The 72089-nt window shown below is 42.5% G+C and overlaps 1 protein-coding gene across 1 annotated transcript; it reads right to left on the minus strand.

Moving 5' to 3' along the window:
• Positions 1-560: 560 nt before the first annotated feature.
• Cdh17 (cadherin 17) lies at positions 561-57749 on the minus strand. Its single transcript, XM_090338704.1, has 18 exons — positions 57669-57749; positions 42134-42203; positions 38611-38709; positions 31842-31976; positions 30325-30463; positions 28834-28992; positions 28533-28732; positions 25268-25399; positions 24829-24979; positions 18533-18748; positions 16884-16960; positions 14041-14232; positions 12292-12536; positions 10895-11025; positions 7215-7454; positions 3148-3264; positions 2884-2997; positions 561-1478 (listed from the first exon to the last, which is right to left on the minus strand). Exons 2-18 carry the CDS (start codon positions 42179-42181, stop codon positions 1378-1380), a joined length of 2496 nt encoding a protein of 831 aa, XP_090194830.1. The 5' UTR covers positions 42182-42203; positions 57669-57749; the 3' UTR covers positions 561-1377.
• Positions 57750-72089: the final 14340 nt, after the last annotated feature.

Consider the following 72089-nt stretch of genomic DNA (forward strand, 5'->3'; position numbering starts at 1 on the left):
AAAATGATCCTGAAGCGACCCTTACAGCATATGGGGCCTCAGTGAACATGGTGTGAAAAGACAAAGACTTTTTTGTGTGTGGATCATGAGGCTTGAACTTGGCCGGGGCGCTGTCCCTGAGCTCTTCAGCTCAAGGCTATCGCCCTACCCCTAGGCCTGGGCAGTGTCCCTGACATCTTCAGCTCAAAGTTACCACCCTACCCTTGAGCCAAACCCCATTTCCCATTTTCTAGAGGTTAATTGGAGATAAGAGTCTCAGGTCCTTTTGTGCCTGGGCTGGCTTTGAACCTTGATCCTGAGTAGCTAGGATTACAGGTGTGAGCCACCATGCCCAGCTAAGACAAGACTTTTGAGGCACAGCATAATAAGAAAACAATACTGTGGTCTTCAAAACAGAAAATAGAATTTAGTAGTTTTTACTTCATTGAAGATCCTCTTCCTGGGTGGTTCTATAGGGCAAGTAGGAAATTCTGATCAAGAGTAGAGAACTATTGTTTTCTAGTCCTTTTCCTTTAACAAATGAAAAGAAATAGCAAAGAGATCAGGGAAATAGTAACACAATTTTTTATTCTCAATTTTGGTCACCGCTTTCATGTTTCCTTATTTTCCTCATGTGTTAAATATATAACAACTAAAACTTTATTAACATATATAATAAAGGTAACATGCGTAGCATGTAAGCATGGTAGGTAGTAAGTGGACCAGGCAGTGGCAGGTCTACACCCAGGCCTCTGATGGTGGCCCTCATGGAATCAGCAACTGTGCTGGATGCAGTGGGAGCTTCACATCCTCCCCAGATTGGAGCCCCTTCAGAGAAGAGCCACATCAGCCACACTGGGCTAAAGGGATGAGCAGCAGTAACCTAGAAGAGTTTCTGCTCATACTCAGGGACCAGGTTGCCTGAGTATTGTTTTGCTGAGAGCTCACTTTGTTCTTTGGTCTGACAAATGGTCTGGATTCGGTGAGATACCAAAGGAGACGCTGACCAAAGGGGCTATAAGAGGGAATGAGAAAAATCATAAACAGCAGCCCAAAAGTTCTATGGGAGACAACAGTTGCGGCTCTGTAATAAAGCAGACATGTACAGAATAGTTAATCAGCTCATTTGTTTCCCCAAAGGGGAAAAATACATAGTTTTGGTTTGGGTTAAATAGCTAAAACTTTTGCAAAGGGGAAAACAATGTCATGGGAAAATACAAAATATCTCTAATGTCTATAACACATAAAGTATCTAGAGTGATAAAATATTAAAGGGCAAGAGGGAATAGCTATAAAAAATTATAGAACACATGTTGGATGGGAAATAGAATTATGAAATGAAACAGCTGGTCACTGAAGTAGCACTTGATGGATGAACTCTACCATTTCTCTTCAATTTCAGCGTCTCAGAGGGGTGGCTTCAGGTGACTGGGCGTTTTCAACATTATCTTTGCCTTTATCATTCCTCATGCGGATAAATACAACTGCTAAAATTATACCTACAAGAGAAAACCCAGGGTCAAAGAAATGGAATCTTCCAATATATTACCATAATCCCTTATAAACTAATGTCTTAGGAGGAAAAACTGACTCACGTGGCTTCATTTTTTTTGTTTGTGGCTCAACAAAGTTGTTCAAGTGAAGGTGGGGCCCTAGGCACTGGCTGACTTGGATAAGTACGCTTACACTTAGTATCAGTATGGCATCAAATGCCAATAGTATCCAACTGGGGGTTGTCACCAAGCCTATCTTAAAGAATACAGGATCTGTGTTCTGAGCTCTGAGAAGAATGCATTTGCGGTCCTGAACTTCATACACACACCTTCCCTAGAGCCAGAAGTCCAACCAAAATAGCCAGAGACCTTTTAGGACCTGTTCACCTCCCCATAGCATGCTTTCATTATGTCTACATCTAAGGAACTTTCATTAGGATGCTTGAGCTTTCTACTGTTTTTTGCCTCTGAACTCTTAGAAAGTTATACTGTGTATCTTAGGATTGGTTGAACTACCCTCTATGGAAAAGGTGCTCATTACTAAAAAGACATTACCTGTTAGCAAGTTTACAGGGAAAATCCTGGCATAAATAATAGACTTTAACAAACAACCATTTAAAAAATGCATATTTCAGGTATATCAACAGCTCCACTGGAAGGCCAAATTCTACCCATCCCAACACACTGGCAACTGAGACCATGACCTCTGCGACACTGAAAGATCTCTGCTGACCTTGCTCTGCTGGTCTGTACTCTGAAGCCCAGGGTCAGATGCATAGCAAGGTCATAGAAACTGCATTTCATTCTCCCTCATCATGGAAGCTTGGAATTGTGGCTTAAAATATAACAGTTGATGTTTTACAGTTTGCCTGGGTTTGGAACTTGAGTGTCTCCCAAAGGACCATGTGCTAATGACATGGTCTCCAGGTTGGCATTATTTAGAAAAGATAGAAAGTTGAAAAGGTGGGACCTAGGTGGAGCTCTTATGGTATTTGGGGGAATGTCCTTAAAGGCTTGTTGGTTCCTGGCCCCAAAGTGAGCAACTTTGCTCCCTGACAGGAGGTGCTGCTGCTATGGGCCCAAAAGCAACAGGCCAATCAGTCATGGAGGGAAACCTCTGAAACTGCAAGTCATTATACTAAACAATTCCTCTGTATGTCCTAATTATCTCAGGGCTTGTTACTGTTAAGAAACACTGAAAAACAGGAAGTCTCTTTGGAATACACCTTATTTGGCAAATCAAATAAATGTGACAGGTAAAAGTTGGTTCCAAAGCAATGTCTTCCAAGAAAGTTTGAAGTGGCTGACTGGCTAGGTTGCCATTTGAGTAGCTACCAGATCAACCTCTAAGATGAACTCACATATCTGAGGCCAGGGACAGAAATCCTTGAATCTGGGAAGCAGCACTCACCTATGACCAGAAAGGTGGTCAGCAGTATACCGACCGCCATGCCCACCGTGGGTTTCCCAGACTGCTGACCTGCTGGCCGATAGCAGCTTCCTTCCACACACTTGCAAAAAGTCACTGAAAAGCAGAAGACACATTTTCTGTATGGCAGGGTACATTTTCAAGTGAACAGCTAGAGAAGAGAATCCTACATCAAAGACAAGAGGTCCCTTAAACATCCCATGCTGACAGTAACTATCCTTATGTTTCCTGGAACAAAGTACCTACCTGATAAAGAGACAGTCCCCTCCAAGGGTGGCCGGCCCCCGTCATTGATGCGGATGGGGATCTCATAAACTTTTTCCTCAAAGTTTGTGTGCCTGGGGGAAAGTCTGGCACTACTACCTGTCAGAATGGGAAAAAAATGAAAACAAAGCTTAATCTCCTAGCTTCATGAGAATAAAAGTCACCTTTTCATTGTGTACTAGAGTAGACTAGAAAGTGGTTGGATAGGAGTTAAGTCTATCAATGTATTACCTACATCCTCCCACATGTATGTTGAAGAGGAAGCAGAAGGAGGAGAAGGAGGAGGAGGAGGAGGAGGAGGAGGAGGAGGAAGAGGAGGAGGAAGAAGGGAGAAGAGGAGGAAGCAGAAGGGAAGGAGGAGGAGAGGCAGTACCGGATCCTTTAAGTGCTCAACTCAGGATGTTTTGGTAGAAAGGAATACTAAATACAATCAGTTCTCATTATTTCTATAAATTACCCTCAAACACTGAATTAGAGAATGCTGGACATTTACTCATTAGGGAACTACAGGGTTAGGTTCCTGTGAGCCTTCATTGCCACATTTTAATGAATATATATATATATATATTTATATACCTTTTCCTGTCTGTTTCTGCTTAAAGGCATCTTATTTAACTATACCAATGTTTACTCTTTCACATTGGCCCTCAACACTGGACCACAGCACGTGACTGTTGCTCTCCCAAGGCTCAGCTAACTAGGATTTCCTCCGTAAGGATCATCATCACCTTCTTGCACTTAGAACAGTAAACAGCCCTTTTCTCCTCTTTGAATACAAGAACAAAATCAAGCCAGACATGGCTTAACTACTCAGCACCTTAACTACTCAGGATGCTAAGACATGGGGGATCATGGTGTAGAGCCAGCAAAGACAGAAAAGTCTGAGCGACACTATCTCCAATGAACCAGCCAAAAGCCAGGCTAGAGGCCTACCTCATGTGGGAGCTCACCATCCTTGAGAAAGCAAGTTGGACAAGAATGTGTGGCCTTGAAATAAGACTATCACCCTGCTTGACTTTGGCTAGGAACATATACATTCAGTAATTCAAACTTGCAACCCTTTGTGAGTATCCATGCGTACAAGAGCTCATTAAGTATTGCTTTGTATGATATAAATTGTAACGAGTAAATGAATGTATCAACACTTAATCATGTGATAATGCACCTACTGACCTGACCCTCAGTTTCAAATCTGCCTTGAGTGATATGGTAGGTTCTGAAACCTGTAGCCTCAAGAGACCCCATGAACCCTGAACTAGGGAATGTGTGGTGGTCACTTGATTTTCAGGGTATTTCTTTTGTTTTCCTCCTTGGCAAAAAATTAAGAGTACAAAATAGCACCAAGTCTCACATTTCCAAAGATAGTTTTGATCTTTTTCTCATACTCTTCCCAAATCATATTTATGCCTAGAATTTTTTAAGTCTTGAGTAAGCTTTTCAGTCTTTGAAAACTATTATAGCCTAAAAGTACCATTCCCAGAAAAGAAAGATGACAGGGGCCAGATTCATCATCCTACCAAGAACAACAAAAAGAATAAATATAAGAAACTAAGGATTGAAAAGCATTGGAGCCAGGCACTCGTGGCTCACACATATAGGCCTAGCTACTCAGGAGACTGAGATCTGAGGATCAAAGTTCAAAGCCAGCCCTGACAGAAAAATCCAAGAGACTCATCTCCAATTGACCACCAAAAAGCTAGAAGTGGAGCTATGGTGCCAGTGGTAGAGCAGTAGCCTTGAGTGAAACAAGCTTAGGGACAGTGTTCAGGGCCTGATTTAAGAACAGGTACTGGCACAAATCAAATCAAATCAAAACAAAACAAACATCAGCAAAAAAAAAATGGTATTAGGCAGTGAAGGACAATGGTCCCTGTAAAAAGAAAAAAAAAATGATGTAAGTTTTATAACTATTCCCTAGCTAGGGAAAGTATCCAGGTTTCAGAATAAGACGGGGCCCAGGCATGCTCCTGAGTTGAGACAATGAAGCAGGAAGTAAATGTTACAAGTGGATTGAGAAGGAGAGGACAAGAACAAGGATCACACACACACACACACACACACACACACAATGAAGACCTCCACACACCCTCAGCTCAATTCATGTCAGAGCACATACATGAGAGAACAACCCAAAGCATCAGAAAGAATAATGTGGAAGGATAATTAGAACAACTCTTGTAGTTTTCAGAGGGGCACTATGGACAGTCATAGTTCATGAAGTAGATGGACTTGAAGAATTTTGTCTCAGCAGTTGGGAAAAAATTAGTCTTAGAAGAAATGCTGCCTGGGGCCTGGCTAATGAAGCTTAAACACCATATGTGAAGCACCAAACTATTTCCAAGTAATATCACTGCATTTCAGAGTAAAACTCAATAATATTTATGAGAATACAAAATAGCATTTAAATGCTTGACATTTCAAATTTGCCAGGCAAGCAAGCAATGAGAAAAATAATGAAGAGGAAAACCAATCAGTTTAAATATATCAAAAATAATATAGGAGACATATATAATGGACAAAGCTAAGAAAATAGTTATTATAGTCACATTCTCCATGTTCATGAAGGAAGATTAGGAACAGATGCGGAAAATAAGAAAAAGACCCAAATTAGCTTATAAAGATAAAAAATATTGATACAAAAAATCCAATGGATGGGTTAAAAAATCAGGCTATCGTTCATTCCTGGTACTTGAACTCAAGGCCTTGGCACTGTCCTTGGGCTTTCTGAAGGCTAGAGCTCTACCACTTGAGCCATAGCACCACTTTTGGCTTTTTCTGTGTATGTGGTACCAAACCCAGGGCATGCTAGGCAAAAACTCTACCACTAGGCCACACTCCTGGCCCCTTAAAGATACTTTTTTTTTTTTTATCATCAGAAAGAATGACATCGCCCCATTTGTAAGTCAATGGAAAGACTTGGAAAAAATTATATTAAGTAAAGTAAGCCAGACCCAAAGGAACATAGGCTCCATGGTTTCCCTCACCCAGGATTCTCCTAGCAGAGGATCCCAAAAGCTATGTATATATGGTCATACAAGATGAAACTAAATGAAATGAAGTCTAGGTTATGAAAACAAGAGGTTTATCTTTTTGACTGTTGTTCTTAGTGTACTATGTGAAGTTATTTCTTTTTTGTTTTTTTCCCTTATGGTTAATCTCATGTGGTACTGTATCTGACTTTGTTGCCTGGTATATTTTATATACATTTATTTGTTTATTTGAAGTAGGGAAGGGATGGGGGAAAACAAGATGATTGGGTGGGGGTGTGGGGAGGAAAAGGGGGACAAAAACATGAGAAGGTATATCAAGTTTTGAGAAGTAATACACCCACTAGCTGACGAATATAACTGTAACCCCTCTATACATTATTCCAACAATAAAATACAATAAAAAGAGATAATTTTAAAATAGAAAATAAATAAAAATAAACAACAAATTTGGGGAAATTACACCAGCTAAAACCAAGTTTCACCATAGAGCTTAGTAGTGAAGACAGAGCCCAATGAGGCAGGAAGTTCTGAAGTTAGATACTCATATATGTTACTACATGGTTTCCAACAACATAGCCAAGACAATTTGACATGAAAGGAATGAGGGAGGGGGTGGGTTGGGAGCAGTGGGTGAGAATGTTGAAAGGGTTAAATAAATAAATAAATAAATAAATAAATAAATAATGTTGAAAGGGATGCCATTGATGGAGATGCATTGTATTCATAAGCTGCTCTGTCAACTCCTTTGTACAACTACTTAAAGACAATAATTATAATAATAACCTAAAGCAAAAAGAAAATAGAAACTCTCTTCAGACAACACAGAAAAACCCGCATGCTTTTAGTACAAGTAGATAGCCCCCTACACTAAGCAGGATGCTACATGTTAACAATCTTCCCCTCTTCCAAGGCTTTTGTCCCCTTGGAAGACTTGCCTTGTACAGTCTCTGAAGATGGACTTCCTGGAATTTGTGAGAAAGCTGTGGCTCTAAAACCCACAAGGACAATAAAACCAAACACCCCATCCATCACACGCTCTGTGTGCATTTGACAACTCACCATTGATTTTGGCAAGTTCCCAGTCCCTTTGTAAGCTTTCGCTGCCCAAGGCAAATGTAAACTGGGGACCCCGAAATGACAGCTGATCATCATCCGTGGCCTCAAAAATGAGGCTTCCGGGAGCAGAGACGGGATGGCAGAAGAAGAAGCCAGTGTACTCTCTGGCTAGGCGGGGCGGGTTGTCATTCACGTCTGCAAGTGCCAGGTGGAAGTGTGATGTGGAGCTCAAGGAGGACCTGCCTATGAAGAGAAGTGATCAAAATGCAGTGTCAGCGTACTCACTGTCCTTAACAACAAAGAGCATTGCTTTTTACGAAAATATTCAGTCAAATCTACTGAGGCAGTGGAAAGAAGAGACCCCTAGTGTCAAAGACCTGGTTTTATTGCTGAGTAAAAAGGTCTAAAGGAGAGCTGGACACTGGTGGTTTATGCCTGTAATCCTAGCTACTCAAGAGGCTTAGATCTGAGGATCTTGGTTTGAAACCAGTCCAGGCAGGAAAATCTGTAAGATTCTTATCTCCAACTAATCACTAAAAAATGGTAGAGTGCCAGCCTTGAGCAACAAAATTAAGGGACAATACCTAAGTCCTGAATTCAAGACACAGTACTGGCACAAATATACCACACACACACACACACACACACACACACACACACACACTAAAAAATGTTTAGCTGGGTGCTGGTGGCTCATGCCTATAATCCTAGATACTCAGAAGTCTGAGATCAAAGGATCACATTTCAAAGACAACCCAGGAAAAAATCTCCTTGAGACTCTTATTTAGAAAAAGCCAAAAGTGGCACCATGGCTCAAGTGATAGAGTGCTAGCTTTGTGCACAAATCAGTTCAGGGACAGTGTCCAGGCCCTGAGTTCAAGCCTTAGGACTGGCAAATATATACATATATAAATATATATGTATGCATATATATGGTGTATGTATAATATATGAAGGATATTAATATTTACAAAGAGGTAGACAGCAGCAGCTTACATCTATTATAGCAAAACAACTCCGTAGAGATGGGAAGACTGAAGCTCAGAGATGCTGTGTAGTCGACTCACCCATAGATACTCAACTGGAGAGCAATGGAAAGACTCCAGTCTAGGGGTTCCAGGTATCACTTGCATCTTCTCTCTCTCTTTACCACTGCCTTACATATAAGAAGCTAGTTTTCTAAGCCTCATTTGTTTGCTGAAAAACATGTGACTCTGTGACTATTCCAATTACAAACAAAATGTCCTAAGAAATTGTAAATAGATGCACAAACGCTGTCCTACGACAGTGGACAAAAGCCTTGTCCTCTTCTGCAGAACCCATTGATAGCTTTGTGACCTTAGGCAAGGGATTCCATTTCTCAGTGAGCAAGACATGGCAGTTACAGAACCAACCTCCTGGTGTGGGGTGAGGAGTAAGTTATTATGGGAGGTGTGTAGCACAGGGCTGTCAGGGCAGTGTAAACACGGACTGCTTTCTCGCTGACATCAAACATGGACTCTGTTTCTACAGTGTCTGACTCCACTCCAGTTCCAGTAAATTCTGTTTCCTAGCTCCTACTTTGATTCCAGTAAGCTCTGTTTTCTTCTCAATTGTCTTCTAGATTCGTAAACACTCTTAAACCAGCGAAAGGGGGAAAAATCTCTACTGGTGTTCTTGAAGCTATTTACTTTATTATCTCAGTGCCAACAACTAGAAGTGATGCAGCCTTTTGGATCCTGGTCTCAGTCCATGCAGCTTCCCCTAGCGTACCCCTAGAGTGATGGTGAGCCCCAGCGGATGATGGGCAGTTGGTAGCACAAACACCCAGCCAGAAACTATCTACAAATTACCTGGAAGCTTTTAAATTAAGAGTTAAATGTGCCGGGCACGGTGGCTCACACCTATAATCCTAGCTACTCGGGAGGCCGAGATCTGAAGATCGCAGTTCAAAGCCATTCCGGGCACCCAGACTGTGAGACTCTTATCTCCAATTAACTAATAGAAAGCTGGAAGTGGTGCTGAGGCTCAAAGGGGTAGGGTGGTAGCCTTGAGCTGAAGAGCTCAGGAACAGTGGCCAGGCCCAGTGTCCAAGCCCCACGATCGGGAAAAAAAAAATAAAAGTTAAACATACACAATGTGGTAGTGGAATGTACTAAGTTTAGCCAAGTGTCAGACAACTCCTCTCTCATGCTGGTCCACTGTGCCACATTTCTACCCACTTCAGTTTTCTTCATCCTTCACAGTCAAGGACCATTTTTATGATTCCTTTTTCTTTGTTTCCCCCTCCCAGCCCCCAATTTTGGACTTTACATGCTAACGGATTTTTTTTTTTTTAGTCTAAAACTATTTATTTAGTGGTAAATTGAAAAATTCCAGATAGATGTAAGAGACTCAATGTTTTATATCAGGCTGATCCCTGGTTAGCATGCTATTATTCCTGTGAGTTTATTTTTATGTTAATTTGGAAAAAGTCCCTAGAAATCCACGTTCAGAGTTTTGAGACAAAGATTATACAGGGATGGTTCAAATATCTACAGCTTATCTGTATAACAACCTTGCCTTTACAAAGTTCACTCTATTTCATCAAGCCACAGATACGTAGGTCCTTTCGGACAGTCAATCATTATTCCAAGTGTAGACTGAGAACTGCTGTTGAGCAGTCAGGCCAGATGATTCTGACATACACAAAATTACATTTTTCTTCTTCAGAAAGTCTGAGGCCAGGACCGGGAGTCTGGCCTAGTGGTAGAGTACTTGCCTATCATGCACAAAGACCCCAGTTCGATTCCTCGGTGCCACATACACAGAAAAAAGCCGAAGTGGTGCTGAGGCTCAAGTGGTAGAGCACTAGCCTTGAGAAAGTCTAAAGACAGTGCTCAGGCCCTGAGCCCAAGCCCAGGACTGGCAAAAAAAAAAAAAGTGACAAAAAAAAAATCTGAGACGAGGTGGTCGCAGTGGTTCACGCCTGTAATCCTAGCTACTCAGGATGCTGAGATCTGTCTGAGGATCACAGTTCAAAGCCAGCCCAGGCACTAAAGTCCATGAGACTCTTATTTCCAATTAACCACCAGAAAACCGGAAGTGGTGCTGTGGCTCAAGGGGTAGCCTTGAGCTAAAGAGCTCAGGGACAATGCCTAGGCCCAGAGTTCAAGTCCCATGACTGACCCCCCACAAAAAAAATCCGAGATCTCAGCTGACTGCAATGGTTCACTCCAATAAGATCAGCACTTGGGAGTCTAGAGCAAGAAGACCATGAGTTTCAGGCCAGCCTGAGCTATATAACAAGACTGTCTCAAAAACAAACAAACGGGTGAGAGCTGAGGATCTACAAGACACAGCAGGGCACTGGTCTGAAGGATCACCCAGGAGACAACCACAACCTCTGAGTGAGTTCAAGGAGACACTGCAACATTCCTAGAAGAGGCTATGGCCCATGCAGGAAGCCAGAGTGAGCTGCATCCTGGAAGCCTGGCCAGCTCTAGGGACCACCCTGCCCAGAAGCAGCCCATGTGAGCACAGGTGGTTTTTGCCTTAAACAAAACTGCCCTATGCTTTTGTACCAAGTCTTTCTGCTTTAAGGTTGGTCAGGCCAAGCTGATTTGACTTCATTGGGTTCTTTCACCCCCTCTCATTTCTATTGATCTTTCCCAAGATAATCTATATTCCTATTATTTGTGCTGTCTTTATTTCCTTTCACTCACCTAATTCAGTGGCCACCACTTGCACTCGGTACACATTTTCAGTTTCCCTGTCCAGCGGAGCCACGCTAAAGATTTCACCAGTGACAGCGTCGATTTTGAGCCAATCTCTCGTGTCACCCCTCAGTGAATACCTTCATGAAAATGGAAAGAGCAGGGGAAGAAAAAACCCACATTACTTTGCATGGAAAGATAGTTTGTCCATCACCATACAACCTGAACAGCACTGTCATTTGTATGTTATTTGTTTATTTTTTGCTAGTCCTGGGCTTGAGCTCAGGGCCTGAGCACTGTTCTTGAGCTTTTCTCAAGGCTAGCACTCTACCACTTGAGCCACAGCACCACTTCCAGCCTTTTTCTATGTATGTAGTACTGAGGAATCGAACCTGGGTCTTTGTGCATGCTAGGCAGGTACTCTACCATTAGGCCAAACTTCCGGCCCTCATTTGTATGTTATTAATAACATATTGGGGGACCAGGAGTGTGGCCTAGTGATGGAGTGCTCACCTAGCATGAATGAAGCCCTGGGTTTGACTCCTTGGTTCCGCATACACAGAAAAAGCCAGAAGTGGTGCTGTGACTCAAGGGTAGAATGCAAGCCTTGAGAAACCCCAAGGACAGTGCTCAGGCCCTGAGTTCAAGTCCCAGAACTGGCAAAACACACGCACACACATGCACATACACACACACACACACACACACACACACACACTGGATCATTCATTTTCCCTGTAATTTCTATTTGCCTATTATCTTTCTTCAAAATGGGCATTTATTATCTTTATAACATGGTGTTAGTGCCTGTCACAAACTCTGTAAAAAAATGAAAAACTTAAATTTTCCTAGCAATTAAATAATTCAAATTTAAGCAATACAGAAGCATCTTTTAAAATCTCTCAGCAAATCACCCTTTCAAAGGAAACTTGAATCCCCAGTGGTGAGGCATGGGTGAAATGAAATGAGGACTGCTACGCCGCACAAATCTCACATTCAGCAAACATCAGTTGAGTGTTTCACATCAGGCAGTGGACCAAGGGAAAGATATATTAAAATGGGCTCTTAGGCCAATGGGGGAGATAAATAGGGAAATTCCATTGAAAGGTGGTAAATATCATGGAGAAACAACCACGAGACATCCAGAGATGTCTACGAAACCACAGAAGTCTTCAGAAGATGATGTTGATGGAGAGCAGAAGGTGGACGAGGGGTGTCCCTTGGGTCATTGTTGGGATACATGTGGTTTGGAGAGCGATACCTGCAAACAGGTATCCATCACACAGGCAGCCATCAAATGATGCGGAGTGGGAAAGTGCTGTCAGGTCTGTGTGGTCAGTGGAACCCAGCCCTCCTCCACCCCTCTGACTGTGGCCCCAGCCCACTGCTAGCCCTGCTTTCCGTACCTTACGTCCAGACCTTCAGGATCTCTGGCAGTCACGTTGCCCACTTTTGTGCCTACAGCCACATCCTCACTGACTTTTTCTTGGAAGACATTTTGGGGAAAGACGGGGGCTTCATTCACGTCTGTCACAATGAGTTTGAACGAGGCAAAAGAACTGCTGTTGTACTCAACACCCAACACCAGAGGCTCGGGATTCTCTGCTTGGACTGTGATGGTAGAAACAGCTGCTGTTTCAAAATCAAGAGGCTGTGGAGGATTGGAAAGAAGAGGGATTATCTCCATGAAGAGCTTCATTTCCTATACATTCTTTAAAATCCTCACGCAGAGCAGCACTTCTTAATGAGCTATGAGCAAAACATACTTCTCAGGGGATAAAAGAACCATAAAAGGGTCTTCACAACATTAGATAAGCAAACTTCAATCTATGTGTGGTCTGGATTAGACATCAGAGAAAACAAAAGTTGTAAAAGGAAAAAAAAAGGGTCTTCACTGTGGGATTATCAGGACTTTGCATAGTTTAATGTGCATGATGACTCTCCTAGAAGAAGAAGGCTAACCCAAGTTCACTGAACCCATTACACATTTACATTCTCAGAATGGTGCTTAGACCACAGTTCAGAAATGCTCAGACTACAGAGAGCTCAGCATTGTGTGGAGAATGACTTCATGGGAGTGGAGGGGGAGGGCTTAGGATCTGAGCCCCAAATAAAATACCCTAGAATCAATCATACAAAGAGGGAGAGGTGAGCAGACACAATGCACTGAAGATGGATGATTGGTTCTTCATTCAAGTCATGCAAGTGGGACCAGGAATGAAAATCAGGAAGCCAGAAATGAAAATTATAAATGTTTGGTTTAGTATGAGGAAGTACTTAACAATTAGGGCTATCTAAGATGAAAAGAGTTGATTAAGAAAATACTTAAGGAGTTGGAGACATGGCTTGGGAGGTCGAGTACCAGCCAATGAATGCGAGTAACAGGTCAAGTCCTGGTCTCGGACCAAAACAGAAAATCTTAAGTTCCCAGTTCTGGAAAGTTCCAAGCATGGGCCTGAAAACATATGCTAGCTCAAAGGACATGACTGTCATAAAAACAACTTAGCTCAGCGGAAGAGCCCTTGCCTGACAAGTTCAAAGCACTGAGTTTCACCCTTAGCTCTACAAAAAACAAGGGGTGAGGATGGGACTGCTGAGAAGGGGCTGCAGGCATAGCTCAGAGGTCGAGTATCCACCTAGCAGGGTCAAGGTTCTAAGATCAAATCCCATTAATGCCAAAATTGATTTCCTCTATTATGTATCTTATTTGTTTATTTATTATTATTATTTTTTTGCCAGTCCTGGGGTTTGAACTCAGGGCCTGGGCACTGTCTCTGAGCTTCTTTTGCTCAAGGCTAGTACCTTACCATTTGAGCCACAGTGCTACTTGTGGCTTTTCTGTTTATATGGTACTGAGGAATCAAACCCAGGGCTTCATGCACGCTAGGCAAGCACTCTTATCACTAGCCACATTCCTAGCCCCTTCTATTATATATTAACATTAATTCACTAGATAAGCTAATTGGGCATACTTGGCCAGTTAGTGACAAACTCAAACTAGAACCTTGACTTTCTGTCTTTGGGGAATAGGAACGATAGTGGGCCAGGCCCTGACAGGCCACTACTGTCACTGCTGGTGACAACCTCTGCTGAGTGTTTCTCACACATTTACAAATAAGTCAAAAGGGGACAAATTCTGCAAATGTGCAACTTACCTTTTGAACCGTGACATATCCAGCATTGGTTTGGGGATTAGTGTCAATTCTGAGTCTTCCCTCGCTGTCTCCCTGGGTAATACGGTACAGGATTCTAGAACTCCCTGTATTTGGCTCATCCGCATCAGTGGCTTGGATGGTTAAGATGGTGGACCCAACAGCTGTGTCTTCAGGAAGAGTCAGCTCCCCATACTAAGGTAGCAATGGAGAAATGAAAGTGTCCATTGTCATAGAATATAATTGCCAAAGGGTAAGCCTATCATGGTTTGCATCAATATTTTCCAAGTGTGTTTTGCCTATGGATGAACATGTTGCTATAGATTTTAATAACCATCAGATTCAAACCCATGGGAACATTTCAACGACCTACTTGCAGGATTCTAAAACAGATTACCCTTTCCATATCCAATATGGTGTGTGTGTGTGTGTGTGTGTGTGTGTGTGTGTGTGTGTGTGTGTGTGTCCTGAGGTTCAAACTTGAAGCCTGGGCACTGATCCTAAGCTTTTTTTTTCCTTGCCAGTCCTCAGAGCATTTTTCTTGGATTCATTTTGCTCAAAGCTAGAGCTCTACCATTTGAGCCACAGCACCACTTTCGGCTTTTTCTTTGTATGTGGTACTGAGAAATTGAACCCAGGTCTTTGTGCATGCTAGGCAAGCACTCTACCACTAGGTCAAATTCTGGCCCCAATCCTGAGCTTTTTTGCTCAAGGCTAGAACTCTACCATTTGAGCCATGTCTCTCCATTTCTGGTTTTTTCATATTGGAGAATCTCACAGGCTTTCTTGTTCAGACTGGCTTCAAACTATGACGCTCAGATCTCAGCTTCCTGAGTAGCTAAGATTATAGATGTGAGCCACAGGTACCTGGTTCCAATGTTTAGCAACTATAAATGTCATGATAGTAACGTTATAAATAAATAGCTATAATGTACTGAAACGCCCAGAATGTGATAGATGCTTAATGTACATACAGTCTTAATTAATTAATTGATTGCCAGCCATGAGGCTTCAACTCTGAGCACTGTCCTTGAGCTCCTTTTGCTCAAGGCTACAACTCTACCCCTTGAACTACAGTGCCACTTCTAGCATTTTCTGTGAATTACTTGGAGACAAGAATCTCACAAACCTTCATACCTGGGTTGCCTTCAAACTGCAAGATCTCAGTCTCCTGAATAGCTAGGATTACAGCCTTAGGCCAATGGCACCAGCTCATTATTTTAAATTTGAAGTCAACTAAGAAATAGAGGTTAAGAGCTGGAACTGTAGAGTCAAGGAATTAGGAATGAATCTTACACTTACCAGTCATTAGTTGAGTAATAAACATATTAGGTCACTCATCAGTTTGATCATGTGTCTAATGGAGACAATAACAGAATCTAGTTTCTGTCTGTGGGGATTAGCAGAGATAATTATATATGCAGAGTAAAGCCCCTGCATGTCTGCTACATAGTACTTCAAAAAGATAAGCCACCAACATCCCAAGCAGGGCGCTTCACTGCCAGCTCCACTGGACAGAGAGCAAAGAATTAGGTGGAACAAACCTAGACAAGATTACACAGCTGGGCGTCACAGACTTGGGCTGCAAACTCAGGTATGTCTACCTCCAAAGCTGCTGTTGTCAGGACTGACCCAAAGCATTTTCCTTCTCTCCTGGACACTGCCCACATCAGCTATCCTAGCATTATGATTTTATAAGATAGTCACTGGAAGGGTCCAGGAGAGGATGGGGCAGTGAAAGAAGAAGAATCACTTTCCCCGTAGCCAGCATTTGTAAGATCTGAGCCTCTCAAAGCAGAATTCTTAACTACAGTCTGGAAGAAATGCAGGAAATCACAACACAGAGAAAAGGTTAAATACCCCAGCCTAGAGAGTGGAGGATGAGAAGAAATTCATTCTTTCTTTCATGCTTGCTTAACCTCAGGGCCTGTTACACAAGGTGTGTTCAATCACACCTCTTACTATCCTGAGCCCTGTCATAAATCAATTCCCTTCTTTGTCACAGCTTTGTCCCTAATTTGATTTATGAACAGCATCAGAGGGCTCTAGGCTGCCTCGTAGCTGGCTTTCAACATGACATAATGATCTAGTCAAATGAGCTTGTCTCTCTTTCAAACTTAATAAGTTAAGACATCCCTTTAAAGGGAAGTAATGATAAAGCCACATCAAGTTTACAGCTTGTACCAAGACAAGAACACAGTCATTTGCAATATCTAATGTTCTTTATGTCCAATTTTCCTGATTTTTGCAAATGTCCCAAATGCATGCTGTCTTTGATTTAAGCTAAATATGCCATTTTTCTTCTCCTTTCCTTGTAGTCAATTATTATAAAATGAGTTATACCTGCCCATATTTCAAATATTAAATTATATGTAATTATACTTTCTTTTATCTTTGACATTTACCATTCAATAAATCAGTTTATAAGTACAATACATCTTGATCAATGTCACCTATTTCACCATTCTCCCCCTCAAATACTGAGACCTAGACTTAACATATTTATTGTTCTACTCTACACAAAATCTATAACAACAAACCACAAGTGGCCACTCAACTCCTTTCAATTCATCAAAAGTTGTAGTTCCTTCTATTAAGTGGTCCTTGGAAAAAATGAGTTGTTTGTAAGACTGTATCAGCAGACATCAACCAATAGTAGGACAGTGATTGTTTTTGTTCCCTGAAGATTGCCACTGAGGATGGTGTCTGAGTTCGTTATTGGTGCATTGACCCAGGCTGTAATGTTTGTCATTTTTTTTCTTAACTATTGTCTGTGGGTTTATTGCAGAAGTATGGGTCCAGTAATGAACCAAGTAAAGAAACAGCCAACAGAGATAACTACTCACATCTGATTTTTCAAAGACAGGAATCTCATCGTTGATATCAATCACGTTGATTTGAACAGAACAGAGGGTCTTGAAAGCTGAAAAACCAAAGTCACATCATAGACATATATTTTCACTATAGACCACATAGCAAATACAGAACTCTGCCAGAAAAATTGCCAAGTGACATGACAGCCATAGCTACCACTTCACCTCTGACATGTAATTTATGCAAAGGAAGGGTTCTCTTCTCCCCACCTGGACTCCAAGAGGAAGGTGGAAGCTGAAGAAAGATGTGACAGAATTTTCCCCTGGATTCCCGTTGCCCCATCCTAAGGAAGGCATAGTGCTGGTCAAGCTCCACTCTTTTTTTTTTTTTTTCTGTAGCACCCTCCTTTGGTGAAAAATGTCTGGTCTTCAAAGTCTAAGGCAAAGCTCCCCTTCCAGGACGCCTGCTCTGATGTCTCGCAGGCTGTCCTTCCTTCTCTGAATGCATTCACCCTGCATCAGTTCTGCCCACTGTGGGGGAGAGGCTCGAAGCCACCTTGTCCCTCCTCTCCTGGTAAGGAAGTTGCACAATTAGTCTCCCCCAGGGAAGGCTGAGAGCATGTGGGACCCAGAAGAGCTTGCCATTTATTGATTCACATCTCCAGGTCCTCTCCCAAAACGAGCACCCCGTTCAGGAAAGACACGGGGTCTTACTCAAATGTGCATCCCCAACACCTGCCAGGTGCCCCAAATAAAACCAAACCGCAATAACTGAAGAAAGAATAGATAGCGAATAGTGGAAAATTGTCACTTCATCATGACAGGGATGATTTAATAGATTCAGTTCTACTACACCTCGTCACAGTGCAAAACAAGGATTTGAGCTTCAGTAACTGTCTAGTTCCTGGGTTTCAAACCCTCTGCATTGGGACTTGCTAGACTCAGGTTCTCCCAGGATATTTACATCCATGGGAGGAAGAGGAGTGTGAAACACAGGAAGAATGATGTGTTTTTCTTTTCCATATATGCAACCTGTGTTCCCTAGCATAATGGTTACTGAATTGTTTCCTCCTGTAAGACTTGAGTTAGTGCTAACTCAAAAGCTTCCTAGCCTTCTAGGAGACTGCGCACACTGCTCTGAGTCTCTTGGAAGAAAGGTCTTGTGTATCTGTGCACATTTGTCTAAGAATCCATAAAAGTCTTGTGATATGCAGAGAAGTATTGTTTTTAAAGTGTGCAAGAAGTAGGAAAGAATTTCTCCCGATACTGAAACTGATGAGCGAAGTTAGACCTTCTCCAAAGACACAATTCTCCACTTTCATACCCATTTCCCTCTGAATCCAAAAGCAAGATGAGGAATTACAACTCATTTCCCCATTTGTAATCATGGTGGCCCCAAGAATATACCTGGAAGATCTTTAGCTATTAGGTTAACAATTGCTCTGCAACAAAATCCAGCAGAGCAGTGTTGCTTGTACTGCATTGCTGGCCTTCATGAAAATAAACACCTATGTGTTACATGCATTTCACACAGGAAGCGAAGAATTCTTAAATGGCACCATTCTGTAAGATTCCAGTCACTGGAGCAGACAACAGAACAATACAAGGTAGCTGAGTACCCAGCCACTCCTAACAGAAGAAGAGCAGTTACTTGTGATTATGACAGCAAATGTGATACTCACCTTGATTGGACACCTCTACGGTTAAGTTGTACTGAGGACTATCTTGCTTCTTCAAGGACTGTTTGGCTAACTGGAACTTCCCTTCATATGTTTCGATCATGAAGAGTCCATCAATAGGAACTTTGGGGGTTTGTTCCACAATTTTGTATGTTAAAACACTATTGGCAGTGTTTGCTTCATCCAAGTCGTGGGCGGTGAAGATTCCAATACTGCTACCTGAGGACAAGTAAAGAAAGAAACCAGGTTCCGTGGGACATATTTTTGAATTGTTTCACGGATACAATCAAATCACACGACATTCATGGAAGTCTCACAATGACTCGCTTTACGATATGCTATTCAATACACCCCAGTTTTTAAAAGACTAAAGAAATGGTTTCACTGGAAAAACAAGGCCCTAGGAAACACATGGAACTGTTTTGGATTAGTGGAAAAATGTTTTTAATTTTATTTTAACTCCTTTACCTTTTCTCTGATGTGTATTAGTTAGCCAGGACTGCCATAAAGTGTTTTGGACCAAGGCCCTTAAGCAAGAGAAATCTGTAGGGGGGGGTTCCCCCTCAATTTTGGAGGATGCATGTTAAATTAAGGTGTTGACAAAATTTCTGAGGCTTCCTTCTGGCTTTCCCTTCCCTAAGCCTCCCTGTCATCTTTTCTCTGTTTCCTTGTGTCCAAATTTCCTTTTGTTATAAAACATGAATCAGATTAGATAAGAGCCCACTATAAGCACCTCATTCTACCTCAATTTCCTCCATAAAGGCCCAGAGAACCACATTCTGAAAGACTGGAAGTTAGAGCTTTGCTGTATGAAGTGGGTGGGGCATAATTCAGCCCATACAGAGGGATGAGACTTGAAGCTATGAATCTGAGAGACACAGTTCAGGACATGGCATCCCTCCAACCCACATCTCCCCATATTCTCAGTATCACACTTTCTTTGAAAGCAGGGACATTACAGATGGAATTAGTAAAGAATATTGAAATGAAATCATTCTGGATTTACAGTAACCTCTAAATCCTTATAAAGGAAGACATAGGAACACACAAAAAGCAGTTAATGGTGTGAAGGAGGATAGAAATCAGAGTTATGCTGCTACCAGCAGCCAATGCAGGCCAGAAGGGGCAAAGATTCTCCCTTAGAGACTGGAACCTTTATTTTGCCTCCAGGACTGAGAAAGGATGATTTTCACTTGTTTTAAGCCACCAAGTATGTGGTGATTCATTACATCAACGCTAGAACACTCAAATCCAGATCACATGGTTGAAGTAAATAGGGAAAGACCAACTTCAAAGAACTTGACAGTAATTTATCAAATGACTCCACCCAAAAGATAGCACCGGGCAAGGAACAGACACACACCCTGCTTGCCATGCTGCATGCACTGACCCAAGTATTTTATTCCATGATTGTCAGTCAGGGAGCACCAGAGGTCAATGACAATGGCTGGGCTCTGCCAGCTCTGGGTGAGTTCTGAGAGGTTCCAGAACATCCTGTTCCATGAAATGGAAATTGTGAGGTTTTTTTAAACATAAGTTAAGAATCCTACCTAAGAATCAAGATTTGAATTCATTCCAGTCTTTTTTTTTAAAGACAGGTCTCATGTCTCACTTTGCACTTTCTTCTTTAATTCATAGTTCTTCTACTTCAGACTCCTAAGTGCTGGTATTGCAGGTATATCCACCACATTGTTTTTGTGCAGATCTTGAGGCTTGAACTTAGGGCCTGGGTGCTGTCCCTGAGCCCAAGGCTGGAGGCTAGTGTCCTGTCACTTGAGCACAGTGCAGCTTCTGGCTTTTTCTGCAGAGTTTGCTGGAGATAAGAGTGTTCTCTGAGCAGTTTGTTGAAGATAAGAGTCTCATGGACCTTCCTGCCCTGGCTGGCTTTGAATTGTAATCCTTAGATCTTAGCCTCCTGAGAAGCTAGGATTACAGGCCATCAGTGCCCCACAAATCCAACCATTTTAAAGGTAGTTTATCTGCATGTCTCCTACTAGTTTGGATACACTGCCTCACAGGGAGACAGGGAGACAGTTGGTTTGGTGAGCTGGGAAAGGAAAGTGCCTACACTGAGTCTTCACTAGAACTGATCAGGCATGTGTGTCTCATGGACCGGGTTGATGGGCCAGGGCGAACAATGGGGCAGAAGAGAAGATGTATCCAGTGCAGCAGCTACAACCATTTCTGAATCCACCAGGACTGGCTGATCTCTATGGGGTGTGCAGTCCTTGTAAGGAAGGTATCTGTGTGCGATAAAAGGATGCCCTGCAGAACTGTGTGATCCACGGGTGTCTGCGCAGCTCTGCTTCAGATATTTCCACTCAGCAAGTGAGTACGACACAGGGCACTGTTCTCTCACGCCCCAGGAAACTTCTACTTGTCAGCAGCGTCGTGAGGACCATCGGCATCCGGGAGCACCCCTTTAGTGGGAGCAAGAAGACTCCTGCAAAAGCCAGAGCTCCAGGAGCACCGTGCCGCTGAGTGACTGAGCTAGGACAAGTGGCAGACCAAGCCATTCAGAGGCAAACCTAGCATCACTTGAAAGCACCCAGAATACTTTGGGGAGGCAGGGCCTTATACAAATTCCTTGTATAAATATGGTATAAATGATGGGCTGGCACAGCCAAGATTTGGTTATTAGATTATAGAAATAAAGACTGGCTTGCATGATGCTTATTCTCTCTCTCTCTCTCTCTCTCTCTCTCTCTCTCTCTCTCTCTCTCTCTCTCTCTCTCTCTTCCTCATTACCACTTTCTGTCTCTCTCTGAGCTATATCTAGATTGCTTTCCTGACTCACAGAAACTATGAGATAACAAATGTCTACTAGTTGAAGTTTCGATGGAAATTCCACATACAGCAACAGTCCACAAACACATCATACGTTCAGCCTAATGAAAAGAGACTTGAGGTGGCAGCAGGAAAGATTTTAAATCTCTGAACTTTCCACCTTCAGAATCACAGACCATCCCCAAGTTCCGCAGAGGATGATAAGTACTAATCCACTGCTCTACTCATTCTATTATTACTCAATTCTTATTGTGATAAGATTATTCTTTCAACCTGTCATTTAATTCTTCCTTTTGGATCAAGACTTAGCACTGAAGCAAATAGAAAGGACCTGAGCAGTACGGATGATAAGTATCGAAGTAGCTTTCATATGTCACCTGACAACAAGGAAAAGAATGATCATAGACTGAGAAAGCCCCGGCCCAGGTGCCAGAAAAACAGATTCTGCGTCAGACGTATAACGAGAGGAGTAAAAAATTTAAAACAAAAAGATGAATATGTTAACAGCAACAACAGCACCTGCCTGAATGATTAGCAAAGCACTAGCAATGATAATCACAAGAGACGGCTACGCTTGGGAGCCTCAGAAATTTCAAGAAATGCCATCCTGCTCAGCCAATGGGCCCCATACCACTGAGAAATAGGTAAAGGCTGTCCCCAATCCAGGGAAGTCATAAAATCCCAGAAACGATAAGGTGAAATCCCACCCCCAAACTTAAAGTTTTGATTATGAGATAAAACAAAAACAAAAGAAGGTATGAAGGTATGACCAAAAGGATAAACATAGATGAGACAACTTCATCCACCAGTCTACTGAAATATTAGCTTCCTAGAGAAGTTGCTCGTGGGTCAAATTCAACTTTCATTGTATTATTATTGTGGAGTATCTGATTAGGTATAAATGCTTGTTATTTAGCAAGTTTGATGACCTTTCCTCTCTTTGAAATGATCTTACTAGGGGTCAAGTAAGATTATTCAGGGGAAAACCTTGCAAATGATACAACTTGGTGTATGTACTCAGGATACAGACATGGTCTATAGAGCCCTTAGGAGTAAGTGAGATATTATCCTCATACTAACAGTAGTGGTGATTGCACTTATGGTTGGCAAAGTTCCACCAGGCAGGTGGGAGAACCTAGGGCAAAATCCCTTCAAACAATTAAGATGCACTCTAGCAAAAAAGAAAAAATAGGATCTTAAAGTATTTCTGATCTGGGCTGTACGCCTCACTGGGAAGGAGCAGAAAAATAGGGAGGAGGAAGACAAGATACTTTATACACATGTGTGAAAATGGAACAAGACAACTTGGTGAGACTGGTTTGGGGAAGGGATGTAGGGTTAATGGTACAGGGTGATTAGGATCAAGAAGCAGAGGCCGGGCACCAGTGACTCACGCCTGCAATCCTAACTACTCAGGAAGCTGAGATCTGAGAATCAAAGTTCAAAGCCAGCCAAGGCTCTTATCTCCAAGCAACTACCAAAAAAAAAGCCAGAAGTGGAGTTGTGGCTCAAGTGGTAGAGTGTGAACTCAGAGCAAAAAGGAGCTCAGTGACAGTGACCAAGCCCAGAGTTTGAGCCCCAGGACTGGCAAGGGGGGAAAAAAGAAGCAGAGTATATGTAACACTGAAGCCTTGAAACTATCATTACAGGAAAGAGGAGGAGAAACATTAAAATTTATCAGCACAGGCAGGAAATTCCTGAGTAGAATTCCAGAGGCTCAACAAATAGGAGAGAGAATTGACAAATGGGATAACATTAAGCAAATCTTCTGCTAAGTGAATGATTTAGTCACTAAGCTAAAAAGCCAAGAAAGGAAGATCTTTTCCAAGCACTTGACAAGTTAAAAAAAAACAGAGTATACACAACGCTCAGCAACAAAATGCAGTAACTCAATTAATAAATGGGCTAAGGAGGTAAATCAATGCTTCTCACAAGAAGCAAAAGTAAATATATGAAGAGATGCTCACCAACCCTGTCCATAAAGAACATGCAAATCAAGACAAGCCTGGGATTCCATCCCACTCTAGTCAGAACAGTTCTCATCAAGAATGCATACGCACAACAGCAGCTGCTCAGGGCTGAGACCAGCGCTCAGGCTAACTCAGGAGGCTCAGCTTGGGCTGAAAAGTCTGTGAGATGCTTCTCTCCAATTAACCACCAAAATGTCAGAAATGGTCCTAGGCTCAAGTGGTAGAGTTTAAGCCCCAGAATAGGTATTTAAACAAACACGGTGAGGATGTGAGAGAAAAACAAGAACCCTATGGACTACTGGTGGAAATGTGAAGTAGTGCAACCACTAGGGAAAGCAGTATGGAAATTCCTCAGAACACTAAACATAAACTACCTAATGACCCACCAATACCACTCTTAAACATTTACCCAAAAGATTGTAAATCAGGATACACCAAGGACAATCGCACACCCACGTCCATTATGGAACTGCTTACCATAGCCAAGTTATGGAAAGAGCGCAGATGTTTTACAATAGACAAATGGAATAAGAATTGTGAGATACACATACATATATGTATTTCTTATCTAAATATGTATATATAACATATATTCCATATATATTTTGTGTATATGTGTGACTTTATTTACTCATCAGAAATAAGAACATTATGTCACTTGCAGGAAAATAAGATGGGCATGGAAAAATTATGTTGAGGGTGGAGGGAGGGAAATAGGGACAAAAACACAAGAAGGAGTATCAATGTGTGAGAAGTAATGCACCTTCTATCCAGCAAATACAACTGCAATCCCTCTATTAATTACAATAAAAAATTTAAAAAAGAAAAATTATGTTGAGTGAAGTAAGGTTCAGAAAGACAAAGGCACATGTTTTGTCTCATAGGTGGAAATTGGATGTAAACATAACCAAATATGAACACACATTCATTGCCACATGCACGTATACACAATTAAACTAACTAAAATATGACATACCTAGGGGTGGATTTTTATGAAGTAACCCCTTTGAACAACTAACTAACCATACAGAATGGATACTTGGAAGCTAAAACATGTCTTGCTTGAGGAGGTTGGAGATTAAGGAGAAAGGAGTAGATGAATAGAGAGAGAAATGGTGGGTGAATAATACTCAGTAGATTGAGCCATCATACATGTATCTATGTGAAAATAGAACTAGGTAACAAAGACTGGGACGGGAGACAGAATTGTTGAAGGGGTGACTCTGATCAAAATACGTTGTACACATAAATTGGCACATTGAGTCAGTCATTTTTACTGCTAGATTATTTTAAATGATAATAAAATAAAGCAAAATGAGTATTGTATGCATATATGGACTTGTTAAAATAAAACCTCCTTACATAAGCAATTTATGTCAATTTAAAAAAAAAAGAATACAAGATATAGTTCGATGTCAGCTATTGTGCCTGTATAATTCTCATGGCACATCCAAACTCAGATATAGACAACTAAACACCCATGTTTGACCCAAAAAGGCAGAGAAAGAGTTAACATGGCACTGAGCAACAACCTTTTCTTACCCAGTCTTTCATTCTCCTGGACCTCAAATACAGTTACTGCAGATGGACATGTTGGTGGGTTATCATTGATGTCTATAACTTTCACATGAACTTGCAGAAAGTAGGAAAGTAGTTTTCCAAACTCATCCTTTGCAGCTGCATAAAAAACATACTACAAATAGGAAGGTCAGAGTTAGAACGCTTTCCTTGTTCCCTTGGCAGAGAAGATGACTGTTCCACTTGCTCCACCCCCTTATGGTCAACTTAATTAGAACTGAGAAATGGGAGGGGGTAGGGGAATGAAACAGGTGAGGAGATTATCAAACTATGATGTCTTGAAGAACTAATATTAAGTTAAGTCTGGAACCCAGGCATTTTTTAAGTAAAATCCATTTTACTTTCATCGAAAGGAGATGCGGGCTTTGCTAGAATCTCACAAAAATCCTCCCCTTGTACTCACTGAATCTTTTTCTTCTCGGTCCAAGGGCTGGGTCACATAAATATTTCCTTCCTGGTCAATTGAAAACGGGAATCTTTCCAGTTTCTCCTGCTGAACTAAGGAATACTGTGCTCCTGGCTCGTTCCACTGCACCTAAGGGCCCCAAAGTCCATGAGCAGGAAGGACACAGTGGAATTAGACAAGAAACCAACAACTTCCCATTTCTCATTTGAAACTCCTGAAAACTTTCCGTGTCAGTAGTGTTTTCCTTTTTTTTTTTTTTTTTGTCAGTCATAGGATTTGAACTCTGGGCCTGGGGCATTGTCCCTGAGCTCTTCAGTTCAAGGCTACCACCCTGTTCCTTGAGCCACAGCACCACTTCCAGTTTTCTGGAAAGTTAACTGGAGAAAAGAGTCACACAGACTTTAGTGCCTGGGCTGGCTTTGAATCATGATCCTCAAATCTCAACCTTCTGAGTAGCTAGGATTACAGGCATGACCTATCACACCCTGAATTCTTTCCAACCTAAAGTAGACTTTTAAAAAAAAGTGCTGTTGCTTTAAAAAAATTAAATTAAATTAAAAACAGGAATGTTTCTTCTCTAATGCAAATTATGGCTTTATGGCTTGTTTTCTTTCAGAAGTTTGAACCAAGGAGCTCATATGCCTAAAACCTCAACTTAGGAAACCAAGTGGACTTCGTAGCCAGAATTCTGAGAATTAAGTCATGATGTAGGAGTGTCTAGAGCTCACTAGTGAAGATGAATTCAAAACAGTAAGGGCTACAGTCAGAGATTTTTCATGCAATTACTTAAGACATGTAAGTGTGTGTGTGTGTGTGTGTGTGTGTGTGTGTGTGTGTGTGTGTGTGTAGGGTACATTCCTCCTAAACACTTACACTTAGTGTTTACAACTTCAATAATAAGAATAATTGCCAACATCTAGACTTACTTTTCAAGCAACCTAACAAAGAATGAATGAGCTCCAAAGGAAGAAGAGTCTACTTGTTGTTCAGGCAGAACTTGATTTCTCTGTTGTTCTATTAGTAATATCAATAATAATATTTATAGAGAGTATATCACATGCCACACACAATTCTGAACACTTCCATGTATCATCTCATTTAAGCACCAAATGGCCCCTAGGAACCAGAGACTATAGTCATTCCCAGCTTACAGATGAAGAAACTGGAGTGCACACACACGCACACACACGCACACACACGCACACACACACACACACACACACACACACACAGATGTCACAGCCAGCTCACCCTTATAGCTATTCAAGATACCGAGATCTGAGGATCACGGTTTAAAGCCAGCCGGAGAAGGAAAGTCCATGAGACTCTTATCTCCAATTAACCACCTAAAAATGGGAAGTGGAGCTGTGGCTCAAAATGGCATATTGCTAGCCTTGAGCTAAAATGCTCAGGGACAGGCCCCGGCTCTGTCCCAGTTTCAAATCCCATGACTGTCCACTCCTTCCCCACCCTGAAAAAAAATCCAAAATCCTGGAACTACTTAAAATTTCCACAGAGAACTAGTCTCCCAACTTGGAAAGTTCTCACAGGAATAGTTTTGTGCTTGTTAGTTACTTAAACACCATCCACTGCCCATGTCAAGACTGCATTCTTGGTTCTAAACTCTAAACTGAGTTCTCTTTTTCTCTCAAGAGTAAAGACCTCTCTGCTGGGTCTTCATGGATTTCAGAGAAGCCAGCCACTTTCTCTAGGCTGCAATTTCTATGTGGGACCTTAGGATTTCTTTTATTATAGAGTTCTAATAATATCTAAGCACATGAATAAGTTCTCTGTAGCATTTATGAATGCCATGAATGCTAATGTTGGTCCAGGCACCAAATCAGACATTGCGAAGGTAATGAGTGGTGGCATTCGTGCTTAGGTGATAAGGCAGAATTCCTGTATTCATTCATTATGTTTACTAAAGGTCACATTCATTAATTCAATACCCAATAACCTTAGACAACTGATGTTATAATGTGGGCCAGCCATGGACTCTTAATAGAACACTGAAGTGTGTGTGTGTGTGTGTGTGTGTGTGTGTGTGTGTGTGTGTACTAATCTTAGGAGAACTGTAGACTGGATTAACTGGGTTTTTTTATATAACATGAACATATATCTACTTTCACTGATACAACCTTCTATGCCTTTTCTCAATAAATCAGAGAGATATTCCTCTCTCCGTTTACTCAGGAGAAATTAGGACTCAAGACAGTTAGATGTGATGTGTTACTTTTTGTGATCAGTCATAAATGAAGAGCAAAAATGTGGTTACAGGCATCTCCTTCCAAACCCAAAGCCCTACCACCACGCACAGACTTCCTGCCAACGTTTCACCTGGGCTTCCAGAACAGATGAGACAGTGTTGGGCTTCAGACTGGATTTGCAGGAGCTCAGGCAGAGGGGAAAGTCACTGGGTGAGAGCAGCCACCACAGTAGTAGGAAAAGAGACAATGAATGGGACTGTGAAACATACACAGGAGGTCTCCAGGGAGAATGGTTACCCTCCATGGCTCTTTCAGTCTGAGCTAGTCCTGTCTCTGTCCCTCAGCCTCTGATAAGATGAGCCTGTTGAAAAACCTAGATACATAAGGCCATATAGAAAGACGCTAAATGAAAGGACCTACAGGATATAGAAACAAAAGCCATAAAACAAGTGATTGTTGTCCTTAATGTACTAGGTTATCTCTCATCTCTTTTGCTGTCCCTTGGTTATCTCATATGGTTACAGTATTTCACCTGGTTATCTGATATATTTTATATATGCGTATTTGGTTATTTGCAGTCAGATAAGGGAGGGAGGAAAACAAGATGAGGGGAGGGGGTGGGGGGAGGGAAATGGGGACCAAGACATGAGAAAGGGTATCAATATATGTGAAGTAATGCACCTTCTATCTGCTGAATATAATGTAACCCTTCTATTAATTATAATAAAAAAATATATATATATAAAGATGAGCCTGTTGAGCCAAAACTTCCCTTGCAAGATCTGAAAGCAGATTTTTAAAAGAAAAATACTTGCAGGCCCAAATTTAAACCATATATATGCATATGATACATACACAGTACATGATTTCACTCTGTGAGTGAACTACACACACACACACACATTTGAATGCAAATTTTCTCCCCATAACTATAAGCTTCAGAGATACAGTGCTATTTAATATTTTGTAATTATGTGATGTGGAAATATACTCTAAATGCCTCTACCCAACAAGGCTGCATATCTCACAGGCTCTAGATGTCATCTGGACACTACCTGAGTGATTTTGATGGGGTGAGGGTCAGTAGAGTTTTCTATAACCTCTATGACGTCTGGTGCTTTCCAGATATTCTCCTTCACAGTAATATCCACAGATGTTGTGTCACCTAAGGAATTCTCATTCTGGCCTCCCATGTCCTTCACGGAGACCACCAGATTGTAGTTAGAATTCTTGACTGGATCCAGTTCCTGAGACCCTACAGGGCATAAAGGAGAAGAAAGAAGCAGATGCCTCTGAAGGTGGCAAGCAGGAGTCCCTTTCTCTGACTCAGCGTCCTGAGGGGGTCCCTTGGCTTACCTTGTGGGGTAAGCGATATTGCTCCTGTTTGGTTGTTGATCTGGAAGTACATGACGTTGTTAACCTTGGGAAGCTGGATAACAATTTGGTAAAAAAGCTGCGCGTTGAGGGTGCTTGGATCGTCCAGGTCTGTCGCATTCACGTACATGAAGGGTTTTCCTATTTAACAAGACATAGCCAGAAAAAGAGAAACAAGAGGTAATTGAAAGTCAAGCCAAACAGAAGCACATTTGTCTTTTAAGAAGTAGAGACAGAGTAGAGGTATAATCTATAATTCAATCTTTATCTTTCTTCCCTCATGGAGGACCAGGTTTCTCAAAGTATGGTCCCTGGAAGTCTCTAGGGATTCTGGAGTCAATATCAAGATGTCTATGGAGTTATAATTATGCACATAAAAATTATATAAAAGCTACTCAAAAAACAAGTTAATTCAGTGAATCTGAATACAAAAGAATACAAAACATGTCATCTGCATGGTTTCACATTCTGTATTGCAACTAATCTTTAAGATACTATCACTTTTCAAGTTTTGGTAACTTATCAAAGAATGTCTACCGTCATCTTGAAAGACTATTAAAATATTCTTCTCTTTTTCAACTACATATTGGTGTGAGGTTAGATTTTCTTCACGTACAACATCAACCAAAATAGCATGTGACAACAGAAAAAAATATAGAAACAGATGTGATAAACCCAATTATTTCCTGTTAATCCAGACATTAAAGAAACTTGCAAGGGAGATCTGGGTACCAGTGATTATAATAAGCTCTTGTAAAGAAATGCAAGAGTTGCTTATCTTTCCAGACTGTTCTAGGGCATTCTTAAGCTCTAAGATGTTTTAAAGTGCAGTTTAGACCAGTGATTTCTACCTCTCCCCCTAAAATACACTTAACAATGTCTAGAGACATTTTTAATTGCCACAACTTAAGATAGGAATGTCCCTACCCTAGAGGTCAAAGAAGCTGCATAAGATCCTACAATTCATAGGACAGCCCAAAACAAAACAACAGCAACAACAAAAGGCAATGATCAGGGAAAGGCCAAGATTAAAAAAAAAAAAAAAAACCCTGATGTAAACTGTAGGAAACAAAGCAATTCCCAGCTGGACACCTGGTGGCCCACGCCTGTAATCCTAGTTACTTAGGAGGCGGAGATCTGAGGATCATGGATGAAAGCTAGGCTGGGCTGGAAAGTGTGTAAAACTCTTATTTCCAATTAACCACCCCTCAAGAAACAAACAAACAAAAAAGCCAGAAGTGGCATTTGGGCTCACTAGCATTGAGTTGAACTTAAGGACAGCACCAAGACCCTGAGTTCAGTCGCTAGCACAACACCAAAAATAAATTTAATAATAATAGCAACTCCCAGAACGTCACTGTGAAATTTATATAAGGTGATGAATTCTGAATGAGTGAGAACCATGACTGTTAACCACAGAAACCTCCCCCTCCACCTTAGTCCCATTTTCTACAAATATCTCCCGCCTGTTACCTGGGCGGGAGTTCTGCCTCACTGAGGCTTCATACTTCTTTTGAAGAAACAAGGGTCGGTTGTCATTGATGTCCTTCACTTCTATGACGATGGGGACGGGCCCTTCCACTTTGGTTCCCTGAGCATCGAGAGCAGCAAGCTGATGTTGAGGAAGAGAAAATCAGCTCAGTGAGACTGGATTCCCAGTCATAGCCCAAAGCTCCCTTGAAGGGAATTAGGCCTGGTGACTGTGAAAGACAAAGAACCCACAGAAGCCCAAACTGACAGCTGCTCAAGTGAGGGTCCAGTCAGCTCACTCTGGCCAGCCGCGGAGGGTACTGGCCCCTGGACATGTTTCTGTTCTGAGTGACTAGTGCCAGGGCCCCAGAGCGGGCTGACATGGAAGGGCCAGGTCCTCTCTCAGAGGTGTTTGGGTCATCTCCCTGGAGAATCCACAGCCAAGGAGCCTGACAGGAAGCTCAAGAGCTATGTACAAAAGGTCATACAGGACAAGACTAAACAAAATGAACTCTAGGAGAGGGAAACAAGAGCTTTATCTTTGTGATTATCATTCTTAATGTTTTTTGTGAAGTTATTTCTCTTCTCTTATTTTCCCCTTATAGTTAATCTCATGTGGTTAATGTATCTGACTTTGTTACCTGGTATATTGTATATATGTTTATTTGTTTATTTAAAATAGGGAAGGGAAGGGAAGGGAAAAATAAGATGATTAGGAGGGGGTGTGAGGAAGGAAAGGGCTACAAAAACATGAGAAGGGGTATCAACTTTCGAGAAATAATACACCCACTACCTGACAGATGTAATTGCAACCTCTCTATACAATAAAAAATAACAATAAAACCCCAACAATAAAATATAATCTTTTTAAAGTTGCAAAAAGAAAGAAGGCTAAGGAAGGCTGCACCTCTTCATTACCCATCTGCAGTGGTTAAAAATGATCCTATGAGGGGCGGCAAGTTTGGCCTAGTGGTAGAGTGCTTGCCAAGCATGCATGAAGTCCTGGGTTCAATTCCTTGGTACCACATACATAGGAAAAGCCAGAAGTGGTGCTGTGGCTCAAGTGGTAGAGCGCTAGCCTTAAGGAAAAAGCCCAAAGAGGTGCTCACGGCTCACTTCTGTAATCCTGGCTACTCAGGAAGCTGAGCTCTAAACACTGAGGTTCGAAGCCAGCCTGAGCAGAAAAATCCCCTCAGTCTCTATCACAAATTAACTCGCAAAAAGCCAAAAGTAGAGCTGTGGCTCAGATGGTAGAACCTTAAGCAAAAACTAAGGAAGGGATTGAGGCCTGAGTTCAAGTCTCAGGACTGGCATACACACACACACACACACACACACACACACACACACACACACACATGCACGCACGCACACACGCACACACGTGCACACACACAGGTCATATGAGAATCATAAGCTATGTCATGAACGTCAGAACAGCTGTAATGGCCGGCAGGTGATGGAGGCTACAGAGTCAACCGCACCACAGATGCTCCAGTCCTTTGTGTGGTCTCCTTTACCTGAAGATGGTGTATAGCTCTCGTCTCTCTATCCAGGGCTCTGGTATAATACAGCAGTCCATCTGCCTGTATCATAAATATTCCATCAGTCTCTCCAGAAAGTTCAAAGGTCACAGCAGGCGGATTGATTTTAAACTGGGGAAAAAGCAAAAGATAAAATGGGCATGAGGAAAAACAAGGCTGTGGACTTTATAGAAAGCTACTCGCTTCAGGCTGTTTTTATTTATAGGATCACTAAAAAAGAAATTTGTAGCCAACTGAAGCAACTGATATGTCCTAAAAGTTTATGTATTAACTATGTAACCCTCAAAATACATGCCATTTAAGAACTAATGTATCATGCAGCCGCGGGTGCCTCAGACCTGCAATCCTAACTACAGAGGAAGCTGAGGTCTGAGGATCGTGTTTGAAGCCAGCAGGAAAGGCAGCAAATCTCTTATTTCCAGTAAACTACTCCAACTGGAGCTCAATTCGTAGAGTACTAGCCTCGAGCAAAAAGCTCAGGGACAGTGCTCAGACTCTGAGTTCAACATTGACAAAAATATTAATGCAGGGTTAAATAATATTTTTCATGGAATTATCTACAATATTACTCAGCAACATTAGAAGTATAACGTTATTGCCAGAATGAAAAGTTGTCCTGTAAGTACTTTTACATATTATGGCAAAGATTGAGACAGCAAAAATACATGGCCGGGGTAGAAGCATGGCCTCGGGGTAGAGTGTTTGTCTAGGACGCACGAAGCCCTGGGTTCAATTCCTTAGTACCATATACACAGGAAAAGTCAGAAGTGGTACTATGGCACCTTAAGAAAGCCCAGGCCCTGAGTTCAAGCCCCAGGACTAGGGGAAAAAAGTAAAAATACGAAGCCTTACCTAATACTTTATATAATCTCTTAATTCCCTTTTCAAGTGTGAAAAGCTATAACCAGTATTCCTGGGGTAGCTTTTAAGAACAAAAACCAGAGATTTTCCATTAAAATAAGAAGATACAAAAGTTCCTCAATCAGCTGAATATAGAGGTCACTCCTGTAATCCCAGCTACTCAGGAGGTAGAGATCTGGAGGCTTGTCATTTGAAGCCAACTCTGCCAAAAAATTAGCGAGCCCTCATCTCAACCAATAAGTTGAGTGCACTATTACAGGCCTGTACTCCCAGCTACACAGTTAGCCATAAGTAAAAGGGTCTAAAGCCAGCTCCAGTAAAACACATGAGACCCTACCTAAAAATTAACTGAGAGGAAAGAAGGGGGAAGGGTGTCGAGGGAATGTGGCTCAAGTGGTAGAGTGTTTGCTTAGCAAGCATAAGGCTCTAACTTCAGACCTCAGTATTGTTGAAAGTTGCTGCATAATTATATATTTATATATTTTTATTAAAATATTTAAAAACAATGCCAAAGTTAGTAAAGAAATAAAAAAGTTACAGTATGGTGATATAAAATGTAGCCTTTGATAATAAACATTACTATACAGTTTATCTTGAAGAAGTTTTTAAAAATAATAAATCACGTGCTGGTTATAAATTATTAATATATAATATATTATTAATAATGATCAAGTTGAAAACTTCTAAATGGTCAAAAATGAATGCAATTATTATATCATATAAACTAATATTCTATTAATCATTAGTGGTTACTATGAAGAGACATGGAAACAGAGTTAGCTGACTCAGTATATGAGGGTATAGCCATCCTGGTGGCTACAGAATCAAATGGTATGTTAGCAAGGAAGAAGTAGAGATTTCTGAAAAAGACATGTTGATACGTTAAATGAGTAATATCATGGGTTTGTGTTCATGTGCTTCTGGATACTGCTTTATCTGTATAGGAAGTAAAAGTGTTGCTGTTTATGTTTTAAGAAAAGCCTCAGATATGAGTGGGTCTTTTTTCTCCTCTACGACAGTGATGAAAATGTTGGTTCTAAAAACAACTGTAGCTGGTCTCAGTGGCTCACATCTGTAATCCTAGCTACTCAGGAGGCTGAGATCTGAGGACTGAGATTCAAAGCCAGCCCCGGCATTAAACCTGGGAGACTCTTATTGCAAATTAATCACTAGAAAATGGGAAGTAGGGCTGTGGCTCAAGGGATAGAGCAGTAGCCTTGAGCTAAAGAGCTCAGGGACAGTGCCCAGGCCCAGAGTTCAAGCCCCATGACCCACAAAAAAAATTTTTTTTAATTGTGATGATTGCCAGGCACCAATGGCTGACAATCTTAGCTACTCACAAGGCTGAGATCTGAAGATCCCAGTTCAAAGCCATCCCAGTCCCCACCACCTAAAAAAAATCCATGAGACTTATTTTTCCCTAAACACTTTTTTTTTTTAATCCCGAAGTAGCTCTGTGGTTCAAGTGGTAGAATGCTAGCTTTGAGAAGAAAAACTCAGGAACAATATCCAGACTCTGAATTCAAGCCTGAGGACCAGAACAACAACAGCAAACTTAAAAGTTTAAAAAATGTCTATGGACATGCAGAACCTCGGGAATTATGCAAATGCTGGTTAGAGCCAGCCAGTAAGAATCAAGCTTTGTGGTGTTGTATCCCATCCTCAGTTCCTACAATGTGAAGTTTCCTTGACAGCCCACAGCCTCAGTACCATGGGGTGGTGGAAGGCAAGAGTGGTTTGGCTTTCCCACAGGCCTGCTCTCCGAGAACCGTGGCTATGTACTCTGTGGGCATTTCCCTGGAAACACTTCTCTCAGGGCTGGTCTTTATTTAATCTGACTCAGAGATTACTCACTACAAATTCTCCTCTGGGGCAATTTGTTGGGAGGGAAATTTCATTAGAGGAAGTGGGTAGAGAATACAATCATAATATTTAATGTATAATCTATGAAATTAAGAAAATTGAGGGGAAGCAGTTGGGTAGGGAGAGATGGGGGAGAATGATGAAAGGGGACTGGGATCATTCATCACAGGACTTCTTATAAACGGATTTGTTCAATGGTAATTCCCTTGTACCATGACTTAAAGATAAGAGAAATATTTTAATGCCATTCGCAATTTGCTTGAAGTTATAGCTACCTGAAGGAGGGTAACACCAAAAATTCAAGACAAAGCTAGGGACTCAGATGTCTCCAGGGGACTTTGGGAGCTTCTGACATATTACAAGGGCTCTAGAAGTAGCAGGGCTGTGAATGTGTGAGGGAAGCCTGAGGACGAGGAAGGGAGGGCTGAGGGAGAACTGTAACTGCCCCACTGGTGAAGGTGTGCCCAGCATTCACACAGTGTCCCTTGGTAAAGTTTTATGGGCTCAAGTTGCCTAAGGTGACTTCTGTACAGTCATTAACTGAGCATTTCGCTAACTAAACAAAGACCTGAGTGACCACAGAAGACAAAGAATACTGACTTTGCAGAATTCACTGAAGAAAGTCACTGAATACACAGTAACAACATCAAGCTCTGAGAAAAAGAAGAGGTTCAATTGTTAGAGTTCCCACAGCACATTAATTACAACATCCAATTTCGAGAATTTTGAAACTCACACATAAGAAAAGTCTCATGGATGGGGGTGAGAAGAGGGGAGAGAGGAGGCAGCCTAAAGCTATTGTCCCTGGGGATCCCACATGTTGGATTTCCTGAAGATCCTAAGTCAAAGAACCATTTTTCATCTGGCTGCTAACCTCATCTGTACCAGGACGAATCTATCAACAGGTTATAGCTCTGGATGTAGCTGGAGGTTGATTCTGCAGAATGGAACTTGGAGGTACTTACAGCTGTCACATTCAAGCACTTGAATAGGACTAAGGAAGCCTCACACGGTCTATCTGCAGGTTGAAATGGTCGTTATCTCCTAAGCATCTTCATCTAGCTGCCTAATCCACAAACCTTTGCTTTCCTCTCTAGTACACACAGACACACACACCACTGAGCAAGCAAACCACAGACCTAACATCTGTCCTAAGGACCCCTCACCTCCTTCACTCACAGAAACCACCGCCCTGTCTACCTCCTCCTCTTCTCTATTTTAGTTCATTTGAAATGCTATGACAAACATCTCAGTTCTGAAGGGAGGACAGTCCAAGATGAAGGAGCCAGGCAATTTGCACCAACAGACTAGTTGAATCTGTTCCTCATAGATGAAACCTTCGACGTATCCTCACATGGAAACAGAGACAAACAGGGTTTATCAGTCCTTCAGAAGGGCTCGAAATCCTATTCCGTGGACTGTGGCCTCATGACCTATGACTTCCTACGGTCCTAACTCTTAATACCAATGCTATTATTAGGAGTTAGACTTTAACATGAATTTAAGGGGGCATCAACATGCAGACCATTGCACCCCCTTTGCCTTTCCCTAAATACCATCTCATCACTTCTCACTGGTCTGTGGCAAAAAGGCATCCAAGAACCTCTTACTTCTTGTCTCATCCAACCCAACCCATCTTCACCACGATCACAGAGAAAGCTTGCACAAGCACACAGCTTCTCAGGCTACTGCACTGACAGCAGGGAATAGCCTGTCCAGGATGAAGACCCAGTCCAACCCTCAGCGGGGTGTAGACCCTGGACATTGCATCACCCCCTGTCTGTTGCTTTCATGCTAAATGCCACCCGCATGCCTTATCCCCTGCTGTCCTGGGTACCTGTTTTCTGTTCATGAACTCCTACCCACTTTCCAGCATTCAGCTCAGGGGTTGATGGAATGCTAGCTGATGAAACCTTGCCATCTCCATCTAACATTGGCATTCTTCTACCTAATCACAGGCCAAAAATACCCAGTGGTACACATATTAACTAGCTCTATTTACCCATTCCAAAATATATACATATTTGTAAGCATGGATATGTATATTTTTAATAGAAGCAATATTGAACCCAAGGTCTTGAGCATGCTAGAAAAACCCTCTGCCAGTAAACTATTCACCTCCAGACCTTTGTTTTTCCTTTTATTTTGTTTTTAAGAAAGGTTCTCATGGTTACTTTTGCCAGAACTGGTTTCAAACACCCTGCCTCCTCATCTGGCCAAATATGTACAATTTCTATTTGCCAATTTAAAAAGAAAGAAAGAAAACCAGCCACCCTTTTTTCTTCTGTCCTTTGACCACCAGACCACCCTCAGAATTTTAGAAAAAACAACAACATTCGTTTACTTGTGAGTTTTCCCCCTGCAACCGAGAGCTCCCTGAGGCTCAGATAGTGTTGGCATTCCCAGTACCCTACTGGTGCCATGTACGTAGTAGGCGTTCCATTGCTGGTTAATAAAAGAGAATGAATGTGTACCTAGTATGTGAAGTTCTTTAGCACATAAAGCATAGTTCATCAATGGAAGGAATAAGAATTGTCAAAAGGACTTTACAGCCAAGTGTTTCCAGGCAGGGCAGAGGAAGTAGGTAAGTAAAGAGTGTATCTTCTGTGCTCCCCTGCCAGCAACTGAAACCAGTTTCCTATATTCTCTCTGCCCCTCTAGTTTGTAGCCAGAGGGGTCTTTTCTGGATGGAAACTTGAGTCAAGTCCATTTCTTTGATGAGAGCTTCAATAGGCAGGGCTGTCCTGTCTCTGCAACTTCCTCTCACCCTCTTCTCCCCAGCCAGGTGGCCTACTGTCAGTCCTTAGTTCAATTCCCTACCCTTTCCTGGCACAAAGATGCTGTCCCTAGTGGGTCTTTCCTGAACTCCCTTCCTTGTCAAATTGATTCCTGTGCGTTAGAAGACCTTTCAGCAACCCCTCTGTGTGTTGTCCTGGGAATGGAGTGATGATGGGGTAACAGGCAGTGGGAAGGAGCCATTATTTGCCCCAGAGGCTCCTCACAGCCCCTCCAACCGTTCCAAAGCCAAGGAGTTTCCTGAGGGAATATCTAGCAAATGTAGTAGCATGTTTTTCTCCTTCTCCAATACGTTTCTGGAATTAGTTAGTGCCCTTACCCCACCTGGAGCACACTCTTCAGTCAGATGCTTGCAACAGCAGACTAACTAAATGAGATCACACCTACCAGTGTTATGGTTTGGATAGGAAGTGTACTCACAAAGATTCATTGTTGAAGGTTTGCTTCCCAGCTGGCAGTGTACAGACAGGTGATCGGATCATGAGAATGCTGACTTTATCAATGGATTAGCCCACTGATGAGCTCATAGCAGAATGGTCTATAGGATGTGGGGCCTAGTTCAGGAGCTAACACTGGAGGCTTTCAGAGATGGATCCCTATCTCCAGATGATTTTAATCTCTCTGCTTTTTGGCCACTGTAAGCTAATCAGCTTTCTTCTGCCACAACCTTCTACCATGAGTGCTTTGCCTTCACCAGCCCAGTGACTGTGGACTGAAACCTCTGAAAACCAAGAACTCAAATAACTCTTTCCTCCTTTAAGTTGTTTTTATTTTTTTCACAGTGACAGAAAAACTAACATCATGAGTATGCTTTGGCTAACACATAGAGACAAGGGCTCTGTCCTGGGCACAGAGGAGGTAGGGAGGAAAAGGCAAGCTATCCACACAGAGAAGGCCCATCTTCAGATTCTGACGTGGTGACAGCCAGAGGGCCAGAGCCTCTCTAGGGATCCACGCCCCTTCTATCACAGGAGAGGAGCAGAGCCCATAAATACCAACCTCCTTGTGAGAGGGATGGAGGCTCTGGCCTCAGATATGATTGCAGAAGTCCAACTCATATATCACTATGGCCACCTGTCCTCTGACGTCATTTCTGAAATTGTTCTAGAGAATGGGACTTGCCATTATTTTCATTTTACTTCCTACTATGCAGTAGAGAAAGGAGCAAAAATCCACTAGGAGAGCAGGAGAAATCAAGCTGACAGTGATCAAAGGTAACCTTTACCTGGAAGATGATTTGGCTTGGTTCTTGGCCTTCAAATATAGAAAATGTCATAGGCTTCAGGGGTCCACTAAACTTCCCATCTTGGCTATATCCAGGTGTCTGTTGACAAAGAAAGAAAGAATCAGCATTGGTCGTACATGGATGCGTCACTTGCTGATTGTATTAAGGGTTCCAGAAGCAAGTATGCCCTCCATTAATCACTCTGTGTGTAAATGCATTGAGCCCTGAATAGTTGTAGTTTGCAACTATGTTCCACATATGAGATAAAACATATGCAGTTTGTTGCTGAGCTGTCTTACCTCACTGAACAGATCCATCCATTACCCTACAAGTGAGGTATGATTCTTCCTAATAGAGGAGTAAAATTCCTTTGCACCCCATTTTCTTGAACCACTGGTGCAGGGCATCTAGGCTGTTCCCATCATTTGGCTATTGTGAATAGTGGAGCCATGAGCATGGATGTGTAAGTGTCTTTACCACATCCTGACTTGTGAGGCTCTGAGTAGATGCCCAAGAGTAGTATGGCTGGGTCATAGAGAAGATCTATGGTTAGTTATTTTTTTAAATAAATCTCCACACCCGCCTTCCACAGGGTTGTACTGGTTTACCTTCCCCCCAACAGTGTGATAGGGTTCCTTTTCCCTCACATCCCCTCCAGCATTCATTATTGCTCAAATTCTCAATGCTGGCCAATATTGCTAGGGCGGGATGGAATCTAAATGTGGGTGTGATTTGACTAATCTTCATTCACACCGTGAATCTTCCAGACTTCAATCATTCTCCTTTCTGTTTGTCTTCTTGGAGAGCTCTTCCTGCCTTCCACTTCTTTTCTACATCTAGTCCAGTTACACTGCGGCTCCCTGGGAATGTGGGGCAGATGTCAAGGCTGCAGCACCTTTGGTCCAAGATGGGGATGGTATTTTCTGTGGAGCACACTACCTCCCTCGCTCCCCAGCAGGTGGCCACCACACTGGTGAAAACTGCAAAAGCCTTCCTTCAGGCCCTGTAGACAAAGCTCTGCTTTTCCTACTAGGACAAGCTGACTGGCCTGCAGGAAAGGAGGGGTAGGTCTCAGTTCCAGAGTTCAAAGTTGCATCCTCTATCAGGGCAACCAATCTCTCCTCCAGCCCACTAATATGGCTATTAAGGCTGTAAAGATTTCAACATGCAAACGAATACAGTGAGTCACCAAGCCACACCATTAGATCCTGGAGGAATAATGTGGAGAAACTGGCAAAAAGACTCGCTTCATCCAGGAGAAATCCACGTCTCCTTCTCAGACAAGAGGGGAGTGTGCCACTCGTCAAGGAGTATTAGTTAAGAATCTTTCAGCTGTCTTAAATCTTAGCATTTCTTCCTAAGGCAACTCTGCAATTCTCTGTTTTGTTTCTAGCCTGTTCTTGGAACTTGTTAGATGATAAGGCTACAAAGATGAATAAGAAGCCGTTCTGCCTTCTTGGAGGTCAGGGTTCATGTGAATATAGATACCGAATATTTAAAATGTTATTATAATAATAGGTATTTTTTAATTTAAAAAGTTTGGGGTTTTTTTTCTATTACTGGGGTTTCAACTTATGGCTTTGCATTTGCTCAGCCAGTGCTCAACCACTTTAGCTACACTTCCTGCCCAGCTTTTTGCTGGTTATTTTGGAGATGGAGTCTCACCAACTTTTCTGATGAGACTCTACATTATGATCCTCTGGATCTCAGACTAGAATTTAAATGTGAGCCACCAGCACCTGGCTAAAACCTAATTCTCTCTCTCTCCCTCTGTGTGTGTGTGTGTGTGTGTGTGTGTGTGTGTGTGTGTGTGTGTGTGTGTGTGTGTGTGTGTGTGTTTGCCAGTTCTGGGACTTGAAGTCCAGGCCTTGGTGTTATAATTGAGTTTTTGTTCGAGGCTAGTGCTCCAGCACTTGAGCCACACTTTGAGTGATTAATTGGAATAAAGAGGCTCATGGACTTTTCTGACAGGACTGGCTCCAAATAATGATCCTCAGATCTCAACCTCCTGAGTAGCTAGGATTACAGGTATGAGCCATGGCACCTGACTAAAAAATATTCTTATTCAGTGTTTAGGCTGTGCTAGTCACTGATCCAAGAGAGAAAATGGATTTTCTTATTCAGCTGCAACATCCCATTACTCAAGTACTATATTAGATTCATTTCAAAGGAAGAAAACTGGGGTTCAAAGTTTAATATTACTTACTTAGTTTCAGATAATAGGTAAGTGACAATAACAACTTTAAATTGGATCTGACTCAACCGCCATCTACAATAATGTAGGTAGAAAAGAACACTTGAGAGAGAGGATAGGAAGAAGAGAGGCTAAAATGGATGTTTGACAACAGACTTGTACAAAAATGGGGACATGTTTTGAGCCTTCAAGCCATAAGAATCCCATTGCTCATAAAGTTTGAACTCTAGTCCTCCTTTTATCCAGAGGAAGGCACTGATAACTTTGCAGGAATGGATGTATGCCTGTCACTCTACAAATACTTTGAGCTGAATGGGCACTAGTGTGTTTTCTGGAACTTGAAATTTCACATAGGATTTTTTTATACTAGAAAAAAAAGCAAGATTTGAGATCTGAGGATATAGAAATTAAAGAAAGAAGATACAGCTCCATAATCTTGCTTCATAATACAACCAAATTTTGTCAACCTTTGTGAACCTCGGGAGCTTCAAGAGTAAAACAAAATGAACACCTCTCTATCTAACCAAGGTCAAGTGCTGAAACTGTCTAGTTCCCATCAAGCACTCCGGATAGAAGCCTATCAACAATAGGGTCGACTCAACAAATGGCTAAAGATACAGTTAGCAATAAAAATTCCAAACGGTAAGAAGACAAGTACAGAGTAGAAAAGGGTCCAAAACTGAAAAAATGATTTCTTCATGTGTTTTAATGGTAAGTCTTCTAAGTTTAAAAATAGGGGCCTGGAGTTTGGCCTAGTGGTAGAGAGTGCTTGCCTAGCATGCATGAAGACCCGGGTTCAATTCCTCGGTACCACATACTTAGAAAAAGCCAGAAGTGGTGCTGAGGCTCAAGTGGTAGAGCTCTAGCCTTGAGAAAAATTCAAGGACAGTGCTCAGGCCCTGAGCTCAAGCCCAGGACTGGCAAAAAAAAAAAAAAAAAAAAAAAAACAACTTTCTTCCTGTTCTTTTATATGTAAAGAATAAAGAATAGATTTGTCTGTGGGGTTAGGGGAAGTAGCTCAGTAATAAAGAATTTGCTTAGCATGTGCAAGGCCGGCTTCTACCACTACTACTAGAAAATAAAGTTAAATTTTATGCATTGTACTGTGTCTGCTTTGAAGAAGTAAGGATAAAGTATTCCTCCAACTGAAAGGTACACAGGTGATGTGTAGCCATTTCACTGAAAATATCACTCAATGCACAGTGTCCATTCTGTCCAAAAGGTCAATTTGATCGGCCACCTTAGACAAGTTCAGTGATGCCGGCAGTCCTTTCCCCGTATGGGGAAAGATTCCAATAAAGAAATAGAGAAGCACATCCTTGCTCTTACCAAACACAGCATCAGCAGACACAGGGCGTAAAGATGGGCTCCGGTCATCTTGTTATTATCTGCTAAATGCCTGTGAATAGACCAGAGATAGGGTGATCATTTGTCAGCCTGTTAAAACAAGGTCTGCCCCACTGGGAAGATCCACCCCTGACATCCAGTCACAAACCTAAAGAAATGGAATTCTATACACCAGCTTGCCTCTGCAGGGAGCCGCCAGTCCTCCAGAAGCTGATCCCCAACATGGGATTATACAAAGTCAACATCTCCAAATGGGTTGTCTGTAATTTCACTCCTTTCATTGCCCTTCATTTGAGATTCTTACATAGCCGGCAATGAGTGTGATTTCCACTCTTTTTGGATTTTTTTTTATTGCCGGGGTAATGTATAGAGGGGTTACAGTTACACTGGCCAGAGAGAAGGTGCATTACTTCTCACATATTGATACCCCTCCCAATCATCTTTTCTCCCTTCCCTTATCTTGTCAGATTTTTTAAAAAAAATTATTTGTGGCTGAGTTTATAGTTTTTACTTTTTTACACGATTGAGGAAGATATGTTTTACCAAATGTCAGGATAGCTATATGCAATAATTTTAGTGGCTCTGGTTCAAAGGTTCAAATATATGAGAGTCCTCCATCAGAAACAACCCAAGAATGTTCACAATCCCTCACTCACAAACCTCACCAACTGTCTCTATGGTCTCTTAAGTACTGGTAACCTGTGTAACACATGCAGCCACTTCTACTGATCAAATAGACATCCAAACTCTGTCCACTTTGTCTTCACATTGCACACCTCTCATCTTGACACTTGCCACGATGTACTGATATAAGGATGTGAGGCATATTTCCACATTGCTGCTTATTGTAAGAATTCCAAACTAGCCAAACCAAAAAAAAAGAGACAAATGAAACTGTGTTTGTTTCATTAAAATTTCAAACACTGTTGTGACATTGAGGGAAGCTAAGTAACCCTTGTTTACTTCCTCTTTTTTAATTTTTGGAAGTCTTTCTACATTGACCATTTATCACTAATATGATTGATGTTTAAAAAAAGATTATTAGGATTTTAACCCCTGTAAACATTTAGACTTTGAAAATTGGAAATGCCTTACATTTTGGTTATAGTGCATCCCACAGAAGCCCACTAATCCCCTGGCAGGTAAAGACTGAAATGAGTGTCACGGAGCAGGAAGAATTGTAGACCAGGCTAAGCAGGATGTGCAGAAGGTACCACACATGCTACCACATAGCCCGGTCTGACCTGGCCATGCATGAGTCACACCTTCACCCTGACTCAGTTTCCTCACATAGAAAACAGCTCACTAATCAATATGGCATACAATATGGCATACATTCTCATAAAGAATTGACATGTTGGTTTCATAGATGAGAAAACTGAGAATCACTATAATTTGCTGAAAGTCACCTAAGTTAGCAACAGGCTTTCTACAAGCACTGTCTATTCCAAACTCCAAAACCTCCGTCTGTCAGTGCTTTCTACTGAACCCTGTACAGTGTGCTAATGACATGGATAGAAACATAGACACAAACATAGCAATGGAATATATATGTATGTAGTCTATAAGCATGTACATACTAAATGCTATAACTATACAAATGTATATTACATGCCATGTAAATTTAAATTTTGACTCCAAATTTCCATGGCTGGTTTAAGGAAAAGCTAGGGTTAAAATCTTTCTGGAAGTGTAAGATTCATAAATACCTTAAATGCTTGAAAATTATCTTTTGCAATGGAATTTAATTTGATAGGCACATTCAAACATCATTTCAGAATAAACTCATTAAACACGCAACATTTTTTTCACAGCTGGAGATTGATTATCTGGTTTAGAAGCACACAGAAACAAGTTACACATAATCTCAGGCTCTACAAAATTCCAAGATGAGATCCAGCCAGCCTTCCACACACGTGTAATCAAAAGTACTGCAGGGAGGGGGGTTGTATATATTTTTAATATGTAGAGACTTTTTCCTTGTCATTATTCCCTAAAGAATATAATATTGCAACTAGATACCTGGCATTTGCATTGAATTAGATATTTAAGAATCCAGAGCTGCTTTAAAGTACATGACAGGATATGTGTTAGCCACATGCAAATATTTTAGAGAAGGACCTTGAGCATCCATGGACTTTGGTTTCCACAGAAATCCTTATGCAAGCCAGGTTCAGTGGTTCATATCTGTAATCCTAGCTACTAAGGAGGCTGATCTAAGGATCATGGTTCAAAGCCTCAAAGCCAACCCGGGCACTAAAAAGTCTGTGAGATTCTTATCTCCAATTAGCCACCAGAAAACTAGAAGTGGCACTGTGCTTCAAGGAGTAGGACAGTAGCCTTGAGCTGAAGAGTTTAGGGACAATGCTCAAGTCCAGAATTCAAGTCACATGACCAACAAAAAAAAAAGAGAGAGAGAGAAGAAGAAGTCCTCATGCATTCTAGCATACTGGAGATTACAAGTGTGTGTGTGTGTGTGTGTGTGTGTGTGTGTGTGTGTGTGTGTGTGTGTGAGAGAGAGAGAGAGAGAGAGAGAGAGAGAGAGAGAGAGAGAGAGAAGAGAGAAAAGAGAGAATTTGTATCCTTAACGTCTAATTAGTTGATAGTATCTTTTAACACTATCAAAATGCTCATGATCAGCTATCAACATTTGCTAAATTGAAGTAAAAACACAGAAAGTAGAATGACCAAATGGCACATTTGGGGGTCCTTATCCTCACCCTCCTCCGTATTCCAGATCTTTCACATGAACTCCCAATTCTCTCTTATCTGCCACGCCCTCCCAGTGCCCAGACCTGCTGCCTTCCTGCATGCACTTTGGCCCAGCTCTCCTGGATCTGAGCCATGGCTGCTCTCCCCACCTGGCATAGGCCTGGCCAGGAGAAACTGGACAATAGTTATTTGTTTAACAAAGTTGCATTGGGACTATGCTTCCCCATCTCTGCCTCTACTCCTCCCATCTTATCAGCTAGATCTAACTTACCCACTTAAAAAACAAAAAAACAGAAAAACATTGACTCAAACTTCTCACAAGTGCCAGACACTAGGCTATAAGCCGGAAGACCAAAACAAGGAATTCTGGATCTGCCAACACGGAGCTAAAATCGAAATCCTACATTATTCACAAACAGCCAGAAGCTTGATCCTCTTTGAATCCCTCACCCACGTCTTTCTTAAAAATAACTACTAATATAAAAGAAATGAATTTGAAATGTAAAGCCTTATTGTGATGCAAATGTAGCAATACATTCTTTTATTGTTGATGACAAAGGTTGTTTCACTTTTGAATGCAATACCAGAGCTTTACTTAGTAATGGTTGAAAAATGGTTGAAATCTATCATTTTCTTTGAACTAATTTTTTTGCATTTTTAATCTTCCAGAAAAATACAAGTCAAATAACAGAAAAGCAAATAACAATAAAAATGAATGCCTTACTGTTGTCAGATATTCAGGCAGGCCACTGTTGGGATGTTTTCATGGAAATACACTTAAACTTTATTTTGTCATTTACATGTGAGTTTTACCACCGACAGGACAGTGGAAAAGAGAATTACTTTCTATTCCTAGGCATGGGGTACCTTGATTTCTTTCAAGGCATAGACTCAAGCCAGATTGATTAGTTTGGTTCCTGGTTCCTCTACAGCTTCCTGGGACAATGATGGCTTCTCCCAGGAAGAGTTACCAGATTTGATGAGCTAATACTTGTAGCAGTATTTGTCAAATAAAAATTCATTTGACAATAGGAGCTTGCTTAGTCAGAACTATAAGCCTTGCCCTACCGGAAGTCAGCTTCCGCCACCCACTATAAAGAATCTTCAAGCAAAAGCCTCCACAAACACTTCCTCAAGGCCAAATGAAGAGGCAAGGCAGAGCCTTTTCTGAATGATTCAAAGCAAACTACATTCATGCGGGGATTCTGTCCAGGAAAGACTTTGTTTTCTCCAACAAGTCTTGCTTCTACTTCTTCTTTTCAAGGACTGGGTGCAATCACGAGTGTCAGACCTGGAGTGGGGATGGGAAACTTTTGTTTATATTTGAAATGACTTCAAACTATCAAGTCATTCTCCTGGGAGGTCTCCTCATAAACACTGCTTGGAAAGGGTTTGAGGAGACTAGCTAGATAAGTCAGTGATAGTTTGTCTGAATTACCTGACAGAATTTGCCCAACTACCTGCTTGGAATTTCTATTTACCAGGGTCTCCCTCAGGCGCAAGGATTAACTCAATCCATTTCTATGGCCACTCTCTTATAGCCAAACATATCCTTAGCAACACAGGTCAGTTTTGTAAAGACCTAGAGCTCCTTAAAATGTGCATGGACCTCACCTAGTAGAGATTACTACTACTGCTTATTTTTTAACCATGAGTCAGGGCCTTGGTTTAGAGAGGGAGGTAGCACCGTGGTCGCTGGTTTCACGCTATGCAGGAGCTTCCTTCACTGGATTCACATCAGCCCAGAAATTATGGAAATCCCTACGAATCCTGACGTTGTGCCCAGCCAGGCCCACAACCCAAAGAGCACTTGCCTTTACTGAAAACTCACCATGCTGAGACTTTTGCATGAATTATCTTACATTCTCAGGACAGTCCTAGGAAGCAGATACTGTTAGCATGTGCCCGAGGTCACAGTGCTTAGCCATGTCTAAGCTCTTAATCAGTTATTCTAGCTCTGAAAGCAAGAGCAACTGATAATGAAATGTAAAACCTCACCTCATCCTCTCCATCTTTCCAAACCTTCCCTTTGTCCAAACATTTTGTTTTTAACATCGTGACTTTCTCCCATCTCCCACCAGAAGCCTCCCCCCACCTAGAAGCAATGCTTGTATTGGCCTAGAAGATTTTTGTCCTGATAGCTAATATATTTCTGTGTCACTCCCTCTTTCATTTCCCCTCTGAGCTTCACCTGAGAAATCTTCCACTTTTCTTTTTAATCAGGCAAAAAACTCATACGATGAATTATATTCCCCTCCCAGAATTGCATAGAAGAGCCCCAACTCCCAAGTCCGTCAGAAGGTGACTGGAGTCTTTACAGAGGTGATGAAAATAAAGGAGAAGGCCCTGATCCAATATGTCTGCTGTCCTTATAAAAAGGGGAAACTTGGAGACAGACTCAGATGCCAGAAGAACACCTTGCAACTGAAGACAGCCATCTGCAAGGCAAGGAGAAAGAAGAAGGTCCTTTCGTAGCTGGCCTACAGAAGGAGTTGACCCTGCTCACTTTGACCTTGGACTTCCATCTCCACAACTGTGAAATGATAAAGTTCTGTCAGTTAAGCCACTGGCATCCCTAGGAAACTAAAACAACCCTGATGGTCCTCGAGGAGGGCTTGGCTCCGCCATAGTTCCTGGCGTCCACGGCCTCACGCATGACCACTTGAAACTTGATTGAGTCTCCTGCTGACCTCTATTGCTTCTAAGAGGCTTTTAGATATGTCTAGACACTCTTGTCATTTCTACATTTTATTTGAATAAAGATGGAAATTTCAGATCTCTAAATCTACAAGTAATTCAACAAACACTCATTCCCCACTTCACCCCAGGCACCTACAGAAAGTTACACACTAGACAATTTTTTAAGTGCATCATCTCCTATCATGTTGGTTTGATTTTGTTGAAGGATGACGAGAAGAGGAAAGGAGGGATGAAAAAGGAAAAGAAGAAACAGCCAGAGAAGGTTCAGAAATTAGAATAGTTCACCCGATACCAAGATTGAGTCATGCAGCTACTAAGAACAAAAAAGATGCAGGAGGGCAGACAGAATTACAAATCTTGTTTTCAAAATCATGGGGGAATGTGGACGGGAAAAGACGTGACTAGAACTTGTAACTCCACTGGAACCAAACAGTGCCATATACTCTGTATGTCATTTATTTTGCATCCACATTCTACATTGCCAAGTGCAGCATAAATCACAAGGTGAAGCCAGATATGAATAAAGATCACATTAAAAGCTGGCTCAGACCATTCTTCATGAAGTCATGTTCACATCAATCACTCTTGTCTTTCAGTCTGGCTCACAAATCACTGCCACCAATTACATCAGGTAAGACTTAGAAAAACCACAGGAGAGCTGACCATTTCGCAATTTTGACAAATTAAGGACCCAATTAAAGTGACTCTTATAAGCTGGAAACCAGCACTTCAGCAGCACATCATGGCTGCTACCTCATACCTCAGACTGCCAACTCCACCTGAGGAGTGGTAGCTGTAGGGTGTAGGCCTGGTCCAGGAAGAGGAAAGGAGAGAAAAAGAGAAAGCAAGGGAAGGAGGAGCAGCTCTACCCCAACTCATGTAAATTCAGAGGTGATTATTTGTCTTCTTGATGTGGTAGATGGGCTCCTGGGAAGAGAGATGGCACCTCTAAATAACAGCATGGCTTAACCTTATATGATCAACTATAATGGAAATGACTGGCATAATTATTATTCTTTCCAACAAAAGAATGCATTCGAAGGAGTACTTTCAGAAATGTGTCATGCTCAGTTGATTGGTTTTTGTTACCCCAAACTCTTCCCAAATACAACTATAGTGAAAATGCCTTCGTCTACACAGGGTGTGCCAGCCTCAGAGAAGAGCTCACCCCAAACATTAGATTAGCTCTCCTGGAAGGGGCTCCCGTCATCACTTCAGAGGCCAGTTCCTCTTAGTATCTCAGGAGGAAGACAAGAGTCAAAACTTTCTTTCCTTTATTTCTAGTAGAACTCCAGTAGACTAAAGAAGAAAAAAAAGAATCAGCATTTCTCATAAAAGATGGCTTCATTATTTTTCACAGAGTGTTCCTTCTCATATTCTACACTTCTTCAGGGACTATATAGTGTACAGATAGGTATCCTGTCAAGACAATAGATCACATGTTGAAGTTCAGGTAAGTCTAAGTTAGGATCTATCATCTTAACTTGGATTCTATTCAGGTAAATCTAAATTAAATGTTGAAAACTAAAAACAGGGGCTGGGAGTTTGGCCTAGTGGTAGAGTGCCTGCCTAGCATGCACGAAGACCCGGGTTCAATTCCTCAGTACCACATACATAGAAAAAGCCAGAAATGGTGTGGAGGCTCAGGGTAGAACACTAGCCTTGAGGAAAGCCCAAGGACAGTGCTCAGGCCCTGAGCTCAAGCCCAGGACTGGCAAAACAAAAAACAAAAAAAAAAAAAACCAGACACCACTTGCTATCGTACTCATCCATTCACAAAATGACTCCGAGGCAAGAATTGTAATAACAAAACTAACAGCTTGTTCAAGTATAGCAGGTTGTATTTTTTTCTAATTCCTATAATCAAATCAGAACTCATGATTGGCAGGAGGAAAAGTAAAGAAAATGAATTTAATTCTCCCTAATAAAGAGTACCATACCAATATGAAATCTTATCATGAATTCATATTCCATTGAAACTTAAAAAAAAAACAGCTTGCATTTATTGAACATTTGCTAAGTTAAGCACTTCCGGAAGCCCATTCATTGAAACACAATAAACGTATTTAGGACTATATTAAGCTTAGCAGGATGCTAAACCCAGATGGGTTGAGGAAAGGGCATCTGAATGCAGAGAATAGCCAAGCACAGAGCCTCTGGGTGGCTTTCCTGAGAAGATGATTTACTCATAGTTAATCTAAACATCTTTTAAAAGCCTAAGTCTGTAGTTCTGATTCCCTTTACTTGAGAACTCCAAGTGTTGATGCTTTAAAATATGTGAAAGAATTATTGACCCTGAATATCATGAATGAGATCATTCAAAATGACAGAGAATATTTTAGAAGAAATTCAGTTTTCTTTATACCGCATACACAATCACCAAATACAGCTTAGCTTGTTATATGCTAGTAAGTAGAAAAATAAATCAATAAAAAAAGTAAGCTTTAGGCTGGGCATAGTGGCTCACACCTGTAATCCTAGCTAGTCAAGTGGCTGAGATCTGAGAATCAAGGTTCAAAGCCAGCCCAGGCACTACAAAGCTTGGGAGACTCTTATCTCCAATTAACTTCTAGAAAAAGGGAAGTGGGACTTGGTTCAAGGGTAGGGTAGTAGCCTTGAGCTAAAGAGATCATGGACAACGCCCAGGCCCAGGGGTAGGGCAGTAGCCTTGAGCTGAAGAGCTCAGGGACATCGCTCAGACCCAGAATTCAAGCCCCATGACTGACCAAAAAAAAAAAAAGAAAGAAAGAAAGAAAGGTTTTATTAAGTTATATTTCTTGTATGGGTAGTTTTTACAACTACCAAGTAGGTAGCTAAGTATTCTCCTAACAAAATTCAACATCTTTCCCTGTTCAGATAATCATGAGTAGGCCACACAGAACAACTCTCCCTATTCTAGATTCAGCCCCAGATTTCTGAATGAAAATAATTGTATGCCCAACAATGAAGCTATAGAATTTCTATCCAGATAAACTAGTACCTGAACAAGTGCTTACTTGTGAGCCTTCAGAGAAGAAGAGTATAACTTCCCTGATGTGAAAGAACAGTGAGACCATGTGCTCCCTTCCAGAAATGTCCTTTGACAATGGAACAACAAGAGTTTATATTCCCACCAACATAGGTTTGTCTTTTATAAAAGAAAGAAGATGGTACCAGAAATCAAACCCTCGCCTTGAACATCTTAGTTTCAAATGATGCCGCACCCACACTGCTCCTGAAGACTCAAGGGAACCATTTGAGGGGCTTTTAATTATTAGGTTGTGATCATTTATCAAGATGAAATAGCTTTATGATTCTCTTTTTCATCATTGACTCTTCCTCCTTGGTATTGTTAGTTGGTTTTTTGTGCAATGGAGATATATTTTTAATTAGGTGGTGTTACAAACCTGTACATGTGTCTGCCTTTGTAAGGCTGAGAGAAGAGCATTGGGAGTTTGAATTTAGCTCAGACCACACAAATTTGTTTTGTTTTGTTTTTCCTTTCTCTTTCCCTACAAAACAAACAGTAATAGTTTCACAGTTTGTCTTGAGTCACTTGAACTTTCTCTTGGAAAAGACAGCTAATATTCTTGGAGTGTCTACCATGTGCAAAGCAAATGCTTGTCACAGTCACCCAGTTAGGCGGGTTATTTCTGTTTTAAGGCTAAAAAGAAATTAAGGTTCAGAGAGCTTAAGTACTCTGTTCATTGGCCTCAGGCTGGTAATTATGAAACTGGCCTAACCCATCTGACCAGCCCTGAAGACTCATTCACTACAAGACCCACAATGCACTACAACCCTCTTCCCCCTCGCCCGCCTCCCCCCCCCCCCACCCCGTCTTGCAAAGAACCAAGGAATGGCTTTGCTTTCTAGTGAGAGGGGGGAATATCAACCACTGTCCTTATCTATACATGTATTTTCTTCTGCTTTCCAACAATGATTGCCTTGCTAGTTTAGTTTTTGAAGAAAAACAAGATATTAGAAGAAACGGTGCCTTTTCTGTCCTCTCCCCTGCATCACCTACAGAAGACATCTGTCCCTATAAAGAAGTCGCCTATAGCAACAAACAAGACAGAAAGACTGGAACTTGGAAGGGTTCAATAAGGAGAACATGACTCAACATCTCAGGATCAACTCAGCACGTGGCTTATCCTCAGCTAGGCCAAATTCAACACCGAAAGCTGGTGGCCTCTCTCCCCATGGTGAAGCTAGGCCTGGCGCTCTGTCTTTTTTTGTTGTTTTAGGTTTGGGGTTTTTTTTTGGGGGGGGGTGCCATCTTGGGGCTTGAACTCAGGGCCTGAGCACTATCCTTGGATTTTCTCAAGGTTAGAACTCCACCATTTGACCAACAGCACCACTTCCAGCTTTTTCTATGTATGTGGTACCAAGGAATCAAACCTGGTCTTCATGCATGCTAGACAAGCACTCTACCACTGGGCCAAACTCTGGCCCCTGGCTCTTGGTCTTCAATCCATACTCCAGAACTTCCTTTTTTAAGATTTTTTTTTTCTCATTTCTTTTAATCTTTTTTTTTTTTTTCTTCTCCAGTTGGGCTTGGACTCAGGGCCAAGGCACTGTTCTTGAGCTTTCTCAAGGCAAGCACTCTCTCACTTGAGCCAGAGCACCACATCTAGCTTTTTCTGTGTATGTGGCACCAAGGAATTGAACCCAGGGCTTCCTGCATGCTAGGCAAGCACTCCACCAGCAGGCCAAACTCCTGGCCCCAGAACTTTCTTTAAAAGGCTTCTTACCTAGTTACTCAGGAGGCTTAGATCTGAGGATTGTGGTTTGAAGCCAGCCTGAGTAGTAATGTCCATGAGATTCTTACCTCCTGTTAAACACCAAAAAGCCCGAAGTGGAGATGTGAATCAAATGAGAGAGTGCTAGCTGTGAGCAGAAAAGCTCAAGGACAGCACCCAGGCCCTGTTCAAGCCCCAAGACTGGCATTAAAGCGTGGGGGGCCTTCTTTCCTTGTTTGTGCCTTCCTCCTTGCTGTGTCCTAGAAAGTCCTAAGGATCCAAACTGAATTTTATTATTTGAAAAATAAACAGAGCGTTCAGCTTTTAAACCTCACATCCTGGAGATGCTGCGCTTCACAAAAATAAGATCCTAATGGCAATTTCTAAGAATCCAGAACCTTGCTAAGACCAGTCATTATTATATGGTGATCCCAAAAAGTGAAGGAAAGCCGGTCTTTCTTTTAATTCTACTACCAATCTTGGTTCAACCAAAATTACCTCATCTAATGAATTTCCAAAAGAAAGCAACTGTCCTCCACAAACCAAAAATGTCTGTTCTCAGCAATACTTCACAGGCCACCTGAAGGAAGACATCCTGTGTCCATCCAACAACTGCTTAAGTACACCTTATCTGATTTTCATTCTTGAAGAAATTCATTTTTTTTTCTGTTTAGTCAAGATAGGCCCACACTTACCTCTCTGTAAGCAGGAAAATGGTGTTAAAAATGCTCTGCTTCCATTCGGCTGTGGAGACAACTGCTGGGGCTCAAGGACCTGGGAACACAGCCTTTGCCCTGCGCTGCCTCCTGGCCTCTCCCTTCACCTCCCGTCAATCATTAACCATGAATATTTTTTATAGATCTACAAGAACCACAGAATATCATAAAAGGTATCATTACATTCAGTCCAGGGAAGAAACGAATTTATTCCAAAGAAGTTCCACTCGCTTGTAAAACATTGCAAAAGCAATCACTGAATTTTTGTTGTGGAGGAACAAATAAAAAAGCAAGAAGAGGGGCAAAGAATGTTGCATATTCACAATGTCTGGCTCGATGACATATTTGTACCCCCCAAAGCCCAGTGTATGTCCACAGGGAGCTCTGGGCCAATAACTATTGAAGATTTTAAGTAAAAAAAACACATGAGCTCCATGAGCGGAGATAGTAGCCATAAATGACTCAGAAGGCGAGACTGGACACATGGCTGCCTCTGCTTCTGGAACTCAAGGGTCTCTTCAAAGTCTGCAAGAAATCACCAATACTAACCCTCCAAACAGCTGTAGGTGTGCCTCAAGTGGTAGAGTGCTAGCCTAGCATGTGGGAGGCCTTCAGTTCGAACCTCAGCACCATCAAAAACCAAAAAACCTCCAAACATAGACTGAGTCCCCCCCCCCACCACTGTCTGGGAACAGACCTACTTATGAGTATAAGGTTCTCTGGAAAGGAAAGGAAAGGAAACTTGCCACCACATAGTTCAGGCAGAAAAGAGTTTATTAACAGGGAGAGCAAACTGTGGGCCCTGCACAAGATGGAGGCATGTAGAGAAAGGGGGAAGGAAAAGAGAAAGAGTGGGAGACTTGTGTGGAGCTAGATTATATAGGGAAAAGCAGGAGGCAGGACCACAGCGAATGTGGAAGTGACCTCCAAGCCTGGAGAACCTCTCACTGTCTGAGGGAGGCATGACCAGAGTGGTCCAGGATGTGACCTCAGCAGATGAGGAAGGGACCTCAGAGTCTGGGGTCCTTTGCTGACTCACAGTCAGGTGATTGACAGTCAGGTGATTCCTGGTTTCAGGCAGGTGAAGAGGAACGGGGGAGGGGCTGTTCTCCAGGGCAGACCTAACATTCCAGGCACTAGATAGTTATAAATAAGCTATGATTCTCTTTGGCTCCTTCCAGTTGGCAAGGGTGTCAACATTAGGCAGAATTGTCCAGTCTGGGAGAAGGCAGCAAGTAGCAACTGGTTCTTGGTGGTGAATGTGTGTATGTGTCCTAGGATAGAATCTGAACAAGAAATCTTTCAAGGCAGAGGCTGAGCAATAAGGAAACAATATTAGAGGGCACACAAATAGCAGAAGGAAGGGTTCAATGTACAAAATTAAAAACTGGATGACTTGGCTAGTCCTATCTCCTATGTTCCAGGCAGTACTGGAGTTGTTGGGAAATGTCCCTAGCTACTTCTGACATCTGACAACAGGGCAGAGGAGAACAGGATAGACGGATTAAGAATAACCAGTCAGAGACTAGGGCTAGATTGAAGTGGTTAAGGGCCCAACAGGAGGCCTTAGTAGATGGCTGGATTCTCAAGTATGTATGAGAGACCCAGGAAGCTGCTAAAGCTACCTGTCCTGAGTCTAACTCACTATAAATACAAATAGCAGATGACAAAGGCAAGAATACACATTCCTGTCCAGTAAGAAGGTAGACAGGTATGGACATTAGATGGACAAGCTTTTTAACTTATTTCTCTTGATCTCCTGGCTTGGCTAATTTTAAAAAGGCAGACACAAAGGGGCTCTAATATGAGACATCATCTCTTCTTTCTGCTTTCTAGCATGCCTTGGATGGATTGTCACACCTCCTGCTGGGTTGTCTGCAAATTTCTACACAAACTGGTTAAAGACATTTGACATCTCCCAGTACTTTTCTGGTTGCTTTCTCTGAGCACACTGGCTTTTGCAGATATATTTTAGAGGGACATAAAGAATGACCTGTTGGCAGGGCGCTGTGGCTCACACCTGAAATCCTAGCTACTCAAGAGGCTGAGATCTGAGAATCACAGTTCAAAGCCAGCCCAGGAAGAAAAGTCCTTGAGGCTGTTATCTCCAATTAACTACCAAAAAATCCAGAAGTGAAGTTGTGGCATAAGCTTTTAGCAAATAGCTTAGGGACCTAAGTTCAAAGGCAGAAAGAAAGAAAGAAAACAAGAGTTAAATTTAAAAAGTCTAAAATAATAGTTCAAGACATATGAACTTTTATTTTAAGCATTATATTCAGTTCTATTCACTGAGGAAGTGTAGGAATGATGAAAAAGTCTGCATCCGAGGACAACCCTAAAGTCAGCTTTTGATGATAAAATGTCATTAGAAGATTGTCCTGTAAAGGAATGAATCTTCTTGGACTGACTCCACAGTTTTTCCAAGAAGGAAATGTACAAGGTGTGCCTAGAACATTGTCATATTGAACAGCAAAAAAATTATCAGATACTAGGTGTATTAAAGATTTGGAGATGCTGGCAGGGATGTGGCCAGGAGGGATCACTACTACACTGTTGTGGAGTGCAAACTCGTTCAACCACTATGGAAAGCAGTATGGCAGTGCCTCAAAAGGCTAAACATAAAGCTCACCTATGACCCAGCAATTCCACTACTTGGCATTTACCCAATGGTCCAGAAACAAGGACACACTAAAGCCACTAGCACAACGATGTTCATTGCAGCACTATTTACCATAGCAAAGATATGGAACCAACCCAGGTGCCCCTCAGTTGATGAGTGGATCAACATTGTGTATTTATACACAATGGAATTCTATGGTGCTATCAGAAAGAATGACACCACCCCATCTGTAAGTAAATGGAAAGACTTAGAAAAAATCATATTAAGTGAAGTAAGCCAGACTCAAAGGAACATAGGCTCAATAGTTTCCCTCATTTGTCATAATCAGTAGAAACCTTGGGCTCTCCTAGCAGAGATTTATAATAGAACAAAACCTAGATACATAAGGCCATATAGTATGACACTAAATGAAAGGACCTACAGGATACAGAAACAAAAGCCATATGAGTGATTATTGTCCTTAATGTACTATGTTATCTCTCATCTCTTTTGCTGTCTCTTGGTTATCTCATATTGTTACAGTATTTTACCTTGTTATCTGATATATTGCATATATGCTTATTTGGTTATTTGAAATAGGATAGGGAAGGGGGGAGAAACAAGATGAGGGGCAGGGGAGGGGGAGGGAAATAGGGACCAAGACATGAGAAAGGGTATCAATGTTTGTGAAGTAATGCACCTTCTATCTGGTGAATATAATGTAAGCCTTCTATTAATTACAATAAAAAAATATGGAAAAAAAGATTTGGAAATCAACAAGGAGAGGCCTAAAAAGGGGGAGAAGAATTTGAGAACTATTAAAAATTATGATTTCAATGCATTTGAATGGATCAAACATGTTAAAATGTAGGGGATCCAGAGAGACAATGAATCCATGTTTTCTCTTACATGTGGAAGCTAGATTTAGCTTGTAAACTTACAAGAAAATATATTAGGTAATATATAAATGTATACAAATATATTAACTGAAATACAGTAGATTCAAGGGTGAATTCAATATTTCCTTAGTGTATTTCCTTAGAAAGGCGAAGTCAAAGTTCAGCAAAATAAAACACCAGGAAGCAAGGTACTTGGAAAAGGTAGGAAAGGCCCAACAGAAAGGGGGTGGATGAATGAAGAGATGAGGGGGAAATGCAGTTAAAAATACAATATATATCCTACAAAATTAAAAAGAGTGAGGGAAGGAATAAGTAGGGCAGGGATGGATGAGAATGTTGAAAGAGATGACATTGACCAAGATATATTGTCTTTGTTTTGTTAAGTGGCAAGTCCTTTGTACACCTACTTAAAGGTAAGAAAAGAAAAGAAAACCCACATCATCACTATTGTATTCAATAATAAATACTCGATAACCACATTTGGCGAATGTCAGGAAACCAACTTCTTATTCTGAAAACACAAATATAGGGCAAGAATCAAGGATATCTCAACAAAATACTTTTTTGTTAAGTCTGGAGGACTTTTGTTTTTAATGCTGGGGACAGAACACACATGCTAAGGAAGTGTTCTATGATTTTCAGACCCTCTCTCAAATCATTTTGTAATCAGTTTTCTTTTATGAAAGTCTTACAGATAAGTGAAAAAAATGATGAAGTATCACCATTTTACAATCACTATTGAAATACCAGGCTACATTAGTTCATTTTGTGCTACTATAGCAAATCATCTGATTCTTGGTGGCATATAAAGCTCACTATTCTGGTGGCTGGAGGATCCATACAGCATAGGCACATATGACATACAGGGTTGTGTGCTATCCAGGCAGAGAGGAAGAAAGAGAACTGGCCATACATCATAGAAGGGGCCTCACTGGATTTCAAGCCTGATCTTCTACCATAATGTAAGTATTATCACCAGAACTGAACAAATAATATGGAGGTTCAGAGAGGCTGAGTTATTTGCTCAGGGTCACATAGCTAGTAAATGGCCTGGCTTGTTCCTTGATCCAGTAGTTTGCTTGAGAAACAAAAACAAAACCCTTTACTCTGCTGTCTGGATTTGGTAGTCATGGAACAAACAGTAGTTTGTGGACGGTAGTGGTTGGTACTTACTGAAGAAGTCACCACAGACCATTTCCTGGGCAACATTTCGAACCTTCACATAGTACTGGGCAGGAAGAGCTCATGCCTCAGTCATTTATCTGGGAGGTAAGTCCAGGCCAAAGCATTCCGAGAGGCTGATGGGAAATGAGAGAAAAGGAAGTATAGTTCTGGGAGCCTGTTTCCCATCACCTTATATCACTTTCAAATAGACACCAAATATTTTAGAAAAACGTCTCCCCTTCTCCACTGAGGCAAATAATGCAATAGAAGCTAATTGATTTAGCACCGTATTGATGAGAAAGTGGTAATAAAATACCATGAGAATCGATAGCTGCAAACCCAACCCAAAGCCACCAAGATATCTTACATAGACTGACTTGTCATCAAAATGAACTTGTATTTCAAACAGGCAGAGCATTAAATGTGTTGTGTTGAATAAAACTAACCTGACAGCTGTTCGTCAGTATGTATTTAGAGGAAGGCCACAAAACAGAATACTTGACTACGCAGAAGGCCTGGCTCTCGGGTCAAGCTGACTTTCTGCCACTGGTTCTAGAAATAAAGGATCCCCTGGTCATCTCTAGTTATTCTGTCTTGGTTATGGAGATGATAGAGTCTTAGAACTGAATTAGAAAGAATGTGCTAGCAAATGACATGGGGGCAGCCCTTGGATAATACTAGGCCATTTCTGGGGATAAATTAAGCCTCACCACATCAGGTGAGGACTCCAGCATCTCTTCATTACACTTAAGACGTGATGTACATACCAGTCCTGTGTATGACCAGTAACTGGGAAGGGCTCCTAAGAGACAGCTTTTGTTCTCGTGGCCATATTCTACCATGTTTATTATAGAGCTAGGTTGGCAGGAACGGGCTTGTGCTGTCTTTTGTCTTAAAAGAGAAGTGTATATGTAGCATCCAAATGTTCCACACACTCATCTTGGTTGGGGAAATTGCAGGGACAAGCTCATTCCTCCATATCCAGCCTGCAGATGGCAAAGCAGACTTCACCCTCTAAAGAGATTTCTGCAGTGGTAAGATATGTCCATTGGTCCCCACCCGATACCCCCTCTGGACAATCACCATTTGCAGGAAATTGTCTCTGAGTCCCTGAACAGGCTCCGACACCGGCCACCTGGCAAGTTCTGCTCTCTACTAAGTCTACCTGCAAGCTCGGTGCTGTGTGTGGTCAGCAGCAGAGATCTTCCGAAGCTCTGAGGTACAGCCAGATCATAGTACAACAGGATGTCCGTGTGTTCAGCGAAGGTGCCCCCTACAGAGTGGGCAGTGGTTACGGTCTCTCTCTCTTCTCCCAAGGTGCCATTTCCCTTTACCTAACCTTGTGCATCAAAGGATAAAAAGAAGTCACTTCTTCCTCTAGGTGCCTGTCTGACTTTGAGTAGGACCAAGCCAGGGCATCAGGAGAGGCTGAGCAGTCAGATGTAGTCACGATGGAAATCACAGCTAGTCACACAGCTAGTGTGTGACCCAGTTGAGACCTAGGACCAGTTGCTTGTGTCACGACCACCTTCTACACAGGGGGACTGGCCTTCCCTCCTTACTGTCTTTTGCCCCAAACTGCGGGTCTGTTCACATTTCCTAGAGCTAAGCAAAGTCATAGGAAGTCATAGCAAAGATGAAAAGCAATGCTATATCAGTTTCTCACCTCCAAGGCAACTATGCGCAAGTACTAATGAGAGACTCCAACAGGCAAACCCATGACTTTCATGAAAATGTAATGCCAAGAAACCAGGAAAGCGGTCATTCTAAATCAAAAACCATATTGCTAGCCATAAAGCAATAACCACAAGAGGATTCATATAAAGAGAATCCTGCATCAGGAAAAAGATAACAGTGGCTTAACTCATGGAGATCTCAAAAAAAAAAAAAACCCACTCTCTACAGGTACATACTATCATTTCCCTTATCCTGTAGATAAGGAATCTCAGGCCCCACAACTTAAGTAAACTTTCAAGAAATAATTCAGGTAGTTTATCTGGTACCACCAGGAAGTCTGGTTTTCAGGTATAAAATTTTAACCACTCTAGTATACTGCATTCTGTTTTTATTTTTGTTCTTTTTGCAATTCAGAAACATCAAATAGGCCTACTGAGAATTATCCTCTTTTTCTTTTTTTTTTCTTCTTCTTTTTTTTTTTTTTGGTAAGGAGGCTTAAACTTTGTACTCAGTTTGTCATTATTTTTTCAAATAGAATCTTACATATATGGCCAGAGCCAGCCTACATGTAATCTACCTGTCACTTTGTCCAGCTATTGGCTGAGATTGTGCCTTAAATTTTTGTCCTGACTGCCTGGACCTTAATCCTCCTGTTCTCCACCTCCCAACTAACTGGAATTGCTGGTGTGAAGCACCAGCACCAGGCCACAGTTTATCATTTTTATTCCCTATTTTACTCTGAATAATAAGGTTACATAAATTAGTCTGAAATACTAATTATAGCCAGGAGTTTGGCCTGGTGGTAGAGTGCTTGCCTAGCATGCATGAAGACCCGGATTCGATTCTTCAATACCACACACATAGAAAAAGCTGGAAGTGGTGCTGTGGCCCAAGTGGTAGAACGCTAGCCTTGAGAAAATCCAAGGACAGTGCTCAGGCCCTGAGTTCAAGCCAGGACTGGAAAAATAAATACTATAACACGGTATATTTTCTAAATAATTTTTAATATATTTTCCACAAAAGAAAATTTTATACATTGAGCCCAATGATGCATACCTATAATCCCAGGACTAAGGAAGCTGAAGCAGAGAGATGGAGAGTTCCAGGCCAGCCTGGGCTGCATAGCGAGGTCTTTTCTTCAATGGAGATAGGAGAAATCAGGGAGAATGATGGGAGGGCTGACATGATCAGGATGCATTGACCTCATAAACTGAGTTGAAATACTTTCATATAAATACTTAAAGATAATTTTCAAAAAATAATGTTAATCCCTGTCTCAAAAAAAAAAAAGCTAAAAGAAAGGAGTTTGAATGTCCTCACCATAAAGAGCTGATCAGTGCTGGGAGAGATAGTTAACCTGATTAATCAATGTGTACATGTATTCAAATGCCACAAGCACCTTCATTAATATGTATAATTTTATGTTTTTATGTAACCATTTAAATTAAAGGACTGGTTCCCCTGTAAACAAGTCAATGAGGAAAAAGCAAACTTTCTGCATAATCAACTTAGGAGAAATCATTGGCTTCCTCAAGTAGGAAGAAGGCGGGGGTCCTGGAAGAGGGAGGGGAAAGGCTGAAGGAAAGCTACACAAGGTGGACACACTTTCCTCCTGAGGCCTCCCAAAGGCGGAGTCTGTTCCCCTTCCTGGAACGTGGGCAGATCCCAGGATCCCTCTAGCCAACAGCACGCAGAGGAAGTGTTCGAGTCCAGGCCTTGGACGCCCTGCACACTTCCTCTCCCTCTTGAGTGAATGAGCCTCCGCTGTAAACTGTGCTGTAAACCAGCAGACCGTGTGGACCAGAGCTCTGCCCCAGGGTGGCCCAGCCTGAAATCTTCCTCGTAAGTGGAGTGACAGTCGTCACGCCCAACTTTCTTCTTAGAGTTTCTCTAACTTCCGTGGACCTGGCCTAGTGATCTTTCTGATCTCTGCCTCCTGATCAACTGGAGTTACAGGCATGAGGCACTAGGGCGGGCCAGGTTATTGTCTTGATTGTGTTACAAACTCCCAATTAGGCCCAACATTTTGGTAAACACCTTGCTAACTGACGCTTTCCTACTGAATAAAGCAATAGGCAGAAAAGGACATGAGGAGCCAGAGGGCGTTCAAAGCAGGAGAGGTGCTGAGAGGACTTGAAAACTAGAGGAAAGAATCAACAAGAGGCCATGAGGAGGAACTCAGAATCCCCAGAGAAGCGAGGAGAGGAGATGAGGCAGGCCCCGGTGGGTGGAACAGGCCTGAGTGGGTCTGTGGGGACATTAGAGGCAAAGTGACTGTTAGCCTACCTGGCACAGTCCTCAGAGTATACTTCTGTGATTGCACTTCCTGCGACAAACAGGAAGGTGTTTATCACCACATGCTATACATGAATGAGGATCCCAAGGCCCAGAGAGGTTAAATGGCCCAACCAAGACGACTCAACAAGTGGAACCAGCTTTGTCAGACTCAGGCTCTCTGAGTGAATTTAATTAAGTGCTCAAAACTCTGCGCATGCATTCTTGAAATGGCCAGTCCACTAGCCTCCCCCCACACTTTCTCCTTCTTGAAGCCTCATTAAAGTGATCTCAAGCCCATCTTAAGAAGACCTCTAGGACTTCTTTTTATCCCAGTAAACATTCTAATAACTCCCTGGATCCCTCCCGTCTACACCAGTCTTCCGTCAGACCCAGGGCTCCTATGTCCCCAATATGACTTCATCCAGTGGGGATCCATAAGTCCTTCCTGCTCACTCCAGTCATGAAATTCTCTTTCCACAGCTGGTGCAGTGGCTCTCCAGAGCTCAGAGTAAACTTCCCACAAGGCCACATGTTTGCTGACCCTCCATGTCAGCAAGGACAGAAAACAAAGTGTGCTGGGGTTGCCCTAGTCAGGAGTCCAGAAGATAAAAGCCCACTTCTATCCCTGTCTGCCCTCTCTCTCTTGCCAAGACAGAGTCAGAATCCTCTATGTATGCTGAAACTTCCCTTTTTAAAATATTTCCTTTTTGTTCTTATTAGCACAGATGCATTGTGCAAAGGGGTTTTGGTTTGTTTCCATACAGGTCTAGGATGTATTTTGATCAAATTTGCCCCCCATTACTCTTTCTCATCTCTATCCTCTTTTTTAAAGGAACGTTGGCAGATCTCATTGCATCAGCCTGGCTTTCCTTTCTCCTTTCTCCCCCATTCCCACTTCCACAATAGTCTGCTTCTTGAGTGTAAAAGTCATGCTACCTGATTTCTCTTTCCAGTTCCAAGAGAACAGACTGGATCTGATCTCCCTGGGCTGCAGGGGGTGGGAGAGAGGACCATTAAACCCATTATTGCCCATCTGCTCAGACCTGGCATCTGTGCTCTGCACAGCTCACACACACTCTCGGTGCTTGGAACCTGAATGGATGCGCAGGGCTGGGATCCCTGCGGCCCTGGCAGAGTTTAATCCTGGTGCAGAGCAAGCGCTGCTTCCCCTGGGACAGTGGGCCACTCCAGTAAAAATTAATTGAATGTGAAGCTTTCTCCCCAGGCTCACGCCCAGCCCAGTTGGGAGCTGCGTATGTGTGAGACATTTTCTGAACATTAATTTTGCAGTTCTTAGGAGATTGGCTGTGGGGACAGCTTGGTCCCTGTCCTTGGTTTTCCCGCATTATCTGTCATCCTGAGGCTGACTTCACAGCCATCAAATTCATCTCACCCAAGGCCCACAAACTTTCCCCTGCTGCTTGCTGATTCAGCACCTCTGGGCAGCTCTGGGTACTCCTTCCATAACTGCTCCCCAGTTGGGCCTACCTTAAAAGTAAGCTGTGCAAATCCCACATCCTCTCAGATGTGTCAACGTTTCTCATGGTTGTCTGTGAGTTGATTAAAATCCAGAGCCTGGCAGGGCCAGCCTTCAGCAGGAAGGAGCTAAGACTCCAGTGACTCTAGGCCACCTCCCTGCCGTAAGAATCCCTGGGCTCCTTCCAGTACGGAGTCAACTCTCCATTGAATCCTCCAAGTCTACCAAAGCTCAGGGCCAGCAAGAAGGGCAATACAGAGAGCGCTGGTTTGGGAGGGGGGGGGGGCGGGGGGGAGGAGTCAGAAGCTCAGTGTCCTTGGCTAAGTTATTCAACTTTGCCAAATAGGAAACTCTGTCCTTGCAGAATAGAAGCCCCTACCACCTGCCTCGCCCTCCTGCTGAGCTGAGATAAAGCGTGGAAAAAACAAAAATGGGTGTGGGAGGTAGGCACCCAGTGGGGAAGTACTGGGCATGAGTCTCAGGAACAAAGGCCAGTACAACAGAGCAAGTCAGCTATTTCTACGCTTTGGCCTCACTCCCACCAGTGAGAGAAGACGGCTGCACCCACTTTATTTTCTGGTTTCTCATGACGATGTAAGGCTAAGCAGAGGCTCCTCTGCTACTGTGTTCTCAGAGCTCTGCTAAGGGGCGGGGGAAAGGCCATCTTATGGGGTCAGAAGAACATCCACAATGGCTTCGCCCTCAAGGCTTTCAAACTAGAAACAGCTCTTGACTGAGGTCTTCTCAACCAGCTCCCAGGACTTCTCCTTCCCTGACACTGAGATGGAAGGCCTGTTGTTCTTCCTGCCATCTTTCTCAGTGACTCACGTGGTGACAGCAGCAGAAACGGAAGGGAGATTCTTTAGCAGGATGTGCTGTGCAGATCTTATTTAATGCCACAGCACTCCGGCATAGCCTGATGCTAATCAAAGTTTGGTAAATTAGTTTAGAATCAACTTGGGCTCACACCTTTCACTTTATTGAGGAAAATCATTCCAAAGCACAGAGGCCACCAGACATTTGTGAAAGAGCTAAAGCATGGCTCCCAGACCTTGGTTTCCTGCCTCTGGTCCACATTCTAGAGAATGCTGTGGCCTGCTGGCATATTCTTGGGGCCCTGGTCTTTGTGGCCATGGAATTAGAACGCCCACTGGGGACCCTGAGAAGCTTCTAGCAGAGACTCTAGTAATCCATCCCAGCTTGTCTTCTGAGGTCCAGGCCAATGCCGGTGGCTTAAAGCGGCTGTCCTACTGGGCGGCTGCCAGGGGCGTCCTCCAATCCACCAGGATGTATAAAATGGTAGAAATATTCCCTGAGATTAGACAAGTTAGAAGGAATAACATTAGACCTTTGTACTTGCTGGCAAGATATAAAATGATACAAAGCAATATGGAAAACAGGATGGCAGTTTCTCAAAAATTTTAAAAAGAGAATCATTATATGATCCAGCAATTCCACTTAGGGATATCCATTCCCCCAAAGAATAAAGATATATTCTCATAAACGGTATTTTCAGCTGGGCACAGTGGCTCATGCCTGTAATCCTAGCTACTCAGGTGGCTAAGATCTAAGGATCTTGGTTCAAAGCCAGTCCGGACACTTAAGTCCATGAGACTCTTACCTCCACCAGAAAACCAGAAATGGCACTGTGGCTTAAGGCATAGGGTTGTTGCCTTGGGCTGAAGAGCTCAGGGACAATGCCTAGGCCCAGAGTTCAAGTCCCACAACTGACAAAAAAAACCCCAAAAGTTATTTTCACACACATATGTATGGCAGCATTGGTCACAAATAGCCAAAAGATGGTAGCAACCCAAGAGCCTGATAAATGGACAAGAAACATGTAGTGTATATAGTCAGTGAAACACTAGTCAGTCTTAAAAAAAGAGCATGGAGACACTCTCCAACACAGGTGAACGTTGAAGTAAGAACCAAGTTTACCACGGCACAGGTGTGCATGAGTTCACGCCAATTAGCTTCCTGAAGTAATCACACAGGTAGACATGGAAAGTACCTGGTGGTGACCAGGGGCTGGAGGAACAGGGAGATGGTGTTATGGTTTATCAGGTACAAGATCAAGTTTGGGAGGTGAAGTTTCCCCATGTGAATGATGGTAATGGTGATGGTTGCCTTAAGGTCTCGCTCTGGTGGAAACACACCAGGCAAGTGTTTTCAGGGAGGAAGATGCCTGTTTCTTGATACCAGAAGGAAGAGGAAAAGCAGGAAGGCTGCAGAGATACAGAAAGGAGAGAAGGCATCTGCGTCTGGACCTCAGATGTCCGAGAGCAGGGCTGGAGTAGAGCTGCTCAGCCTGCACAAGAAGAAGCCTGCTGGCTTCTGTCTCCAGCATCAGCTCATGGGAAGGCGCCCCAGGAGAGGGTTCTACTGGAGATTTGGGAGATAGGACACAAGACATTCAGGCAAGAGATATGAAACACCATGATCCCCAACATGTGCCCCAAAAGATCAGGCGGACTACCTCTGAGGTTACGGCTGAGTCTGCTCGCGTGCACAGCACAGATGCTTAACAGCCTCGGGCTTCTTCCAATTTTCAACCTCATCTCAACTGCGGCCAGAGAATCTGTGCCCTGTACATCACTGTGCACCAAATGGCTTTTGTAATTCACATGCTTCATCGCTTCCTATCCAAAATGAGAAGATGGAGCTTCAGAAGATAAAGTTGCTTGGCTCCCATTCCCCATCTGGGAACTGGTACTTGGCAGCAGGCAGAACCAGACAACTGGATTCCAGAACCTACCCTGAGCTCAGCCACTCCATCTCCAATGGCACAGCTCACACCCGCCTCTCAGCACAAGCAGGTGAATTCTCTGTGTCTGCCAAACTCGCCATTCTATCCTGAAGCACCTGTGATACCCCAGGTACCCTCAGGCCCATCTCTCTATTGGAAGGGATGCATTTCTGCTTCACATCACAGGCAAGGGCCAGTTCACCCTCAAACTGTGGATTTTTTATTACTCAAACACCCTGGTCGTCAGCACCTAAAATAGCATTTCTCGTTGCCCGGTCTGTACCAAGTTCAATAAAGGAAATCAAATTAAGAGTTCCCTTCCTTTGCTGCCAAAGAGAGACTGTTGGCAGCTTCCCAACTGCTAATGCTTTCAACTGGCTTTGTGTATTCTGAGAGACAATGAGCAAGACAAAGTAGCCAATGACTGTCTCCCTACTGGAAAGAGGGGTGGGCAGGGTACGTTGGAGGTAGGCATTGAGAGGCACCCCACTCCAAAAGGTCTTTCCCCCAGGCCAATGAGATACATGTACTTTCCCCTCCCCCTAAACACAACTGAAGCAAAAACAAGCCCTTAGCCAACTCCTATGTGCATAGCACATTGGGTATGCAGGGGGGGGGGCAGAGGGGGGGAAGGGGCCTTGAACTAAAGGCCTTCCCTCCTTCCCACTCCTCAGGGCTGACACACTTGATCCATACTTCAGACTTGCTGCTGGTTAATTGGAGATAGACTTTTCTGACCTCGTTTGGTTTTGAACTTCAGATCCCAGCCTCCTAATTTGCTAGGCTAACAGCATGACTGCGAATCACTTGTACTTATCCTTGTCCATCCTCTCAGGAGTTCCCCGTTTCTATTTTATATAGGAATAATTAGCAAAGCCAGGACTCATACCGTAAGACCCTGCTCCAAGCCCAGCGTTCTCTGGATGGGAGACATTATTTACACAACAAATATCTCTGAACTGATTCTCATACCCTGCAGGTGCCTGAAGCCTGGAACAAGTGAATTGTGCTAGGTATGTGAAGAACTGAATCTAGAGAATGGAGTAAGACCCATGCAAGGTGAGCAAAGACCTCTTCTCGGCCTGCTGTGCTGTGGTCTCTGGTGATGAAGCAGTGTGATCTTATGGGAAGAGCAAGACTGGGACCTGGAGCCCAGGGTTTCAGGCCAAGTGGGCTCCTGAGTCACCTGAAGGAAATCACATACATGGTGAGCCTCTCAAGATTTCTCTGTGTGAAAAGGACCAGGAGGGCCTGGCGAGCTCAGGTCCTTTCGAGTCCAAGCTGAGTCATCTGTCGGAGGTGTGTGTCCTGAGCTCTGTGACAAGAGCTCAGGAAATATTAGCCACTTCCGTCCTCCTCAGCACAGTCTGGGCTGCCACTCAGGTAATTCACACATGACAACTAAAATGTACCCTTCACAGGGGATGGAGGGTGAGAGGAATGGGGTCCTTATTGAGGCCTGCATGTTGCTGTTCTTGTCCAAAAGACATCTGCTGGCCCTGATTGCGTTTATTTTTATTTTTCAGCCCAGCTCAAAGCTACTTTTGCCCAATCATTCCTCAAATAATCCAAGCTCCTCACAAGCTGTTTCCAAATATTGAAACACATTATGGCAGGCCACCAGCTCCATCTTATAATCAAATAGATGAATCACAAGGCAATTTCCTTTGAATGTTTTAATAGGATTTCCAATCCTACCTCATTGCTTTGTCTGGCCCAATGTTTACAGAAAAAGAAATGATTACTTTCAGATATATCTGATTTTGTTTTTTGGTGAAGTCAAAGCTGGCTAACTGCTTGATCTGTGTTCCCCACAACTGTGGCGTGGGCTGGGTTTCTGATGTTCACATGCTTACCCCCCATTTTGTGTGCATGTTGCGAGGGGACCCATGATAATCCCAGAGTGGCCTCAAATACGTGATGCTCTTGTCTCCACTGCCCAAGTGCTGGGATTAAGGATGTATGCCACTGGTTCAAATACCAGCCATTTGGACTGGAATTATTTTCTTGGCTTAATCTGTATGTGAATATTTGTGTGAACACAAGTTGTATGTGTGTGCGTGTGTGTGTGTGTGTATGTGTGTGTGTGTGTAAAAATTGCAAATACTTTCCAAAACCCCATTATCCATAAGACAGCCATGCTTCTCCAAGTGCAACAACTGCCTATGGGCCTGTGGCTGGCATAGCAAGAAGATTTCTCAGTGTTTCTCTTGCATTTTGATTTATTTTAAAGCCTAGCAGCAAAATGGTAGCTTTTCTGCTTTGAATTGGTACTATCAAATACATGAGGACATTCTAAAAACTGTGCTTGTTTTCACTTAATTTGACCACAACCCCTCCTACCTAAAATAATAATGGCTTCTCTTGAGTTTCAGAAAGTATACAAGCCTCTTGGATACTCAGCACCCTTGATAGATTCTGCAATAATTAAGATGCTGACAACATCCACTGACTGTTTTGGAACACATGGATTGGAATGGGGATCAGGATGAAAGTCTAGTAGCTATGGGAAGTTACTCACTTCTTTTTATGCTTCTGCAAGTTGATTGGTTTATTTTCGCGAACCTCTTCCTTGACTGATTTTACATGCAGAAGGATGGTTGCATGGATGACCGATATATGGAAAGGTGACATTTTAACAGATCTGTTCAATTATTTAGCATCAGCCATCTAAATTTCATGACTGAGCGAGCAATAGCTGAATCTGAGGGTAGTTTAAATCTATCCTCAACTTCGGTCTAGTGAGTGTGAGTTTTACACTTATTACTCACACTCCATGGGAGTTATTCTAATCACAGCACTGTCTTTTCCCTTTGACCACAAGCCCCCTCTCTTCTCTCTCGACTCCATCTCTCACATCACCTGTGCTCACAAGCACACAATACATGCACACACAGAATCCCAGTATCTTCCTTTGCCGAATACCTCGTCTTGAGTTTGCATACCTTTATTTTCCCCTAAATACAGGATTAGAAAATGGGTGTCTGGTATTTATTATGTCGTTTCCTGTGGACTGTTGGACTGCACTATTCACTGTGATTGTCTGGTGTCTGTGACTGTTTTCTAAGTGATTATAAACTTGGAACTCACGTCTTTACCGCCATGACGTCTTGTGTCTTGCAGCTCCCGCCTCTCACTCTCAGGCCTTTTGCCTTGTTGTCTGGCATTGTAGGCTTCACATAGTTGTGTTGCGAGAACTTCTCATAGGAAACCTTTGGTGCTGCCAGATACAGCAGCCTAAGTCTGGGGACCACAGGGCACACTGGGCCCTGAGCAGAGGCCTCCATAGTAAGGGATGGAGGTCCTGAATCACCTCGTGCTGCACTCCAGTCCAGGGGCTGCAAGACTCCTCACTGCTCTCCCCAGGAGAGGAGGGAGTACAGTGTGGGGAGGTTCTCTGGTGCCAGCCAGCCTCAGTATTCCAGATGACTCCTGAGCAGATCCCAGCTCCACCCTGTCAAGAAACGTTACTGAACCTCATTGCCTTCTGAACCAAGTCCAAACTTCTCAGTTCAGAGCTCACACAGAGTCTATCTACAACAGGCTCTCCACCTTATCTTGCCAATTTGTTCCCGCCCCACCCCTTGGACAGACAATAAGTTAATAAGTGAACAAGGTAAGAATTCACTTTAAGTCCTAGTGATATCCCTGAAATGTCCACTCTCCCTTGGCCTTTCAGAGGAAGGAAATTATTTTGTCCTGAATAATCAGAGCTCTGGAGCTGTTGGCGCGATCATGATGTTGGTGGCTAACATGCCAAAAACTACCTCCTAATCACAATGTCTTCAGTACCTTGTCCCAGGTGACATCTTTGTGGGTCCAGTGCTGGGGACCCCAGATGTTCCTTAACTACTAATGCATCTGCCCAACCTCTGCAGACCCTTCACCCCTGTGGCTCTTTTTGTACCCAAACTCCCCTCTCAAGAGCCCCACACATCGCATGGAGGGCCCAGCCACAATTTCATACCAAGAACCTTCAATTAGTTACGTCTTCAAAGATCCCTGGTCTCTACAAGGTCACATATTCAAAAAGAAGTCGACTTGGTGAATTTTGGAGGAACACTATTCAACAACCACAGCCAAAAATATTGAATGAGCTGTGACTCCAAGTGTCATATGTTCATCTATGCCTGTCCCAAAGCTCCTTGTCAAGTTGCTCGTGTTATTTTCCTCAGCAGGTACTCTCTTTTCCTTACCTACATTTTTTTCAGAGACAAAACTTTCCCTTTTTCATCCCTTTATCCATCCTTATTGGGGAAGGCTTGAGCAGTCTCCAAAACTGAGCTCAAGGCTGCTTCCTCCAAGGTGTGTATGTGTGTGTGTGTGTGTGTGTGTGTGTGTGTGTGTGTGTGTGTGTGTGTGTGTGTGTGTGTGTCCTGGCACTGACCAAAAGGGCTTGCTTCTACTTACACTCTTCTGCCTTACTTTGAGTCTCCAGTGGCTATCCTGATCTTCCACAGCCTATTCTAGGCCTTTGTGCACCTATCTTCATTCACCAGGGTTTCCATTCCCTGCCACATTGAACGTGTGCCATAGGCTTCTTGAAAGAAAACTGCCTTCGCAGCTCCCACTGTATGTTCCCACTGCCCCTTGCGCAAACAGGAGCTCCTGAGTGTGGTCACTTTTAATCACCTGCCTCCTTCTCCACATTGAATAGTCCCTGTGTGAGTAAGCAAGAATGCAGAATGCAGAAAAACTAACCTTTCTTCAATATCCCACTTCCCCAGAATGTAATTTTTTAAGCCCAATATACTTTTCCCTATCTAATTCAGACATTTTAATAATGCTTCTTACATTTAAATTTTATCTGATGGAAACAAATCCAGTCTCTTCCAAGCATACTACTCTCACTTTTTAAATTGTCTTATTCCTAATGCTACCTTCTGTAGCTTTGGGAGACAGATTTACTGCTCTCAAGGTTTCTGAGAACAAGGACATTGCCTTAGTCATCACTATATTCCTAGCACAGTTGGTTCTGGGTGTGGGATAAGATCTAAACAGAGCCCGAGCAAGGGAAGGGAAAGGCTGGATACTGCCTTTGAGCAGGAGCTCTTCCTGAACATGGCTGACACTTCTACAGATTTCATGTCAACGTCATGACCCAGGAGAAGGGTATTACTGCTGTCCCTGGATTAAAAATGGAAGACAGAGTCTGGGAGTGAATAAGCAACTTTATTCCTGGCCATATTCTCAGTAACAATGGACACTCAGGTCGGTGTGACTCAAGGGCTATAGAGCTTGTAACCAGAAAGTCTCTTCCAGGACAAGCTAGGGTAGTCAGGTACCCCTGCCTCCCAGCCTAGGAGGCAAGGGACCTGTTGGCCAGTTAGCTGGGGATGTCTGACAATTATGAGGAAACTGAGAATAGGGAATAGTGTAAAGAATGTGTATGTGAGTGTGGGGGGGAGTGCATGTGCATGTATGCTGTATGTGGAAACCATTGTGGAGACAGAACACACAGCTCACCACAAGTCAAATTTGTAAGTGCAGCTCTGTTCTAGAGTCTAGTGTCTGAATAAACATAGGAAGGTCATTAGTTCTGTTGCTGTGGTTGTGAAATGAATTTGTTTCCCTCAAAGAGCCACTGGAGGATCTATGAAATTCATATAGAAACAATTATAAAAGTCCCAATCTCTGAAGCACATGCACTGCAAAATAAAGGGATTAAAAGCAAAAGACATTGTGGTCACTGATTTGAATGGGGCTGCCACTTGAAGTGAGTAAAAGACATAAAACAAATTCTAATTTCTGGAGAATAAACTAGCACTGAAAGCTAACATATCTTTTTCTTTTTGGCAGCATTCAAGTTTGAACAACTGCTATGTCTCATGTGTCAGTACAGGTGCTGTACCATTTGAACCAGGCTTCCAGCTCTTCTTGGTTTTATTTTTAGTTAAGACCTCATATTTATTTTTATTTTATTTTGCCAGACCTGGGCTTGAGCTCAGGGTCTAAGCACTGTACTTGGGCTTTCTCAAGGCTAGAGCTCTACCACGTGAGTCTCAGCAGTACTTCTGGCTTTTTTCTATGTATGTGGTACCAAGGAATCAAACCCAGGTCTTCGTGCATGCTAGGCAAGCACTGTGCCACTAGGCCAAAGTCCCCACCCCAAGATCTTATGATTTTTGCCTTTGGCTGGTCTCAGAACACAGTCTTTCTACTTCTCCCTTGCTGACATTTTTCCTGGGCTGGCCTGGAGCCACATTCCTCTTAGCTCCCCCTTCCAAGGAATTAGGATCACAATCATCATGAA

Source organism: Megascapheus bottae, chromosome 9 (assembly GCF_031878675.1).
Source record: "Megascapheus bottae isolate mThoBot1 chromosome 9, mThoBot2.hap1, whole genome shotgun sequence".
In the NCBI taxonomy this organism is placed as follows: Eukaryota; Metazoa; Chordata; class Mammalia; order Rodentia; family Geomyidae; genus Megascapheus; species Megascapheus bottae.

Coding starts and splice junctions, on each gene's coding strand:
- Cdh17 (XM_090338704.1), bottom strand. CDS start 42,181: ATGACCGGAGCCCATCTTTACGCCCTGTGTCTGCTGATGCTGTGTTTG. Junction 28,993..30,324: donor GAGGCAGAACTCCCGCCCAG/GTAACAGGCGGG, acceptor CTTGTTAAATAG/GAAAACCCTTCATGTACGTG. Junction 2,998..3,147: donor GGGGACTGTCTCTTTATCAG/GTAGGTACTTTG, acceptor TCTGCTTTTCAG/TGACTTTTTGCAAGTGTGTG.